The sequence below is a fragment of the Gossypium arboreum genome, chromosome 8, assembly GCF_025698485.1.
Source record: "Gossypium arboreum isolate Shixiya-1 chromosome 8, ASM2569848v2, whole genome shotgun sequence".
In the NCBI taxonomy this organism is placed as follows: domain Eukaryota; kingdom Viridiplantae; phylum Streptophyta; class Magnoliopsida; order Malvales; family Malvaceae; genus Gossypium; species Gossypium arboreum.
Window position 1 is genome coordinate 90803669 of NC_069077.1, and position 60948 is coordinate 90864616.

Genomic DNA, 60948 nt, shown 5'->3' on the forward strand with positions numbered 1-60948 from the left:
CCTCGCATTTCGACCAAAATAGTGAGTGACATCACAATGAGGGAAGACTCCTTGTCTCGACAAGTAGCCAATGTCACAATGAGAAAAAGACTTTCATCCCGATTGTAACACCCCAAACCCAGCCTAGATGTTACGGCCGTATCTGGCAATGTCACACGATAGTGTTTTTGAAACCTCGTTGTTACGATGAAAACATTCTATGTTATTATCTTTAGTAAACCTTTGTTAGAACTTAGGAAGTCATCTTTATTCATTTAAAACATTTGTTTTGAAACATTCCTCGTTGCGAAAGCTTTAATAAAACAGTATAAGTGATCATGCATTTAGAAAATACTTTAAATTTTTGAAAACTGAATTTCCTACGACCAGCAGGTATAAATCCATAAAGTAAAATAAATAAATAAATAAAAACCCAAATTTAAAACCAAAGTCCCAGAGGGTCCTTAAATTACAACCCAAATAATCAATAATAATCAAATTATAAATCATAAATGGAAAAAAACGAAGTCCAAAAATTACTGTGGTCACCACTGAGCCCTCTATCGCACCGATCCGTCTAAGTCTGGGGATTACCTGCGCACATTAAACAAAAAGGGTGAGTTTACATAAACTCAGTGTGTAATCCCGCAGAAACAAACAAACAATCAGTATTCATAGTGCACAGTTGAATAGTCTTGGGCCTAAGCCCTTTTCAGTATCAGTGACAGTTTGGGCCTTATCCCATCTTAGTACAGTGTCAAAAATATAGTAGGACCTTAGCCCATCACAGTATCAGTAGCAGTAACAGTTATGCAGTAGCAAAATCCTACCCATCCAGCTTCTATATACCATCTCCATCCAACCCTACACTCCATGTGGGGATATAATCAACCCACCCGTCCCTACACTCCAAGTAGTACCAAATGCAGCACAAAACAATAGTTTGCAGCTGAGCTGCTAGTAAATTAGGTTAAAGCCTTTCAATACACTTCCTCCGAATAACAACCCCCAACCCAATGCAATGCAACATACAATGGATGATATGCTATTATGCAATTTCAGTACATATATTCAGTTTTGATATTAACATGCTTAGTACAGATATCATTCAGTCAATTTCACACATTTAGGGGTCTAAGTAGTGCTTACCGACCTTACAGTATGTTCACATTCGATTTGGGCGACCCGTGCAACCTTAGAAACGTTTCAATAAAAATGGGCTCACACGCACATGTGATCTGCCCCTGTGGGCCCACACACTAGTGTGGCCCACTCGGCCCAAATTGGCCTTGGCCATGTGATCCATTTTTAATGTAACCCATGCTAGCTAAATATTCATAATATTCACTATTTATTTATATGTTCATTCAAAGCTGTCTACTTGAGTCATTGTCACTAAATTATTTATATATTGAGATAAAAAATTCGAAATCAAGATCCGCTTGATGTTTTTGAAAGTAGACTCAAATAAATTTCTACCATAAAATTTTCAGAATTTATAGTTTATCAAATAAGTACAGTAAAATCCTCAAATTTATCCCTATTCTATTGTTTGACAGCTTCAACTTTTCCTTACTAAAAATTATTTATCTCTTAGTACGGAATTTGGATGATGTTTGTTTTTTTTCTCTTGAAAATAGACTCATTATGGATTTAAAAATATAAATTTAAACCCCTAATTAATTTTTTTACAATTTTTGATGATTTTCCAAATTTAGAACAGGGGAACCTGAAATCATTCTGACATTCTCTCACAAAATTTATTATATCTCATAATTTACAATTCCATTGCTTACACTGTTTCTTCCATTAAAAACTAGACTCAATAAAATTTAATTTCATATTTTATTCAACCTCTAACTAAATTTCCAATATTTTTTTATGATTTTTCAAAGTTAGACTACTGCTTAGACTACTGCTGCTGTCCAAAACTATTTTAGCGCAAAATGTTGATTTCCAAGTTTATAACATCTTTATTTCATTTCTCTACAATTTTTTTTTGCATCATTTTCTTTTATTTCTCTTATTTATCGATAGCAAGCAATTTCGGCTTTTCACCAAATCTCGTTTTCTGCATTTTGGGTACACACCTGGTATCGTTTATGATGCGTAAGCACTCCTAAGCCTCCAGAACCTAAAAATCGACCAACATATCTCTAGATTAATCACTTAATTCATTTTTAATCAACCAATTTCGAAGGAACTTGACTAAAAACCTAACAAAACCCTTACCTCACTTGAGTAACCACAACTTTTTACAATCACAGCATCGATTCAAAACCACCAGCCCCTTGATTAACTCCTAAACACCTAAAAGGAATCCCCCTTTTAAAGATTAACCAAGAATGATTAACAATAGACAAAATCGTTATTTACCGAACACGCGCAACCAACAATGAAAAATCGAATCAATTGGAAAAAGAAAGAAAGAAATGGAAGGGGAAAAAATAATGGAAATTTCGACAGCAACTAGGGGAAAGAATCGATAGAGGAGAGAAAAGAAGAAGAAGAAGAAAACATCAGAAAAAGTTTGGGGAATTAGAGAGAAAACTGAAACTCTATTATTATTATTATTTCTTTTTGCAGCAAAAGGTAATTAGATTATTTTCTGATAAACTCTCCCTAATTATCTCCTAAAATCACTCCCTATTAACCCACTAAAACACAACTACTCAGAATTTTGCCCCAACACAACTCTTAGCTAAAATTGGAGCAAAAATATTGTCTACACGCCATCACAAAGAATTGAACATAGGACCTCCAACATTCCAGCACTCCACTTAACCACCAGACCAGCAGGCCCATTTTGATATAAACTTACCACAATTAAACTTGAGCCCTTTGCACAATGTTAAGGCTTTATTTATAAAAATACCAAAATTTACCCAAGTAAGGCTTGAACTTGGGACCTCTCACACACACCCAGAACACTTAACCACTGAAGCAGATACTCAATTGTGTGTCACACATACACAAAATCAAAAATTAAAATTTTGAGGCGTTACACCGATTACGTGATCCTTTTTCATCCTGGCAACATGGTGGCGTGTTCCTCAAGTTTCTTAATTTTCTTCTCTCAGTTAAACTCTGTTTTAGTTTCCCACTTAAACTCTAATTAACCTAGGGATATTTTAGTCATAAAAGCTAGGCCTTAGTTACCCTAGGTTTATACAACAGAAAATATACAGATTGCGAGAACTTTGTGTTTTGAGTTTGAAAGGTTTTTCTTTTGAGGTTTCGAGTTCTTCTTTTGATTCTCTCCATCTTTGTACTTGTTTTATATATTAGTGAAATCTCCTTCTGCTCATGGTTTTCTTTTATCCTCTTTTGAGCAGTTTTTCCATGTAAATTTGTGTGTTTGATCTTTTCAATTTCTTCGTTTATTTTACTTGTTCGTTGCTTGTACGAGTTTATCCCCAAAAATAATCATTATTCAGTTTAAAATATTAAATAAATTTTCTTTATTTTCTTAAATCATTTAAAATTTAAATTTTATAAAATTAAGATAGATATTTGATAAATTTAAAATTAAGTGGTAAATATATTAAATGTTGAATTTATATTATAACATATTTGTATACTTATCACACACATATACGTGTAAAAATTGCATTTTGAAATAGGCACATATTTAGTTTGGTACTTGAAATTAAGTACTAAACATAATTAATTTTTGATAAATGTAAAATTTAAATTATAATTTTTTTATTTTAAATTTTGATGCCTACTTTTAAACATATCATGCTATCTTAAACGAGATTAAAATTTAAATTATTTTGAATATACGTACGAAATATTTAGAATAAATTATATTACTAAATATAAATATTATAAAATAAAATAAATAAATATTACATTGAGAACAATATGATATTCAAGTTCAATCTCTTAAAAAGAAAACAACTAATTTAAATCATCACTAGACAAACCAAAAACTAAAGTTTAATTTATGAACAAGGTAAACTCAAATATTAATATAATTGTCATATATAATTGGTCTTTCAATTTGAATATTGAAGTTGTAGAGAAAAGTTATTAACCAAAGTAGAGAATAAAGGATTACATAAAAACTTTAACAGATAATGTAGTGGTAAAATAAATAAATAAAATTAATTAAATTAAGCATATTCTTTTTTATATATAATATCTAGATTATCTATAATCTTTTCCCAAACTAAGCATATTATTTGTTAAGTAGTAAATATGTCTTATTTATCTATCATTTTCAATACTTTAATTAAAAATTTCTATCAAATAATTTTTATATTAAATTATCAAACTTTAAAAATTAAAAATAAATTACAGTAATTATTAATTTTCAGATAATTTTTTCAATAGCTAATCAAGCCAACCTTAAACTAATAAATGAGAATAAAATAGCAAAGATAATATATATATATATATATTACACGTATGTATATAAAGGTTTATTTTTTGGGCAATGCGGTATTGTGGTTGCCCCCCAAAATTTTGATATATTAGACGTTAGTTTTAACAACGAAGGAAATAGAAAGAGAAAGTGATGATGATGAGGAAGCTAGTTCATCTAGATAGACAGATAGTCAAAAAGTAAGAAAAGATAAAAAGAAGGTAGCAAGGAAGACAAGATGAACTGAATGCTGGGGATAAATGCTCAAAGTTGCTAATGGGGAAAAAGATTCATTTATCATCATGTGTTGGGGTATATATGGGGAGATGATCCCCCTTGTCTAGTAGTGTCACATCACTAACAAACTCGGGATATGGGGAATGTGCGGTCGGCTAGGTGGCAAGGTTGTTACACCTTGGTTGTCATCCAGCGTAGTATTGCTCTGACATTTCCTTTGCTGAGGTAGTACGAGATTGTTATGCCTCAGTGATTCCTGGTGGCAAGTGTGTTCACACTAAAAAGTGAGTGGCTTGATGGAAAATGGAGAGCGTGGGTCGTGACCAGCCATGTGATGTAAGGTAGGAAAACCAAGCAAATGATGTGGGGTAGAAAGCCATCTAAGGGTGCCTCTCAAGTCTCTCGAGGTGCCACGTGTTTGGGAGGTGTAGGGGTATAACAATATATATCAACAATTACAATTCCTCAATATGAAATTATTTTGATTTTTTTTTTAAAACGAGTACATTAAATCATAATCAATATCTTTACATGTAACATCCTACACCTGGCCCAGTCCCTGAGCTCGAGTAATAGGATGCCACATCACACATCACAACATCACACATTACACACTGTCTCATTTGCATTCAAATATCATCACATTTAATCATTTATAGAAGATTTAAGTCTAAAATACTTTAGGCGAAATTAAATTTTACTAATCATACATTAATCGACCTTAAAAGAAGTTAATAACATGCTTAGGGACCACTTAATGAAAATTCTCAAAGAAATCACGTAGGTATTGATACTCAAACTCAGATATCAATATTTATGAAGATAGGTATCAATACCATTAGAAATATCGGTACCTTTTTAGCATTTTATTTCTTCGCAAAATAATGGAACTAAACAAATTATCGATACAAATAAAAAAGTATTTATATTTTCACCCCGAGTATCGATACTCGAAGAAGGGTATCGATACCAATTTAAGCTACTGACTTCTTGCACATTCATTTCAACATGGAGGTATCGATACATATGCCCCGAATATCGATACCTCTATACAAATTAGCAAAAATTACACCAAAATAGGCCATTTAACATATCCAATCACATACCATTTCAACATGCATCCATAACTTCAGTATTCAACATCAAAATGTCCATATTTGCAGTTCATAGCAATATCAATAATTCAAGCCAAGAAAACCCAATAACATAATTTCAAACATCCATCAATTCCTAAGAGTCTAAAATCATATCAACCATTTAAGACATAATAATAATCAACCAAAAACGTCTACCACATTACCTTATTCTTATATTTCAAAGAATAATATCAGTTTCACCTACTCAAAATCTAAAGCCTAACTTGGATCACTTCCTTGGAATTCCGCACCGCTCACACCGTAACGCTAACTATTTGCAATGTTTAGAAAGAGTGGGTGAGTTTAAACAAGCTCAGTGAATGATCGGAAAGACCACCAAATAAACATGATGTCATGCATTTGATGGAAACATCTAAAACACAATTACAAACATATCTAACTATAGTCACATATTAAAATATTCATGCGTCGATTACCAACTATTCTAACTTTGTAATTACATAATAAATAGGCATACATCACTTCATAATATTACATTCAATAATAAATAGACACTTGAGGCTATGAAACATAAAAGTGGGCTCTATCACCACACATTGGGACACGGATCTCCAATACACCATTGACTCGAAGAGTTGAATATATCCCAAAAGTGTAGCAACAAACTACACTCTCTAACACACGAACATATCCCAATGAATGGAGCTGAGTTCACATTCCCTTATCTCTACAAAACTATCCCGGGCCTCAATGCCCCAAATCATAACACAAATGGTGAGTACTCATAAAATCCTATAGTATGCCAACTATATCCAATGGTCTCAAGAGGTCACAAGGCCAAAATATCCATAATAAAATATGTATATATACTTACCATTTTTTGCACACTTTCATTGCACATTATATCATTAACACAACATCATCATTGTCATTCGACATGTTTAAGATGCCCACAACTAGCACATTCCACAATTTTTATCACAACATATATCACATGTGACATTATCATAACCTATTACTCAATCCACATCACAGAATCACATAATTTGCAAATTAAACAATGGAATAAGAAAGCTTACACTTGGAACTTAGAGTAGGGGTTTAGGCTACTCCTAAGCTCCCATTTAATATTATGAATTGTAACACCCCAAAATAGGGTCTAGGAGTTTTAATGGCATTTTTGGATTTTAGCCTTAGAGTGTTAGAATTTTTGCGACATGGTTTATCGTAATGTTTTTTATATAATTTTTAGAAAATTAAATCAATTTTCGAAAAAGAGTTTTAAATACCTTCAATTTTGAAAATTGGACTGATTTGTAAAAGAGTCAAAATTGTGATTTTTTAAGAGGCAATTAAACCAAAATTTAAAAATCATCCTAATATCATCCCCCACCTATAAGTTCCACGTCAGTCTCCTTCCCCTTTTTATTGTTGTTGTCGTCCCTTGCTTCTCTAAGCACTTTACAATCAATTTTGATTCCCAAACTCCATACTTTTGATTTATTTCACTTTCCCAACATTAAGCCTCCATAAAATCCAAGAAAAATGCCCAAAACACCATAAATTCCTCCATTGTCAAGCTTGTTGGTTTTTCAGGTTTTCGATCAAATGCTCGATTTTTTGTCAATTAAGGTAACAATTTGATTTTTAATTAGTTTTAAATGTTATTTGGTCTTTTAAACATAATTTTTAGCCATTAAATCGTATGTTTTAAATAAAAGCCAAAAATTGGATCGTTAATGGTGGATTTTAGGGTTTTGGAAAAAAAAACATGGTTTCAAAGTGTTTCTCAATTAGTTTTGACATGATTAAGAAGTTTCTAAACTTACTTTGAAATTTTGTTAAAGATTTCCTAAGTTTTAATAAATTTTTGGAAAATAGCCAAAAACATGTCGAAAAAGTCGATACCATGAATTGAGTAGTTTTGTGTAGTTTAAAAGTTGAGAATTAGTTGTAGGTGAATAATTAGATGAACGAAATTAGTTGTAGGTGAAAAGATTAAGTATAGAGGAAGATAATTGATTTTTAAGTTTGTTAGTCAAAATTTTAGTTTCATGAGGAATATAGCTTAGACTTACATTTTTGGATGGTCTAAGTGAGTCTTTAACTAAATATTGATTGTGTATATTGTGTGGTTATTATGTGTAAAGCACCATAATTGATAGGACCTTCTACGAGTAAAGATAAAGGCAAGGAAAAGCTAGTTTGAGCTTTCGGCTTTTTTTGCGAAAGCGTATTGGTGAGTGCTTGGAATAATTGCTTGTGGAAATGATTCAATGCTTTATTTTGGAATTTAGTAGTAGCCTAAACCCCTACTCTAAATTTAGAGTGTAAGCTTTCTCATACCTATGTTATCTTGTGAACTATGTACTTATGTGTTTATGAATATGTGAATTGAGCTGAGATGCTATAACATGTGATATGTGGTTTATGGTAACCGTTGTGAAAGTGTAAATGTGTAAATGTTATGTATATGTTATGTAACACCCCAAAAATGTATTTTTTTTATTTTTTTAAAATATGACAAGTGTGTATTTGCTTCAATGGTTAAGTGTTCTGGGTGTGTGTGAGAGGTCTCAAGTTCAAGCCTTAACTTTGAAAAATTTTGGGTATTTTTATGAATAAAGCCCTATCTCTGGTCGGTAGGCTTATAGTTAAAAGTTGGTAAACTATAGCAGAATGGGTCTGGTGGTTAAGATGTGTGTTGGTGTGTTGGAGGTTGGGAGTTCCAATCCCTACGCGAGCGTGGGAGTTTATTTTTGTTTGTTTGACCGAGAGAGTTTCGGTCAAAGAAAAATTCTTAGGAGTTGGCTGTTAGTAGAAGTTGGGGGAGAAAAATAAAGGATTTGGGGTTTTTCAGTTGTGGTGAAATTATTTTGACTTTTTTTTCCCCAAAATTTTTTATTTTTCTTTCTCTATTGATTCTTTTTCTCGTCTTACTGTCAAATTTTGACTTAGTTTCTCTCCTCTTCTCTTTTCTTTCATTTTGTTAAACCCATTCTTTCCTTTCCGTTCTGCAAAATTGATTGTTCTCACACGAGTTGGTAAGTTAGGTAACTGAGTTTTTGGAAATTTTGGTATAAGATAGAATAATTGTTTAATGGGGTTGTAATTCGTGTTTAGGGGGTCAATAAGTGGCTGTGGATTTCCAATCGGTGCTGAAGGGGTGCGAATTTGTCGGTGTTCGTTCAAAGGTAGGGTTATCGATAAGATCTAGGATTGTTTGTTTGGAAAAATTTTACTTGGCATTGATTTGGGTTACTGAAATTGGATTTTGGATTGTCAATGCTAGGTACTGGAGTGCTCGGGAGTGGTTTCGCTGTAACATCCCGAATTAGGGCCTAGTCGGACCAGTGGTTTCGGGACCACAAATTCGACATAGTAGAGTTTGTTTTTATTACATTTTTATAGTTTAAAATTTCAAGTGATGATTTTGTCAAAATTTCGTTCGAAAATTTTGACATTTGGCCACTCAATTTAGTCAAAAGGACTAAATTGTAAAAAGCACAAAAGTTGAGTTCTACATGTTAGAGGTGTCAAATTGATTTAAAATTTTAAATTTGAGGTCCTTACATGGTAATTAGACCGTTGGTTAATTTTTTGGACAAAAATGGACATGAAATAGGTGAAATAGAATACTTTTAAGTTAGGGGCATTTTGGTCATTTAGTAATTAAAATGAATTAAAAACAAAATTAAAAGCCAATTTTTGTCCATCTTCTACCCCATGGCCGAAACTTGCATGGAGAAGACATAGCTAGGGTTTTTCAAGCTTTCAAGCTCGATTGTAAGTCCGTTCTAACCCTGTTTTTAATGATTTTTACGTTTTTGAAATCCTCGTAACAAGATCTATCTATTTCTACCATTATTTTGAGCTAGGGTTCATGTTTAAAAATTTTTTGATGAGTGATATGCGTGTGTTTTGATGTCTAATGGTAGAAAATTAATGTTGAGTGTTAAATAAACGACTTTAGCTAAGTGATTTTCAGTGAAAATGCTTAAAAGGACTAGATTGTAAAAGTTATAAAATTTGTCATAAAAGTGTGTTTTAGTGGAAATTGGGGACTGCTATAGTTATGAAAATGATTGGGCTAGACTTAAAGTACAAAGAAACTGAATGAAAATCATTTTACGAGCATTGGGGCAAAAGTGTAAATATGTGAAAGTTTAAGGGTCAAAAACAAATTTGTAAAAGTATGATTTTTGGACCCATATGAATAATGTGACTAATTAGTGAGCTAAATGTGATATTATAGATCAAGGAAAATGATATTCGGGCATAGATTGGAAATGAATGAAATTATGGACTAAATCGGAATAAATAGTCGTGCTCGCATTCGAGGTAAGCTCGTATGTCAATAATAATGCAATAATACCATTGTTTATGCTTGAACTTAAATTGATGTGTTAACATTATGTGATGAATATTTATATATTTGATATGATGATAGTATTATGTGACAAATGCCTAAATGTAATTATGAGCAATGCCATGTTTATTTCATGAATACAAAAATGGTGAATTTGTAAGCATGAATGGTCTTATGGTCATTGTTTATGACATGACAAGCAAGTACGATAAGGATGCTATGTACAAGTGTGGAAAACCCCGTTTGAACCTTAGAAATAGTTTAGGATACAAGTGACATGTCCCTAGGAATTAAGAAATCCAGCTCGTTGAACGGTTCGAGTTCGTGATATATGTGAGAATCTAAACTTGTTGAGTGGTCCAAGTTCATGATATATGTGGCATCCGAGCTCGTTGAGTGGTCTGAGTTCATAATGGATGTGATACATGTAACATCTGAGCTCATTGAAAGGTCCGAGTTCATTATGGATGTGTTACATGTTATAAGGTAGCTTTGGCTACATATGTTTATGTAGCACTTATGTGCAAGTTTCCGTGTATCCAATAGTATTCCAAGTGTTCAACGGGTATTATAATGAATGATGCAATGAAAGTCAATGAAAGTCCCGAGATGGGCATGGTAATGAAGGTAAAGTTATTCGATATGCTACAGATATGTACAAGTACGTATGTTATACTCATGAGTAATGCTTTGTTACAGGATGATATATGACGAAAAGGTATATTCACGTATATGTATATGAATATTTGATTAATACTTTGGACATCAGCAATTGTGTGATTTCAAAATCCACCAAAAATTGTGGAAACTGAATTAGAGACTGAATAAGATATGAGATTAAAGCTTATTGAACCTAGTTTCACATAGAAGAAACGGTGTAAGAAAAAAAGTTGCATATTATGAGATACTTGAACTTTTGTGAGACAAAGTCAGAGTGCTTTCGGGCTCCCCTATCTCAAATTTGGAAAATCACTAAAAATTGTAAAAAAATTATTATGGGCTAGAATTTATACGACTAAATTTTTAATGAGTCTAATTTCAAGAGAAATAGACGAGAACATCATCTGAATCTCGTACTAAGAGATAATAAATCTTTAGTAAGGAAAGGTCGGAGCTATCAAATAGTAGAATAGGGGAATTTTTAAATAATAAAATGTACTTGTTGGCTAATCCAAAAATTCTAAAAATTTTATGATAAGAAGATATGTGAGTCTAGTTTTAGGGAAAATTATCATATCTTGATTTGGAGTTCTGTAGCTCAAGTTATGAGTAACTGAGTGACTATGACTCGAGTAAATAGCTTAACTGGAGCATAGTAAAAATGCAATTATGATTATATTACCATGGAATCATGTGGATAAATTGCTTATTATTTTCATATGGACTTACTAAGCTATAAGCTTACTCCCCCCTCTCTATTTCTTTAGTGTTGTCAGGTCAGCTCGGGGTTGGAGATCGTCGGAGACAGCATCACACTATCAAGATACCACTTTTGGAGTATTGATGAATCTTAATGTCTTCAAGTGAGTGGCATGTATAGAGACTTAGTTATTGATATGTGTTCTTATGATTTGGCCAAGATGTTGGATTATATTAGTACATTGTATATAGCCATAAGATGTGGCTTATGATGGTTATGGCTTGTAATTATCCAAGTTATGTATTGATGCCTTGTGATGTGGTCATGTGATTATATTTGTTTGATATGAATCGTTAGTATTATGGTATGTATGCTTGATGAATGTTTTATGACCAAACAAAGTGGTTATAATCATATAATAAAAGTGTGATATGGCAATAAGTCAATAATGCTTGAACATGAAATTGGTAAGGAATGACTTAGGTAAGCATGGTATAAGTGTATAAGTGATGATCAAAATGACATGTTCAAATGATTATAAATTGGTGTGTTTAGACTTGGTATAAAATGAGTAACCAAAACACATGTATGATGACATATGAATAGTACAATTGAGTCTTAATGGAGGATGTTTAAGTGATGTTAAATTATATGTGTCTATAATGTATTTAAGTATGTGAGGTATTAATGGTAACAAAAAAGCTTGGAAAATAGCCGAAGTGCTAGCCACACGGGCAGAGACATGGCCATATGTCTCAACTGTGTGGAGGACACGGCCTAGCACACGGGCGTGTGGCCTGGCCATGTGGTTTAATTTGTTTTGCTGACGTCACAAACAGAGAGTTACATGGCCTGAGGACACGGGCGTGTTGGAGACACACGGACGTGTCCCTGTGTCCACACGGGCGTGTGACCCTATTTCATGAAAATTTTTCTATGTTTTCCCAAAACCTCCCAATGTTCTCAGTTTAGTCCCAAACCGCCTTTAATGCATGTTTAGAGACTCGGTAACTCGCGTAAGGGACATTATGTATGTGATTGAATGTGTTTAATTTAAATGAAATTTTATGGCCCGATTTTATAAAATTGTGTACTTATAAGTCCGGTAATGCCTCGAACCCTGTCCTGGCATTAGATACGGGTAAGGGGTGTTACATTCGCAAAGAAACGATACTAGGTGTGTACTTGGAAGTGCAGAAAGTAAAGTTTCAGTGAAAGTCGAAAACCATTTTATCGATGCCACACGGCTGTGTGGTAGGCCGTGTGCCATAACACGGGCATGTGATTGATGAGGCCAAGCCATGCACACTAGACACGACCATGTGATGACCAAGTATGTCGTGTGTGACAGATGAGCTCGACCAATTTGGGCCATGTAGGCGACATGGGCATTTGGGCCCATACGGGTAAGCCATACGGGCGTGTAAGATTCTAGGCCAGGCCGTGTGATTCATACGGCCAAGGCCAATTTAGGTCGTGTGAGCCCACACGGGCAGACAACATGGGCATGTGAGCTCATTTTCACTTATTTGTTGTCACAGTTGCATAGGTCGCCTAAGATGACTGTGAACCTACTTTAGGGTCGGTAAGCTTACCTAGACCCCTAATTGAATGATATGACTGTATGACTGATTTATATGTATACATGTTATCGAGCATGATGATGTTTCACTGAACCGATATTGTATATACTGTTACCATGTTATAGCATGTCATAGTGGTATATTGCATTGCATTGGGTTTGGGGTTGATATTGTTCAGAGGAAATGTACTGAAAGGCCTCGAGCCTAATTTATTGGCAGCTCAACTGCAAATTACTATCTAGTGTCGCACTCGGTACTTTTTAGAGTGTAGGGATAGGTGGGTTGATTATATCCCCACATGGAGTGTAGAGTTGGATGGAGATGTTGTGTAGAGGCTGGCTGGGTAGGATTTTGTGACTGCATATCTATTACTGCTACTGATATGTTGATGGGCTAAGGCCCAACTGCATAACTGATTCTGTACTAAGATGGGCTAAGCCCAAACTGAAACCGATACTGTTACTGAAAAGGGCTTAGGCCCAGACTGTGACCATGTGCATACTGTTTGTTTGTTTATATGGGGATTACAAACTGAGTTTACGTAAACTTACCCATTCGGTTCAATCTGTACAAGTAATCTCTAGACTTGACAGATTAGTGCAGCGGAGGACTCGATGGTGGCTATACGTGTAACACCCCAAACCCAACCTAGACGTTATGACCGGATCCGACGTGCCACATCAAAAACGTTAAAAACATTTTTCCATTCTAAGTTCAGAAAATCGTACTTGATGTTCAAAGGATTAATTCATTAAGGGTTAAAGTGAATGGAAGCTGTGCACCAGGTAGGAAACCGGAAAAGAGGAGGTGAATCCATCGGACTGCTTAAGTACCAAGCTCTTTCGGATCCAATCCTAGACATGCTTACCGCCCTTGCCACACTCCAACATCGTGTATTTCTTTTAAGTTACCATTGTAATTATGTTCATTTTAAAATAAAGCATATTTAATTTTGGGAAAACGTTATCACAGTAGAATCCTTGTTCGAGATCGTGTTACTTTGAAATCAGTTTATGTTTTTGGAAAACGAACCCTAGATCTAGCCCATTTTGATAGTTAATATAATTTAAGATCATCATGATAAGTTATAAATCAAAACCCCAAAAAAAAAAAATTATAAGCGGCCTTATTACATAACAAAACCCAAATCATCAAAGTAAAGAAAATTGAGTCCAAATCACCAGAAGAGATCCATATTGCAGAACGAGTGGCCACTCCGAATCCCTCGCAGGTCCAAGCCCACTATGGTTGGGGATTACCTGCATGGATGAAAATAGGGGATGAGTTTGGGGAAACTCAGTGTGTAAAATTAACCCAACCATAGCCCATATCGGTTCAAACCACAGAAACAGAATAAATTGGCCTTAGCCTAGAACATAATACAGAATTAAGCCCATAGGCCCATAACAGATCAGATCAGATCAGATATTTCATGTATATGCAGAACCCAACCCATAACCAACCACATACACCCCCTTACCAACCTTTCACCATGTGGGGAGACTACTCAACCCACCCAACCGCTACATGTCACAGAATTATGCAGCATGGCTGCCAGAACAGATAATGTGACAGAGTCACCAGATACAGATAATCGTGGCAGAACCACCAGAACAGATATATGTGGCAGAGCCACCAGATCAGATAATTGTGGCATAGCCACCAGGACGCTTCCTTCATAATATAACCCATGTCCCCATGCAACAAATATTCTTTCATGGCATACATCATACAGATTTAAATCAACATGCTTTTCAGACAAAATAAACCCTAGGGGCATATTGGTCATTTACACCTAAGGGTATCATGGTAATTTTCCATACATAAGGGTATTGTAGTAATTTAGCTACTTTTAGGGTTTTCATGCATATCCTATCCATTTACGTACTATCAGAATACTTACCGCGCGTACTTACCAAATTGAGCCCGTTGGCCCATGAACCCGATTTTTGGCCCATTAAGCCCAAGTTATCAAAATGCACGAAATCGCACGTACTGCAGTTTATTACCTTCAGAATACCAAACATACAAACCCAACTATCTTACGAGCATTCTCACACTCGCAAATTCCCAAAATACCAACTTTTGGCATTTCGACTTTTCGGCTTTTGCCGATCTAGTCTATGAGAGGGTGTCAGTTACACACCTGTTTTATGACGATTCGCTGACGAGATCCACGCACGAACTACCTACAATTATTATACTACCACATTAATCTTACTACCGAAACGAGCTACATATTAACTTCTTACCATATTCGGCCAACAACACCTTAGGCCTTAGCGTTCCTACCTTTGCCGAAAATAGTGTCTCGATCCAGATCCGTTCGCTCCACTTGTCCAAGCCCTTGATCAACAGCCTCTTAATCACACTATTACCAAAATAATACTATTATCACAACCCCTTAGGGCTACAAGTCCAAAAAAATGACAACCTCCCTAACCTTTTAGGGATTCTGACTTTTCTTAAAATATGCAAGATAGACTAAGTTGGAAAGACTTACCACCGATTCTTCCAGTCAACGTTCCTCTTTAGTTCCTACTTGATTCTGATACAGTTCTAAGCCCTCAAACAATAACAAAAGTCGAGCCCTCAGTGATCTCAGTATTCGGCTATGTCCCTAGGATAGTGTGGGAGTTTCGGCTTTTTGCAAAAGTGTAGAGAAAGATAAAATATGAGGGTTTTTACTTGTGGTATTGTCGACAGAAACCTGGGGTTTAGAGGTTGAGAGAATCAGCCAAAGATGATGAGAAAAATAAGAGATTTGGCTAGGGAAAAATCGGTACAAAAGGAGTCAAGTTTTTGGGATTTCGGGATTTGAGGCAATCGGCTATAGTCTTAAAAATAATGGAAGGAAGGTGGTATAGAGTAGGGTGGCTGAAGGATTCGGCTATGGGGAAAAGAAGAAGAAAAGAATAAGTGGATGGAGAGAAGAGAAAAATAAAAGAAGAAGAGAATGGTCAGGAAACGACACCACTTACCACTAATGCCGAATTTATACTGGCACTAACCCTAGCCGAAATTCCCATGCTAAAGTCCCTTGGCCGGCCACCTCTTGTTCCTTGATCAGCTCCTAGATTTCCTCCCTTATCTGCTCCTAAATCCTATCCCTTATCAACTCCTAAATCCTCTCCTGACAGACTTTCACTTCAGTTCCACTGCTTACCTTTTCTGAACATAAAAATAATAATTCCCTTAATATGTTGTCATTGTGACTTGAACCTCAGCTCTCCCTAGCATCCACACGCCACTTTTATAGCCTTGCAGTGGCGTCACATGCCACTTTGCCACTTACTTCCTTATGTCTTATTTTACCCAAATAATATTTAAGACCCTCATTAACTGAACCCCTTTTCCTCTTATGGATTAAAATCACCTAAAATTACCGGGTTTTAGCTTAAGCTTGGGCCTTCTAGAGCCCACTAACATAATTAAACCTACGCCAAATAGTCAAAACACAAAAATTCCAAAATTCACCAAAATTAACAGAAGTCCCGAAAATTGGGGCGTTACAATACGACCTTTTTGACACTGTTTTGCACTTATTTATGATTTTAGATTTTATTTGGGTATTTTATTGTAAATATGGCCTCTATGGATTTTTATTTTAGATTTGGATTTTTATTGCCTATGGGTTATAACTTCTCGTGTTAGGAAAACTCGAGTTTTCAAAAGAAACAAACATTTTAACAAAATACGCACAAACACACAAACCATTTTAAAAGCTTCCGCATTGAATAAACATTTTGAAAACTTTCGACTGATTAAATAATACGATTTTAGAATTGCTAAGTAATAATGAAAAGTTTCTAAACAGAAATTGTTTTAAGCAAAGTTACAGTTTTCAAACACACTATCATGTGACATTGCCTGATCCGGCCACAACGTCCAGGCTGAGTTTATGGTGTTTCATGTTAAATGTAAGTGACAGTGTTTTGCTAAAGATGCATATATGCAGTGATAATGCATGGATAATTGGTAAGCTATATGTGTTTGATTTTGGATATTTTGGCCTTGTGATCTTGAAATCGTTGGATATAGTTGGCATGCCCTAGGATTGTGAGTACTCACCTATATGTACAGTGATTTTGGGCGTTGAGGCATTGGGACTTGTTGGAAGGATAAGAGAATGTGAGCTAAGCTCTATTCAACGGGACATGTGAGGGGAACTAAAGAGAGTGTTAGCTTTATACTTCACTTTTGGGACATGTTTGACTTTATGAGTCTATGTGGTGTGTTGGAGATCCTTGTATCCGATGAGTGATGATAGAGCTTACTTTATGTTTCATAGCTCAGGTTCCAATTTATCTATAAACATGTTTTTGAGTATTGTGATATATGCTTGAACGTTATGTTATTATATGAGCATTGTGATATATGCTTAAATGTTATGTTATTATATGAGTATTGTGATATATGCTTAAATGTTATGTGATTATATGTGTAATGTGATACTTGCTTAAAAGTGAATATGATTACCATGTAAATGAACTAGTAAATAATGCACGAGTAAGTATAATATGACATTAGAGTTGGAACTGTTGTGTACCACCCCTAACCCATATCTGTCGCCGGAACAGGGTTACCGAGCATTACCAGAGTTTACAGATCAAGTACAAACATTTCATATCATTTCTCATTCATACAGAAATCAATTAAAATCAATCATATTGTTCCTTATGTGAGCCCTCGAGGCTTAAAATACACATTAGAAATAAGTCGGGACTTATCCGGGCACTCAGAGAACTTTTCGTGACACTTTAAAATTTTTTTCTTAGGTGCAGGGAACACACACCCATGTGGCCAGGCCGTGTAGGCATTCGAAGTAGGACACACAACCGTGTTCCAGCCCGTGTAACTCACTTACTTGGGTCACATGGCTAAGCCACATGCTTGTGTCCTAGGTTGTGTGGATAATTTTAAGTATTTTGTTTCTTAATTTTAAGATGCAGGGGACACACTGAAAAACCACACTCCCATGTGTTAGGCCATGTGTCATACACGGTTGAGACACAAGCTTGTGTCTCTGCTCGTGTGGACGAGATAAGGCCATTTCTAAGTCAAATTTCTCACCCAATTTTGGCATCAGTTTATCACAATAAATTTCACATTTACAAACTATATCAAAGCAATCAAAACATGTCAAAATCATGTCTTAAACATGACATATTATCACATCCAACCAATGTGCCTTTAGGCATCTCAAGTGACAATTTATTTTCATGTCTACCTAATATTCATATACATATTCAATCTCCATTTCACTTTCATTCATTCATCCACACACACACACCCAATTTATGATACCACATAAATATATATACATTAAAATGTACCAAACACTAGCCATTCAAATGGCTAATCTCAACAAAACATTTACTTGCCAACATTGGCTAATTAACCTATACATGCCAATTATAACCAAAATTAGTTTTATATTTGTACCGAAATGAGCCGATGGATAGTGTGATGTGTCTCTGACCATCTTTTAACCTTAACAAGCTTCCGAATACTATAAAATAGGAGAAAATAAATAGAGTAAGCTTTAGAGCTTAGTAAGTTCGTATAACATGGAATTTAACTTACCAATTCATCACAATTAAGGTAAGCCTTGAAGGCATATTCAAACCAAATTAGACAAAAAACCTAATACATATCCTCATCAATCTTGTTAAACATGTATTACATATAAACTTTAAGAAACATGTATGAACTCAATAATAATCAAGATTGACGAGGATATATGTTAGGTCTTTTGTCCAATTTGGTTTGAATATGCCTTGAATGCTTACCTTAATTGTGATAAATTGGTAAGTTAAATTCCATGTTTTACGAACTTACTAAGCTCTAAAGCTACTCTGTTTATTTTCTCCTGTTTTATAGTACTCGGTATATTTTTCCACATCATGTATCCATATATCATGTATAAACCGTATCCATGTATTTCAAGCATTTACTCATAATATTTTATCTTGAATTCATGTTATCTCATATTAGAACTTTTCCCATTGAACCATTTAAAATATCGATGGATACTCGTGTAGAACATAGGAAATTTACAAATCTGTAATCCGTCAATACATATTCAAGAATGACCTTACAAGCACATAAACGTGAAGCTCTTTCGAGCCATATAACAGGAAGCTCATGTGAGCCATGTTGGGAAGCTCATACGAGCCAATCTCGGGAAGTTCAAGCAAGCCAAATCAGGAAGCTCTGGGGAGCCATATATCAGGACGCTCGTAAGAGTTGCGGTGTGTCCACAACACATACAGGAACAGAACCAATCAAGATACTCCAAAGAGCTATTAACGGGAAGCTCGCAAGAACCATATAACGGGAAGCTCATAAGAGCTAATAACGGGATGCTCTTTCGAGCTGTGGTGCGTCCGCAACACATATAGGACCACAACCAATACGAGAGCCCTATATCCATCGAATTTCATTTATTCAAACATGACTTAACACTTGTCTGATATATTTGGATATGTTTTCAATACTTATACATGGCAATTATACATTCCACACACAACAATATTCAATTTAAAACATTTAAATACATAATTTGGTTACATGAACTTACCTTGACAATGTTCGTGCACAGAAAAGTTACTAATCCATTACTTTCTGTTTTCTTCGTTCTAACTCAGTATTTGGTTTATCCGGATCTAATTGAGCCAAATAAGTTTGCTTAAAACCCAATTTCTATGGCTAGGGTTTCCATGTTTTAATTTTGGGAAAGATGATGAAATAAGATGATATTAGATTTTTATCATCTTTAATTATTTCTATTTTCAATTTAGTCATTTTATTTATTTAATTTTTCATTGATGAATCATCATACTTATCTACTAACTCCTCTTAATGGTTTATTTTCTTTATAAAGACCTCCAATTTTGAATTCCATAGCTATTTGATCCCTTTAGCTACTAGAATTCAATTTTTGCATTCTATGCAATTTGATCATTTTATCAATTAAACATGTAACCGGTAAAATATTCTTAATAAAATTTTTATACGACATTCTTATCATAATGCAGACCATGCAATAATATTAAAATAATTTTCCTTTCGAACTCGAATTTGTGGTCCCAAAACTACTGTTCCAATTTCTCTGAAAACGGACTGTTACATGTTGAGGTTGTGCTATATGGTTGTTTCGTTGATGCTTGATGAATTGTTGGCATGGTAGTTGTTCTAGGCATTCACTGAGCTTGTTAAGCCCACCCACTCCATTCTTAAACCATTGCAGATTAGTTGAGTGTCAGTGTGAGCAGTGTGGTTCCGAGAGGTGATCCAAGCAAGTCTATTTCTGTGTTTCCATAGGTGTTATCATTATTTTTTTCATTTAGGGAATAAGGTAACGTGGTAGACTTTTAATGATATTTTTCATGATGTTTTGGAAGTTCCATAGTTTAATTGCCCTTAGGATTTTGATAATTGAATCATATTATGTTGATTATCATTTGAACTTATTTTCGATGTTTGAGACTACTATTACGTTTGTTTTGATGTTCATTTGATGATGATATGATAGCATGATGAATTGGTACAATTTGGAATGATTTATATGCTCAAGTATATTGTATTTTTCTGGTCTAGAGCATAGGTATCGATATTTGTGTTGCTAAAATGATACCTCTGTGATTTTGAAATGTGCAGAAGTCAGAATCGTAATTTGGTATCGATACCCTATCATGAGTATCGATACTCAGGGTAATTTTATCGATACTTTTTCAATTGTACCGACAATTCCAGGATTTGATTTTTGGACAGGAAATAGAATGTTGATTTGGTACTGATTTTCCATACGGTATCAATACCGTGTGTCAAAAATATCAATACCTACATAACCAATTTCTAAATTTTGCTAAATGGACCTTATGCATGTTTAATTATTAGTCTAAGACTATTTGATGTATAATTAACATGTAACGATGATAACTAAAAAGTAAGATTAACTTAAAACCTATACGACTGATAATATGAAAGACATTTCCTTTAGAATGAGGTTTAAATTGTTGTGTATGACATGAGATGGTGGTGTGGCATCCTGATATTCAGGCTTGGCAACCGGGCTGGGTATAGGGTGTTACATGAATCGTGTCTACAAGAAGCAATTCCAAACACATACCATTCGCACTTTCGCCTAGTAATCGAAAGCCTAAACTAGTTTTTCCTTGCCTTTTGTCTTGCTCGTGAGGGCTCCAACAGTTTCGAATCTTCACCAAGGTAAATCACATAGCAAAGACAATTCATATTTAGCGATAGACACACCTAAATCAACTGAAAGCACAGGTATAAGCTAGTTCCTCTTGGAACTAAAAATTTCGACTAACAAACTTGAAACTTTAATATCTTAATCTTCACTTGTTCCTATTTCTTAAACCAACTCCAATCATCTAATTACTTACCTAAAAATGATTCCCAACCTTCAAACCACTCCAAACTACTCAGAATCATGGTTTTGAAATTTCAACATACAATGACCACTTTTTCATGAAAACTTAACAAACCTTAAAAACTTAAAAAAAAAAAACTTTAAGGAGAGTTTATAAACCTCCTAATCAATTTAAAATAAGTTGAAAAATACTTTGAAACATCGATTTCATTTAAAAATCTCGAATTCCACCATTAACGCCCCAAATTCCAACATTTACACAAAACCTCAGATTTAATAACTTAAAACTCGATTTAAATAACTAGATTACATTCGAAACTAATAAGAAAAATGAAACGTTATCTTAGTTGGGGAAAGAACGAATGTTTGATTGTAAATCCGAGGAAACCCACAAGTTGCACAATAGTAAAATCAACAGTGTTTTTTTTATGCTTTTTTATGGAATTCTAGGGAGGTTTAATACTTGAAAGTTAATGGAAACCAAAAGAATTGAAGGTTGGGAGATCAAAATAGGAGAATGGTTCTTGGGGATTTCAAGGGACGGTAAAAAGGGTGAAGGGAAAAACTTTCGTGAGTTTCTTGTATATGGGGGGAAAGAAATAGGGCAATTTTAAACTTTGGTATGTTTACCTTTGTGGTACTCTTAATTTTAACCCATTTTTCAAACCAGTCCACATTTTAAAATTAATGGTCTTTTCTACATCATTTTCACAAATTGATTTAAATTTCAAAAATCCATAGTCGAATATATTTATCGAGTTACCATACCTCAAAATTTTCGAACTCATTCCAAGCCAAAATCCCTAAATTATCCTCAAAACTTCTAGACCTAATTTTGGGGTGCAACATTACACGTACAATTGAGTCAAATCAAATTTTTCACATGTACAATTGCTTCAAATCAGAGTTCTATCACATTGTATTAGAGTAAAGTGTATTGATAATGTTAAAATTTAATCAAGTTTTGAGTGTAATGGTAAGGCACATTGCATTCCTAAGAGAAGAACACAAGTTCAAAACTTGGAAATGACATTATTGGGAGAAGTAGTCATAGATCTAAAAATCTTAGTATTCTGAACTACAAAATTATATGAAAAATACATTAATAATAAAAATAATATTAAGATTAATCACTAAAATAAACACAAAATATAAAAAATATGAAATTATTTGTATTTGCCAGTTGATTTTGCTCATACAAATTGAGCTTTTGACAAGTTTTTTTTTTATGGATACAACCAAATTTGTTAATTAATAATAAAACATAATTTATTATAAAAATATTTTACTATTATAAGATCTTTTAAATATTTAAAATAATATTTTAATATTTTATTTTTTATAAGGGATAGAAGAAAATAATCCAAAATTTATGTAAATTCAAATTTGAATATAAAAGATTTAGTACTTGTGTTTCAATTTACTTATAATAATAATAGAGTAAACTATACAACAGTTCTACTAACTATTTTTAAGTGTTTTTTTTTGTCTTTTTATCTAATTCGGTTAACTTCGGATAGCTTTATAACAGAAAAAATAATATAATAATTTAAAAAGTAATATAATAATAAATTTACCTCTCAATGATTATAGATTATGTCAATTTAAATATAATTATAAAAAATTAACCTTTAATATTTACATATTATTTCATTTTGGTTTTGATTCTATAAAATTTATAAAATTCTTTTGTTAAAAACTTAAAAATAAAATAAAAATACATAAGGTATTTATTTTTAATATATATATATATATATATATATATATATATATATATATTACAAAAATTCTACCATAAATTAACTCCTTTGCAGAAATTGTAACATAAAGGGTACTTCATTACAGAAGACTACAGAGTGTTAGAACTTAATTTGGTTGAATCCGTTTTAGTTATCATTGGCGAAGGAAGCCATGGAGGATTAATGAAGTAATCTTTAATTATGTTATAATTTCTTAAATGAAAAGTTAAGGTTTTTAAAAATTTTATAATATATAGGTTTATAAAATATTATTTGTTTTTAAAGATTAAGATTAAATTGAATAATTATTATGGTAATTTGAATTACATGAGGAAAATGGAATTTAAGTATAAATAGTGTATTTAAGCAATAATAAAACTAATGATTGGATGTAATCCAGATAAATGGAGTCATGAACCATCAAAATCTCTAATTGGAAGAGCTACAGAAATCTAATTCAAGTCAATCTAGTCATCCTTGTCGCTTCTTTACATTAACCCTTCCTCATCTTACATATATTGGCAGGTGCAGTAAAAAAGAAAATTAAAACTCGCCTCCTTTTTTGCCTGCATCTGTTACTTACTTTTTCACAAATTTAACTTCATAAACAAAAATAAAATTTAACTGTTTCTTTTTAATATCCCTTCCCAATTATTTCTTTCTTGGACCAAGGAAGAAAACTAGAAATCCCGAATAGTATGTTAACACCGTCCTTTGAGGAGGATGAGGAGTTTCCGTCGACGCCAGGCAAGTTCAAGATCGACAGATCCCACAACATAAACCGCCACTTTCGTCGTTGCTTCGCTTCAACCAGCACCATGTTCTTCTGGCTCTGTTACTGATCGCATTCACAGCTTCGTATTTGAGCTTTCAAAGTTTCGTTGAATCCCGTAGCCGCTATTTCACTTCTTCTTGCGGTGCCATACAATGGGAGAACCAAGTTCGTAACTCCGGTCACATCCATCGTTCCAGTGGTATGTCCGTTTTGGTAACTGGAGCGGCTGGTTTCATTGGCTCACACGTTTTCCTTGCCCTCAAAAAACGCGGAGACGGAGTCGTGGGGCTTGACAACTTCAATAATTATTACGATCCTTCGTTGAAAAAAGCTAGGAACTTGCTGCTTAATAGCCACCGCATTTTCGTCGTTGAAGGTAATTTGAACGACGCCAAACTACTGGCTAAGCTTTTCGACGCTGTGGCTTTTACTCATGTGATGCATTTGGCGGCTCAAGCTGGAGTCAGGTACGCCATGGAAAATCCGAACCCTTACGTTCAAAGCAACATAGCCGGCCTCGTTACGCTTCTCGAAGCTTGCAAGTCGGCTAATCCCCAGCCGGCGGTTGTCTGGGCCTCCTCCAGTTCGGTTTACGGTTTAAACGAAAAGATCCCTTTCTCTGAAGCGGACCGGACCGACCAGCCGGCAAGTTTATACGCGGCCACAAAAAAGGCAGGTGAAGAAATTACTCACACTTACAACCATATCTACGGCCTGTCAATTACAGGGCTACGATTTTTCACGGTGTACGGTCCTTGAGGAAGACCGGATATGGCGTATTTTTCGTTTACGAGAAATATTTTACAAGGTAAACCGATTACGATATTTCGGGGAAAAAATCGGGGGGATTTGGCTCGAGATTTTACCTACATTGACGATATCGTGAAAGGTTGCTTGGGATCGATAGATACATCAGGGACAAGCACCGGGTCGGGTGGCAAGAAAAGAGAACCTGCCCCGTATAGGATTTTTAATTTGGGCAATACGTCGCCGGTTAGGGTGCCTGAGTTGGTGAATATTTTGGAGAGACATTTGAAGCTGAAAGCAAAAAGGAATATTGTAGATATGCCTGGGAACGGCGACGTTCCGTTCACTCATGCCAGTATCTGTTTGGCCGAGAAAGAGTTGGGATTTGAGCCTATAACCGATTTGCAAACCGGGTTGAACAAATTTGTTAAGATGGTATTTATCTTATTATGGTTATAATAACCACAATGCTGTAGAATAAAAGAAAATTTGTAGAATAATTTATTTTCTTTTTCTTTTTTATATTGTACAGAGATTTTCTTATTATTCAATATTATTTGAGGGATTATTATCATTTCAGGTAAAGATGAGGATTACACAATTCTTTACGTCATTTTTTTTTTCAATATCAAAGTTTAAAAAATGGCATAATGACTTTTGTTTACCCTCCAATTTTACAAAAATATCATTTCAGTCCTCTATTTAATTTTTTTTCCTCTTTTAACCTTTTTTACTTGCATTCTTTTGTCAAATAATCCTAAAATGGATGAAAAAATTAATGTTTGTTAACTCTGCAGACATAACATACATGTTGATTCTTATGTAGATGACACGCCAAGATTTAAATTAGTTTTTAAAATTTATAAAGTTTTTATATTTTTAAAAATAGTTTTATAATCTCTTATTGAATTTTAAAAACTAATTAAATCTTGACATGTCATTCATGTTTATACAAAGTCAAGAAAGTTAAAAAAATATTAACTTTTTATTAATTTTGAGATTATTTGACAAAAACATAAATTAAAAAATTAAAAATGTGAAAAATTATATGAAAAATTAAAATAATTTTTTAATAAAAGAGGTTCTAATAATTCATTATGCTTTGAATATTAATAAAATATTAAGTGTGAAACTAACACACTTTGTAATATCCTGAATTAGGGCTTAATCGGAATAGTGGTTTCGTGACCACAAATCCGAGATAGAAATAATTATTTTATAATTATTTTGATGATTATGATATGATTGCATGATTGTGTGAAAATTTCGTGATGAAATTCTATGCCTAAAGTGCTTAAATTGAAAGTAGAGACTAAATCGAATAAGTTGCAAAACTTGCATTCTAGAAGTTTTTAGTATGAATTTGTTTTGGAATATTAATGAGGAGGTCGTAAATAGCAATTTGACCAATTTTAAGTTCATGGAAAAAATTAGGACATGGAAGGAATTTTTGAAAAGTTTAGTAGTAAGGGTATTTTGGTCATTTAGTTATTAAAATGAATTAAAAACAAAATTAAAAGCCAATTTTTGTCCATCTTCTTCATTAGGCCGAAATTTCAAGGGTTCTCCATAGCTAGGGTTTGTTTCAAGCTTCCAAGCTCCATAGTAAGTGATTCCAAGTCCCGTTTTTAATGCTCTTTACATTTTTGGAATCCCGGTAGCTCGATTAAGCTTATGTTAGCAATAATTCAACCTAGGGTTTATATTTGGAAAAATACCCATAGGTAAAATTTGTGTATTTTGATGTTTTATGATAGAATATGCGGTTTTAAATTATGTTAGACAACTTGTGCTACTCGGTTTTGAGTGAAAACGAGTAAAAGGGCTTAATCGGCAAAAATACCTAATAGTCACAAGTATATGTTAGAGAGAGAATTTGATGTTGCCATAGAAGGGAAAAGTGATCCGCATGTTATAAAACATAAGAATAAGGAATAAATTTTAATTCCCGAGCCTAGGGGCAAAAGTGTAATTATGCAAAAGTTTAGGGGCAAAAGTGTAATTTTTCCAAAGTTCGTAGTAAATGCTGTTTTGATGAATGTATGTATTAAATAAGATTAATTTGGCATTATAGATCAAGAGAAACGAGATTCAAGTCGCGATCGAGGAAAAGAAAAGATTGTGGACTAAATTGCAAAATCTTTATATTTTGGTACCAAGGTAAGTTCATGTGTAAATAATGTAGCATAATTGTTATTTTTAAGTTATTGATGTTAATTATATGATACGCTGATTTTTAATCGTGAAATATTATGCTTTGTGGTTAATGTTGAGTAATATGCAAATTATGTTTACTACTTGATAAATATGAATTGCTACCAAGTATCGGTTCCGATATTCCATGGAAGACGACAAATATGAGATCGAGGGAAAAAGCCCGTTTGAACCTTAGGAATAGATTAGGATACAAGTGACATGTCACTAGGATGGTTGAGCATCCGAACTCGTTGAGTTGAGTCCGAGTTCACCTATGGATGCGAATGTCCGAACTCGTTGAGTTGAGTCCGAGTTCGTGAGATGTAACTAGACATCCGAACTCGTTGAGTTGAGTCCGAGTTCACTTAGGGGCAGGTTACATGATTTCTTGATTACATATGAGGCACTTATGTGCAAATTATCCGTGTATCCGAGTTGTATTCCAATGTGTTCAACGGGTGAAATTTCTAGTGAAATGGAAGAACACTTAAGATGCAAGTGACGTTTTGGTAAGTGTTGTGAAATGGACACTTTGGACAGGTATGTTCTTAACCCTCGGGTTGAAAATAGATACAACAACGATAAGGTGGTAAGATGATGAATGATGTTTAGAAATGTGATATATGTTTTGGTGATACCATGCTAAAGTTGTTTGGTATATTTGTATTGTTATGTTACTTGTTATTTACATATGAACTTACTAAGCATTTATGCTTACTCCTTCCTTTTCATTCACTGTAGTTTTGAACTAGCCGGCTCAGGAATCGGGACAGGTCGAAAGTTCGATCACACTATCCAAAGGACTTTTATCTTGGTAAATGGCTTGTACAACTACTTAAGTATGGCATGTATAGCAATATACCTATTTTGTGTAAATAATTTTATGATATGGCCATGTTTGGTTGAGAAAATGTTTGATATTGATAAGTCATGGTGATGGCTAATTTAGATCATGTTTGATATTATGGAAGTTTAATAGGTTATCTAGTTCATAAAAATTCATGGAAAGATGAAACTTGCCTTAAAACAGAATATTGCTGTAGCAATGACATGAATTTGAAAAATCACTAAAAATAGTATAAATGGAACTAAATAATGAGTAAGTTATGAAATTGAAGCTTAATGAGTCTATTTTCATGTGGATTGAACAAAACAGGCATATAAATTATATTTTATGAGATATTTGAACTTTTGTGAAACAGGGCCAGAGTGATTTCTGGATCCCCTGTTCTGACTTTAAAAATTCATAATAAATTTTAAAAAAATAATTAGAAGTTGTTATTTATATGTATAGATTCCTTATTGAGTCTCATTTTAAGAAAAACAAACCTTGTAGTCATTGAAATTCTGTATAGAGAGATATATGATTCGTAATACACATATGTCAGAGCAGTCGAACCCTGAAACAGGGACGACTTTAACTAATAAACTGTACTAATTGGCCCAACCAAAAATTCTAGAAAAAAATTATTAAATAGATATATGAGTCTATATTTAGGGAAAATTTACAGATCTTGATTTCAAGTTTCATAACTCGAGATATGATTTTTCTTGTAACTGTGACGCGAGTAGCTAAAAAGCTGTGAATGTAGAAACAAATGATTTGAAGTTCTTAAATTGATAAATTATGTTCGGTAACCCCTCAAGCTCGACTCCGGTGATGGTCTCAGGCGTGGGGGCGTTACACACTTTGATTGATTCCCGAGACATGTTGCGTGGGAATAAAGCATGCCTCATTTTCGACACTTTTTTAAAGTTATTATTATTTTGAATAAAATTTGACCGTTTGATATTATATAGTTAGCTTGTAATGCTTAAAATTTTATCTTTGAGAAAAAACAAGACTAAACTATATTAGTATTCACCCAATTATTAGTAATTTTTTTGTCATCCAACTATAAAAAATTATAAAATTGTCACTTAACTATTTGACTTTATCTTTTTGGTTCAGCTTTTTGTAAATGACTAATGGAAAGATAATATATCAAATTTAAAATTGAAATAATAATAAATTTAACCTCAACATTTATACATTATGTTAATTTGATCATGATTCTAAAAGAATTAGCTCTAAATGTTTAAACATTATGGTAATTTACTATCGATGCTAAAACTAAAAAAAAACACTTGTAAAATAATTTTAAATTTTTAAAATGTAATTTTACATTAATTGATAACATTAATAAATTAATTTTCTAAATAATTAATTAAAAATAAATTTAAAACAATTAATAGAAAATTAATTCATGGATTTCATCCATTTTATGCTAAAATATTTATGGCACAAATATAATATTACATTACATACATCTCTTACAAGAAAATAAGATAAAGTAGAAATAACCTCCCTTATAAAGTAATAATAATAAGAAGAAAGAGCACCATAAACAAAAATAATCCAGCTAAACCAAAATTGTCTGGTCCATGATCATCAATAACGGTTCCCACCACGAATTTCATCAAGCCTACAAATCATATATAAAGCATTATTGATAACCTTAACTATAATGGCTCTTGCCTACCATTATGTTGGTTGTTAAGCAGTTTGACATTTTGGGGTGTAAGTGAGGCTAACTTTGATGGCAACCTGGGCTAAGTCGTGTGGGATGTCAACGCGGCTTGAGCAGGAAGACTGTATGCAAAGGCAAAGAGAGGGTAGTTGTTATTGATACATGATGACCAAACTAGAACTTGTGATGCACTATGGTTTGATGTAGTGATAGAAAAAAAGGAATAAGAGAACAAGAAGAATAAGGGAAAATGTTTGGTGAGTTTCTTTTGCTCGAGAAAACGACGATGGGAGTTATCGAAGGTGGCTAGTGGTTGATTTAGGTGAAGAAGAAGTCTTTGATTTTTTGGAGAGTGTTGATGAATGATCAAACAAGGATAGGAGACAGTGGTGTATTAAGGTTCCCCTAACTTAATGCAAGGCAGAGAGTTACCATGTAAGGTGGTCTGAGACTAATTGATTAGTCAGAGAGTTAGGGGAGAAGGGCACACATACACATACACAGACATAGAAGCCCTTGTGTATGAGTGCTAAAGATTTATATACTATCAATTTCTATCCCAATGTGTCAAATGTCATCATATAATAGGAGACTATGGGGCAAGTTAATCAATTACTTTGCAAAGTCAAGCCTAAGTAAGACAACTAGGGTGGCAACTAGACACAATGTCAATCACTTCAAATGGGATGTGGCAATTGGCATCATAAATGACGGTTATAGAGTGGGCCTTCACATGGTTTACTATTTGAGTAGTTGTTCCGAGGGGATTTTCTGCGAAGTGATTATGATGAATTGTTTTAAGAGGACCGCCATGAAAGATGGTTCCTAAGATTGGTTCCAAAGAGTTGGAGCCCAAGAGGTGTATTCGAGGTGTAGGGGTATAACAATTATCCTTCAAATCGAAAAGGAGGTTATAAAGTGACATTTTTTTAGACGTTGCCATGTGACCTTTGCTCCTAAGGGTTGATATTTGATTTTTTAAATTTGAATCGTCAGGCGTTTGCATATGAGGAATACACGTGGCCTGTATTGTTCTACTTTTCGCACATGAGCATACCAGCATTTATGTTTGTGGGTTACAACATACCATAGGGAAGTGTTACTAATCATTACCTAACATTGTGTCATTTGGTTGTGCCAGGTGTTCAATACTTATTGGGTGTTTTCATAGTGTGTTCTGGAAGCTTTTTAAGACTTGTAATGATTATAAAGTCCTCATATATTTTTAGCCATTTTTACCCAAGTGAAAAAGTTCTAAGTAAAAATTCTTTCGTTACCTACAAGTGTTTAAGTGTAATGGTAAGTGTTGGATCTGATGCCCTAAGTGTAGTATTTTTGTCTAAGTACACTTGTAATTTTCCAAATAGATTGGTTAATAAAACTATTCATGAATTACATTAATATTTTTTATATTATCCTCATATGGTTTTTGTATGCAAAGGAAACTGGAAGCAAATGTTGCCAATTGGTTGTCCAATGTTTAAACTAATACTAAGTGGTATTACATAGTCGGATTATAATATGGAAAGATAACTTCTATTAGTAGACAAACCTAAACATGTCCTTAGTCCAATCGAAAATGAGAAAATCGATTGAGAGACTAATATGTCGTCTATCAAGTCCAATTGGGGAGATTCTTTGTCTTGGGTATCAAAGCGGATGACTCCTAGAAAATAAAGACATAGATGTGACTAACTAGAGTAACACCCAAACTCGGCCGAGTAAGTTTGACCTGAATTTGGCGTGCCACATTAGCCACCGGAGTGACTCTCCGTTAACTCCCAACCTAACCTCCAACACATCGCAGATCCACAACATGGAAGTTGTACTATGTAACAACCCGTTTTCAATGAAATTAGAATAGTGGTTTCGGTACCACAAATTTCGAGTTAGAAAGAAAATTTATTTTAAAATTATTGCATGATCTGCATCATGACAGGAAAAACGTATGAAAATTTTGATAAGAAAATTTTACCGATTTCATGTTTAATTATAAAAAAGACCAAATTGCATAAAATAAAAAAGCTGAGTTCTAGTAGCTATAAGTATCAAATAGCTATGGAATTCAAAACTTGAGGTCCTTATATGGTAATTAGACCATTAAATGGAGTTAGTGGATATTTATGATGAATCATCTATGGAAAATTAGAAAAAGAAAATGACTAAATTGGAATTTGGAATAAATAAAATGATAATAGCCTAATATCATCTTATTTCATCATTTTCCCCAAATTTTCTATGGAAACCCTAGGAAAGAGAAAGAAAATCAAGCAAGTTTAATTAGGTAAGTAATCATGTCACGTTTTTAGTAATTTTTATATTTTTAAAATCGGAATAACATAATCTATCTACTTTGGGGATATATTTAAAAAGATATTAAGTATTAAAATTTTTCCATGGATGAATATGCTGAAAATTTGAAATTAATGGTAGAAAATGAAAGGTTGTTGACAGATAAACAACTTTTGTAATGTGAATTTTCATAAAATTGTAATTTAGGGACTAAATTGTAAAGATGTAAAATTCATGGAAAATTTCTAATTTTTATGAAATATATGTGTTGTAAATGTTATATGTAAAAATTGGTTAGGCTTGGAATAAGGATTAAATTGCATGAATTTCATTTTTTGAGTCTAGGGACGAAATCGTCATTTATGAAAAGTATAGGGGCAAAATGGTAATTTTTCCTAGGATGTGAATTGAATTGAATATGAAATGGATTAAATTGATGTTAAATTCATTTATATAGATCTGGATAACTCAAATATGAAGTTAGATCGAGGAAAAGAAAAAGTGTCGGATCAGTAGATTTCCGTATATGAACAAGTGACAAGGTAAGTTCATATAACCTAGATTGTGTATTTATATGTTTTAAATTGAATAATATGTATATGAATTGTATCTTTGTCATGAATATGAAATAAATCTTATATCTAACAAAGCCTGATACATGATAAGTCCCGTTTGAATAATGAAATTTGATGGATACAAGATTTCCCAATTGGTTGTGGTCTTGCATATGTTGCGGACACACCATAGCTCTTATGAGCATCAAGTTATAAGCCCTCTCAAGCTTCATGATACATGGTTCCTGCGAACATCCTAATCGGTAGTGATCCTGCATGTGTTGCAAACTACCGTAGCTCTTTATGAGCGTCCTAATATAAGCTCTTTGTGAGCTTTCTGACATGGCCCACTTGAACATCCTATTATATGGCTATCCGGAGCTCCCTGATAATATCTCTTCAGAGTTACCTATTAAGCTCAATGATCTTCTTATTCTAAACTCTTATATGTTTCCTGATTTAGCCCGGATAAGCTTCCTGTTATATGGCTCACATGAGCATCCTGTTATATGGCTCGAGAGAGTGCTTCTTCATTATGTGCCCTAATCGAGTACCCCAAATATGAGTTGACAGTTTACAGTTTTGTACACTTTAAGTGTACTATATGTGTATCCATTGATATTTCAAATAAATTCAACAGGAATATTTTTGACATGGTTGAATTGAAATTAAGATGATTGATTATAAAAATGCACATGTTATATGGAAATATGATATGAAAAGCACATGTTTATGAAAGTTATTACATGATGAGCTCATATTTGATTTTTTATGTTTACATGATATATATGACTAGCAAGTTTCTTGAGATCAAGTGTTTTTAGGCAAATGGCCATAATGATTTGGATGCATGTTTGTATACTTATTTTGAATGTATATGATTGGTAAGTTAAATTCTTTTTATATGAACTTACTAAGCATTTGAAATGCTTACTCGGTTTTCTTTTCTTTGTTTTATAGTGCTCGAAAGCTCATAAAGGTTGGAACCAGTCAGAGCATCATCACACTATCCTTCAGTACGTTTTGGTATAAATAGCAAACTTATTTTGGTATAATGGCATGTATAGGCTAACTTTACTGATGTTGGCATGTAAATGGTTGTCTGTAATCTAGCCATTGGAATGGCTAGTAATGGTATATTTAGTGAATATATACTTGAGATTATAATATGGTTAATATATGTGTGCTTGGTATGGTTAGATTGAATTATGGTAAACATATATGTCTTTCAAAAGGTAAGTTTGAATACATGTGACGATATATCAATTATAATGTTAATGTTGGCTTGGTTTTAACATCTTGAATTGGTTGGTATGTATGCAAGTATTAATGTCACTACAAGGCAAAATTTGGCTGAGAAATAAGGCTTGGAGATGATCTTATTTTGTCCACACAGGTAGGCACACGAGCGTGTGTCTCAACTGTGTGTGACACACGGCCATATGCACGGGCATGAGGTTTGGCCGTGTGTCCCCTGCATCTTAAAAATTGAGAAACAGAATGCTCAGAACTGGTCACACAGGTATAGATACAAGCATGTGTCTCAGCCGTGTGAATCCTGCACCTATTTTGAAAATTAAATTGTCCACACAGCCTAACACACGTGCGTATGGCTGGCTGTGTGACCCAGGTCAGTAGCTATCCTAATTTGAACACGGGCTGGGACACGGTCGTGTGCCTCACATCGAATGCTCACATGGCCTAAGACACAGGCGTGTCACCTGGCCATGTGAGTCACACGGCCTGACCACAAGGGTGTGTGTCCCTTGCACCTAAGAAAAATTTTGAAATTTCGCAAAAAATTCTCTGAGTTCCCAATTTAGTCCCAACTTGTTTCTAATGCATAAATAGGACCTCGAGAGTCCATTTAAGGGACAACATGATTGAAGTATGATTTGTTTCAAATATTAATAGTAAAAGACATGAATTAATTGTATTTGTTCTGTAAACTTCGGTAATGCTCTATAATCCTATTCCGACGACAGATATGGTTTCACACATTGTAACAAAATGTCATAACATAATGCATATAATATAAAACATGGGAGCTTGTAAAACAAATAGAGAAATCAATCTACAACATCTTAAGGATTCACAAACATCATTCAACGTGAGTTCACATCACACGTAAAGTATGAGTTTAAACATCAACCTAGGTTTGCATACAATAATATAGGTTTGCATGCTAACATTCATTATAGGTTGACTAAATAAACAAACTTCGCAACAAAAGGATTTGTACATGCATAGGTTATCTTACTATAGTAGGGTTCACATAAACATATGGGTTCGCTCAATTTACCTAGATTCGCATAGTAAAGGTATCATTAATAGGGGTACGCATGTAATTGTTCAGAGTCGCAAACTTACAGGGGTCACAGAAAATAGTATTTAGCTATAAATCTAACTCTTATATTTTGATAAAAGTTAAGGTAATACAACGTAACACTTATGCATGAAAAACATCAACTTTATTTATAATATAAAGATAATTAAAGATTTTAAGACATGGCTCGAAAAAGAAAAATAAACTTAGAGAATTTAAATTTAATAATTGTAGCAATAATCAAACGAATCTAATCTAAGCAAAAACTATATAAATAAAACCCCATCGCTTTTTCCTCAAGTTCACTAATATTTATTCAGAATTAGGCTCGCTCAAACCATCTGCCTCGCCTTTTGCCATCCGCGACCTACTTACCTGCGAAGTAAGAGGGGAGTGGGTTAGTTCATTGAGAACTCAGTGAATAATTAAGAATCAACATATGCTTTAAAATACAAAGTTTTAAAACAGAAATCAAACTTAGTCTAAAAATCTTATCATGTGCTGGGTTTGTGGCGAAGATGTGTGACCAAGTTCACAAATCCTGCTTGTTAGAAAACATATAAGTTTGAAAAAAAATTTGCATATACTTACTAAAAATCATATTTAAAAACTTAGCTTGTATTTTTTGAAAACAGATCTTGAAATAGCATGAAACATACTAACACACACTTGTCTTATTAGAAGGGCTGATGAACATAAAACATGTTCTCGCCCACACTTATCTTATTAGAATTTGTTGGATATGTGAATCTCCTTATAACACCACAAAATGACTCAAAGAGTCCTTAACATGTCCCATAACTGCATTGCAAAGCAATGCACTCTCTTGTACACCAACATGTCCCGTTGAATGGAGAACATCTCAACATTCCCTTATCTCTCCACATGTCCAAGGGCCTTAATGCCCAAAATCATAGAAAACTTATGGTGTGTACTCATAATCCTTTGGTATACCAATATATCCAACATAAGGGCTCTTATAGAAACTTATCACATAGAGCTTGGAAAGAGAATTTGCTTGAAAAACACTTGTTCAGAGAGCTCGCATATAAGTTTGTAAAAAACAATTTATAAAATCGTATCTTAAAAAACATATCTTGAAACATAGGTTCACATAGGAGCATATAAAAAACTTCACCTTTAAAACATAACTTTAAAACCATGACTTGAAAAGATATTTTGAAAATACAGTATCAGAACTTAAAATAGAGTTTTTAGAAAAACTCTATTCTTGGAGCTTAGTTTGAAAATCTTAAGCTTCAGAAAAGTATAACAATTTACACACACATAGCAATTCTTAACCACTCATCGAAAGAGCTTGAGAATTTAAACAAGTTTAGATTTGCCTTTATCCTTGCTGGTAGATGGTCCGGCTAGTTCACAAAACACATAAACACGCAGATTACTTAATCAAAAAAATCTTTACAAAATTTACACATGTAAGTGAACCTAGCTTTTTGGACGATCAACCCTAACAGGACAGAGACTTACCTTGGTTGTTACGAACTTGATTAAGAATAAAGACTTGACAACATAATATCGATGAGAGAATTTTTATGGAATAAGGCTCGTATTTGCAAGCCTAAGTGTCCAGCAAATCTTAGGATACCCTACTTGACTTAGGAAATGTGCTACTTACACGAAAAGTATTCCTAGATACATTATATATTTATTTCCTAATTTGAGTCTGACTTGACTGTGATTGGCAAACCCCAGTTTGCAACTTAACTAGCAAACCCTCCAGTTCGCAACTTAACTAGCGAATCCTAGGTCACCAATTAGATTAGCGAACACGACTTTAAATGAATCTGGTGAACTTCCCACATATTTTTTTTATACTACAATGTTGAACACTGGCAAACTCCTGAATAATACTCTTTTTAGCGAACTCCCCTGTAATAGCCAATTTTTCAGTGAAATTGGAACAGTGGTTTTAGGAACACAAATCCGACCCAAAAATAAGGTTTATTTTTATTTCATTATATGATCCGTATTATAATAGGCATGTCGTGTGAAAATTTTGACACGAAAATTTTATCGATTAAGTGCTTAATTACAAGAAAGACTAAATTGCATAAAATGCGAAAATTGAATTCTAGTAGCTATAAGGATAAAATAGCTATGGAATTCAAAACTTAAGGTCCTTATATGGTAATTAGACCATTAAGAATAGTATGTAGATTTTTCATGATGAAAAATCCGAGAAGTACTCTTAATTGGACTCGATGTTAGAGAGATCCACAATCTCCTCATGGAATATGAAGGGGTAGCAACTAGGGGTGAGCAAAATTCGATTCAATTCGAAAAAATTAAAAAAAATTTGAATTTCAAATTATTCAAATCGAGTTAATCGAGTTAAACGAATTAATCAAATCAACTCAATTTTTTTTTCAATTTCGAGTTCGAGTCGAGTTGAATTCTCGAATTCGAATAACTCAAATAATTTGAATAAACTGAATATAAACTATATTTTTAAATTTTTTTAAATTTTAGGCTTTTACTATTTACTAAACCCAATTACTCCTAAGCCCAAATATTTTATTTTATTCCATTTTTTCCCCACCCCAACCCCAAGCTCGTTTGCCCAAAAATTTATTTTCCCAAAACCCAATTCCTCCCCCAAATCAATTCAAACCCCCATGCCATGCCCCAGTAGCCGATTCCAATTATTTTTCTTATTCTCTCCAGACTCTATTTTTCACGAAACCCTAAAATTAAACTATGTTATTCAAACCCTCATTTCCACGAAACCTTAAACTCTGTTTTTCTCAAAAAAACCCTAAAATTAAAATCCTCCTTCTTCTTTTAGTTCATTCCAACCTTCAAATTAAAATCTTTACCTCCAAATCGAGTTGCTGTTCTGACCGAGGCAATTTGTTCTCTTCCATTTTAAGCTCAAGTTTTTGCATCTTTAAGGTTTGTCTTGACTCTTAAAACATTTTTGAATTATTGAATACTTTGTTTTGATTCAATGGTTTTTCATAATAAACACTCAGACCTGTATGATTTTTTTTATCTGGGTTTACTTGGTCTTGATGAATCTATTGGAAAAAAAAACTGTTATAATGTGTTATTAAGTGAATAAGTGTTATCTATTTCCTAGGGGTTTACTAATTTATAAGATTTTTTTAAAACTTAGTTAATTAATTTTGTATTACTAGTTCAAGTTGTAATTAGTAAATTCTCGTATGATTTTTATCCTCATGAATTAGCTAATTTTTCTTCAATGATTGAAGAAGAAAAAACCTACAGCAGTGGGCGATGATGGGGGTTCAGGGGATTTTAGCTTTATCCACTATTCCACTTGATGTACAATAACCCTTAACAAATATGAATTAGTATCATTATAATGTGTTATTAACTGTTATCTATTTCCTAGGGGTTTACTAATTTATAAGAATTTTTTTAAAAACTTAGTTAATTAATTTTGTATTACTGGTTCAAGTTGTAATTAGTAAATTCTCGTATGATTTTTATCCTTATGAATTAGCTAATTTTTCTTCAATGATTGAAGAAGAAAAAACCTATAACAGTGGACGATGGGGGTTCAGGGGATTTTAGCTTTATCCATTTGATGTATAATAACCCTTAACAAATATGAATTAGTATCCTTATGAATTAGCTAATTTACTAATTACAACCCCGATAGATTTTATTAATTACCAAAAACAAAAATTGAACCAGTAACTGCCAATTAACCAGAAAATAGATGTTCATAAAATAATTTGTAAATGAAAAATCTATGTTCAGTAGATATAGAATTATAGATTATAGATATTTAGTAAGAAACTGGGCTACCTAACTAGGGGTGACCTATTGATAGGGTTTACTTTTCTAAAAGTAACAAGACACATTTTTAACTGAAATTTCCATCTTATTCTTTTTTTTTTGTTTAATTTATGCTATTGTACTATTATATTAATTAATTTTTAATTTAACCGATTTATTAAGTTTGATTTTAAATCAATTATTGGTCATGGTTAGTGATTGCAACAAATGTTTACTTGTAGATGAGTGATCCAAAGCGAGATGGTTCAACTCAAAGTTCACAAAATTCTTCCCCAAGTAAAGATGATCAAACAACAACCACTGAAAATGTTCGAAAAAAGATTACTCCAAGAGCAGCTTGTTGGAACCATTTCACCAAATTTGTGACTAAAGAGGGGGAGAAGAGAGGAAGGTGCGGTACATGTGATGTTACTTACACCATGGAATCAACTTCGGGTTTTACAACGAATTTGAATAACCATTTGAAAACATGCCTAAAAAGACCTCGAGGTAATACTTCTAATTCGAAGCAATCAGAATTAGCATTTGTAAAGGTTAGCCAAGAAACAACGGATTTATCAACTTGGGTGTTTGATAAAGATGCTGTTAGAAAAGCATTAGTTCGTATGATAATTATGGATGAACTACCTTTTAAAATTTTAGAGGGAGAGGGTTTCAAATACATTCTTTCTATAGCATGCCCACGGTTTAGTCTTCTATCTCGTTGGACAATTAGAAGGGATTGTCTTGATTTATTTAACTCCATGAAGAGTGTGATGAAGAACTGTTCTGAAAAAGATATAAGTAGAGTTTGTTTGACTACAGACACTTGGAATTTATTGCAGAGGATATCTTATATGGTTTTAACAGCACATTGGGTGGATGATGAGTGGAGGTTGCAAAAAAAGATTATAATTTTTTCCTAATATCCTCCCATAGAGGTGAAAGCATAGGTCAAGCCATTGAAAAATGTCTTCGAGATTGGGGGATTGAGAGGGTCTTCACTATTACGGTTGATAATGCATCCACCAATAGTGCTGCCATTGAATATTTGAGAAAGAAATTCAATCATCGAAATGCTACTATTGCAAATGGAAAATTTATTCATATGAGATATGTTGGACACATTCTTAATCTCATTGTGCAATACGGTATTAAGGATGTGTCTGTGGATCGAGTTAGAGGTGCTGTAAGGTATATAAGAGCATCACCATCGAGGTTGACAAAATTCAACCAACGGGTAAAAGAAGAAATGATAGATAGTAAGGCTCAATTGTGTTTAGATGTGCCTACTAGATGGAACTCAACATATATGATGTTAAAGGTGGCCGAAAAATATAAGCGTGCATTTGAATCATATGTACGTGATGACCATAATTTTTTTCTTGATCTTACTGCTGGATATGGAGTTCCTACATTTGATGATTGGGAAATTGTTCGAAGAGTTATAAAAGTATTGGAGCCTTTTTATCATCTTACATTGAAGGTGTACGGATCTATGCATGTTACCTCTCATTCACTTTTTGAAGTATTGACGGATGTGTATTGTCTTTTTGATGGATGGCAAGATTGTGGAGATCTAGACATAATTTCTATGACTTCCAAAATGAGAGAGAAATATAATAAGTATTGAGGCGAAGGCAACAAGATCAACATGCTAGTTTACTTGGCGGTCATCTTTGATCCGCGATGTAAAATGAGTTTTTTGGACTTTGGGGTCAATTTTCTTTTTCCTAATGTTGCTAATGACATTATGAAAATGATTGATAAAGAATTGCATTGCTTGTTCAATGAGTATTCTTCTAATGCCAAGAGAATTGAATTGTTTAAATGTAGATCTAGTTCTTTGACAAATCTTTGCAGTTCAATGGAAATAGATCAGTCAGAAATGAAAATGGGCTTGGCCAAACAAACATACCTTAAGAAGAAGAAACAAGTTGGATTAGAAAGCAAATCTGAGTTGGATAGATATTTGGGTGAGGATGAAAAAGTAAACAATTCAAGTTCATTTGATTTACTATTGTGGTGGAAAATGAACAATCCTAGATTCCCTATTCTTACACAAATGGCTCGAGATATTCTTGCTATTCCTATCTCAACAGTTGCCTCGAAAATTACATTTAGCACGGGTGGACGTGTTTCTATAGTTTTAGAAGTTCTCTAACTCCTCTCATGGTCGAGGCTTTGGTTTGCACACAAGATTGGCTTCAGAAATCAAATGATGCCATCAATCTTGAAGATTATGTTGATGAACTTCAAACCATAGAAGACGGTAATATATAAATTTTAATTTATAAAATAAGCTTTTGTATTATTTATATTAGTAAGCATTCCCATAATTTAACTAACACTTTTGTTTTTAAATTTCTAGATTTATTCAAAATACCCGAAGATCAAGAAGGTAATATACTTAGCATTAATTTATAAAGTTAAATGTTTATTTAATTTATTTTTGCAAACATTTTTTATCATTTAACTAACTCAATCAATACTTTTACTAGATGTTTCAAGATTATCAACGGTGATTGAAGCACAAGAAGAAAGTTAAATTATTCTTTAATGGTTTTTGAACTGATGTGTTATTGTTATTAGTTTGGTTTGGTTTGTTTTTGTTGTTGGATAATTGAGCTTTTGTTGTGTTCTTTTTTTTTTTTGGGACTGGTGTAGGTTTCTATTGTATTTTGGACTTTTGCTTATGTTTTTTTTTTATTACAATGTTGTTGTATTGTTTTTGTTGTTTATTTGGACTCATGAAGAAACTTAAACTATTTTATAATGGTTTTTGAACTGATGTGTTATTGTTGTCAGTTTGGTTTGGTTTGTTATTGTTGTTGGTTAATTGAACTTTTGTTGTGTTCTTTTTTTTTTTTTTGTTTGTTTGTTTGGAGTGGTGTAGGTTTCTATTGTATTTTGGACTTTTTCTTATGTTTTTTATTATTATAATGTTGTTGTTTACTTCGACTCATGCTGTTTACTTTGACTTTGACTTATGTTTTTTTGTTATAATCTTGTTGTATTTTTTTGTTATTTTTTTGGACTAATGTTGTTTATTTGGGTTAATATTGTGTTGTTTGTTTTTATTCACTTATTTACTTTATTTTTTGTTGTATGATCATGTTTAAAAACTTTAAAGAAAATTATTTTTTTGAAAAATGACATAAAAATAAATAACACTAGAGTCATTTTTTTTAAACTTAACTCGAACAAATATATTCGATTAAATTCGATTCGAATTCCATCTCACTCGAATCGATTTGCGAAAATTTCAAATAAATTTAGGATGATAAATAAGATTCGAAAACTCAATTAACTTGAAAATTTTAGATTTGATTCGATTCGATTCGATCAAATGCTCACCCCTAGCAGCAACCCTAGTAGGAATACTAGGAGTGTGCTACCCAACCTAATCCTACTCTAAGTATGAAGTATTTTTCTATTTGAAATAAACTTCTCTAATTCAACAAGAGTTCTACCTTCTCTCTTTATAAATAGATTGCACTGTTAAGGCTATTAACAGAACTTTAAGATATTGTTATTCTTCTTGAAAATAGAGAGACTTTTATTCTCTTTTAATTAAATATATTTTTAGAATAATGGTTTTGCCAGTTTCTATTTGAGAAGAGATTATTTCATTTTCACCCCAAAAGAAAAGAAAACTATTTCAAGTTTTTGTGTTTGATTCGATTTGATTGGGCCTACACTTGAGGAAAATTCGTGGTATGAGAATAGTGGAGAAGATACCTTTTGTTGCATCGAAACAATGTTGGTTTCAAAATTTCTACGTGACGTCATGACATGGTAATTCTCCTAGTCGAGACGTCGCCCCTGTTTGTCGTGACGTTGCAATGTCGAGCTCTGTGATGTCATGACGTCACTGTCTATTTTTGTTTCTAGCTCCACCTTACTTAAAACACTCAATTTTCTGTGTTGTTTTTACCCAATGACCTCCTTTTTGACAGAATCAATGATGTTTCATGAAATGTAACATTTCTGCTGACAATGATCTTACTTTTTTTTGGACACCATAACTTATACTCTTTTATCTTGATAGTAAAACCCAGAAAAATACACGTCATCTCCCTTGGTTCAAGCTTTCCTTGGCTCTCTTGAGCATAAACAGTACAATTGAATACTCTAAGGTTAGAGTAGTTAAGAGGATTACACTACAAAATCTCTTTAGGATTCTTTCCATCCAATGCTTGATGTGGAGACCAATTCACCAAATACCTTTCTAGATTAATTGTTTCAGCCCAAAACTCCATTTCTAAATCTACATTGGAAAGCATGCATCAGGCTTTCTCAAGTAATTTATTATTCATCCGTTTGACAACACCATTCTGTTGCGGGGTACCAACAACTGTGTGACGTCTTTCGATTTCTTCTCATTTGCAGAAATCATTAAATTCTATTGAATGAAACATGAGGCCATTATCTGTTCGTAAACCCTTTTGTGGACTTCCCAGTCTATTTCTCTAGTAAAGTTTTCCATTGCTTGAAGGTCTCAAAGACTTCACTCTTGTGCTTTAGGAAATAACCCCAACCTTTACTGGAGTTGTAAACTCCTAACCTGTACCTGTCGCTAGAACAGGGTTTCAAAGCATTACCAAAACATTCGAAACATTTTTCCATTAAGTTACATAAATTACTATTCATTTACCGAGATCATTCATAATATCCTTTGATTGGGCCTTGGCCCTCAAGGCCCAATCCAAGCATTAGAATCGAATCGGGACTTAATTGAGACCTCTAAGAATTTTTCGTAAAATTACAGAACTTTTCCAAGGTGCAGGGCTCACATGCTTGTATGGTCCAAGGGACACATCCGTGTGACCCTGGGATATGCTCGTGTTGGAGGCCGTGTTCGACCCCTTGTAAATCTCTGACTTGCACATACGACCATGCCACATACCCGTGTGCTAGGCCTGTGGTTAATTAATTCAATTTAAAAATAGGTGCAGGTTTCACAAAGGCCAAGACACACGCCCGTGTTCTAAGCCATATAGCACAAACGGCTGAGACACATGCCCGTATCTCTGGCCGTGTGCCCAATTCTGAGCATTTTATTTCTCAAAATTAAGGTGCAGGGGACACATGGCCTGCCTAACCACATGCTTATGTTACCAGGCCGTGTGTCACACACGGTTTAGACACACACCCATGTGGACAAAATGAAGCCATTTCTAGCTTCATTTCTCTCCCAAAATTTCACCCAAGACCTGCACTTGAAACACACAACCAATGCCAACCATTCCAAGTATTCAAAATAGGCAATTTCATCATTTAACATGACATCTCATTGCAAGCACAAGGGTTTATAAACTTACCTTGATTTAACTTAGGTAATAACAACATTTGATCACATGTACTCAACTTGACACATGTGTATATATATACTATCATAATAGCCTGCTTAAAGATATCAAAATGAACCATTACTAGCCGTTCCAATGGCTAAGTTACAAAATAACATTTCAAGCCACTATTGGCCAAGTTGTCCTATACATGCCATTATACCAAAACGATTTTACTAAGTATACCTAAAATGCTAGTTGATAGTGTGACGATGCTCCAATGATCTTTCAACCTTCACGAGCTTCCAAGTACTATAAAATAAGGGAAAAATAAAATGGAGTAAGCATTACATGCTTAGTAAGTTCTTATAACATAAACTAAACTTATCAATCTTGTTTATTAAAATCTAGGCATACAATGCTATGTTTCCATCCATTTGGCTAAATTGCCTAATCACATACATTTCATCAAACATGTTAGTCACCAAAATATTCATATCAATCAAGTAACATAGATGAGCTCATCAAGCAATATTCTTTCAAGTCATTATCATACCATATCAAGATTTGCATGCCATGTCAAGAGTTTTATGTCTGTTGAGTCATTGAATTCCAATGGATGCTCAAGTAGTACACTCGAAGTGTACGATTGAATAATATGTCAATTCCTTATTCAATGGTACCCATTAGGGAACTTAACTAAGAAACACTCTCTCGAGCCACTTATCGTATAACAAGATTACCAGTCCAGGCTAAATCATTTATATAACGTATACTCAAAGGAGCTCGATTAGGATTACTAGTCTAGGCTAAACCCTAATCATAACGTATACTCGAGAGATATTATATCGGGATTACCCTTTTGGGCTAAATCAATTCTATAACTAGGTCAATGGGATTACTCGTCCGAGCTAAATCCCATCTGCAACAAATGCAGGACCCTATTTGTTTCGAGAAAGCGCATACAATCATCGGAATTCAACATTCAATCGGGACTTAACCCCTTTATCACCATTTCAAGCATGTATTAAGTTTCTCATTATAACATTCAAGTAATGTACATCAATATAAGTCACATTCCATACAACACAACATTCAATTAAACATATTTACATGCCGGATTAAGTTACACGAACTTACCTCGACACTTGTTCGCGTAAAAGTCTACTAATCCAAAATCTTTTATTTTCCTCGACCTAACCTCGAATTAGTGTTGTCTGGATCTATATAAATGGATCTAACCATCAATTTCATACATTTCATATTTAAATAGACACAATTTATGTCCTAGGAAAAATTAACATTTTTCCCCTAACTTTTCCACAAATTTCGATTTTGTCCCTATGCCTGGAAAGTGAAACTTGTGCAAATTACTCCTTATTCCAAGCCTAACCAAAGCCCCATTACAAATTTTCAAGCACATGTATTCATAAAATTTCAAAATTTTTCATCAAATTTTCCAACTCATTTTAGTCCCTAAATCATGTTTTCATCAAAAATCACTTTGTAAAAGTTGTTTATCTATCAATAATCTTTCATTTTCTACCATAAATTTCTAATTTCTAGAATATACATCCATGACCTATTTTCATACCTTGATAACTTTTCAAATTAATCCCTCAAATAGAGAGATTAAGCTATTCCAGTTTCAAAAATACTAAAATTACTAAAAACGAGACAAGAGAACTTACCCAATTAAGCCTTGAAAGTTTCCCCTCTCTCTCCTAGGGTTTTCATAAAATTTTAGGTTGAAGATGATGAAAATAAGATGATATATTTGATGATATATTTCTTTTCATCTTTTAATTAATTAAGTATTTTGGTATTTTCAATTTAGTCCTTTCCCTTTTTCTATAATTTCATGGATGAGCCACCAAGAAAAATCTACATACTTTTCTTAATGGTCAAATTACCACATAAGGACGTTAAGTTTTGAATTCCATAGCTATTTGATCCTTATAGCTACTAGAATTCAACTTTCACATTTTAAGTGATTTAGTCCTTCTTGTAATTAAGCACTTAATCGATAAAATTTTCATTTTGAAATTTTCACATGACATGCCTATTATAATACGGACCATATAATGAAATAAAAATAAATCATATTTTTGGGTCGGATTTGTGGTCCCAAAACCACTGTTCCGATTTCACTAAAAAATGGACTGTTACAGGAGTGGTCATTAATAAAAGTTAGAAGATATCTGCTACCTCATTTGGAGACAACTAGAGCCGGAACCCATAAATCAGAATGAATATAGTCAAAGGTCCCTTTTGTCTTGTGCGTTGCACTGTTGAATTGAAGTTTGCTTGACTCTGTTTCCCATAAATGCAATGCTCATAGAAATATAACTTTCCAACTCTAATGCCTTGAAGAAGATCTCTTCTGCTTAAAATAATCATATTTTTTTTTGCTCATATGACTAAGTCGCATGTACCACAACTAAGTTGATTTAAAATCCGTAAAGAGGAAATTTTGTCACGTTGTTGTGAGGTCAGAAGAGTCCTCGTCGTGACGTGGCGATGATTTCATCCTTGTATTGATAATTGCTACTGAACTGGTCACTTTGAACCTTGTAGAATGTATAGAATGCTGACTTTCTGTCTTCTCATCAAAACAAGAGCTCCACGAGATACATTTAAGTCGTTTGACTAAATGACGATCTTGCAACCATTCAAGTCTGAAATACCCAAAAAGACATGATTCTGCTTTAAATCAGGCACATGCTTGACATCTGATAATATTTTGACTATCCTATCACGCATCCTAATTTGAATGGTACCAATGTTGGTAATTTTGGAAGGTGAGTTATTTTCGATAAGCACAAATCCACCTTCAACCAAACTGTATGTGGAGGACTAGTCATTTTTGGGACACATATGGTAGGAACACCCTAAATCTAAGATCCTCTCGAATGTGAACTTAGACCGTTTGGTCGTTGACACCAATAATAAGTCAGCATCTCTATCCTTGGCTACATTAGCATCAACTACATCAACTTTCTACTTCCCTTTCTTGTCATTTTTGGAGACCCTTTTACTTTTATTCTGAAGTTTATAACATTCTGATTTAATGTGACCCTTCTTTTTGCAATAACCATATTCATTTTAGTAGTTTCTTGATTTCAATCTCGCCCTTGATCTTCTTTGACTCGAATTCTTAGATTGTTGCCTTCCTCTAGCGACCAACATTGAGGCTTACCTATCTGACTTATTTTTCAAACCTAACTCGTTGTCAAGTTTATCCTTACTCAAAAGGTTTCCCTAAAATTTTTGTATGAAGAGGGAAAAGAACAAAGCAATAACATAGCCCAATCTTCATTATCTATGTTGGCCTTAACATTCTTCAAATCATTTAGGAGAGTTACAAATTCACTGATATGAGCCTAATAGACTAACCTTCTGCCATACGGAACATATATAATCGTTGTTTTAATACCAAATGATTTGTGAGGGAATTTGTGTTAGAGTATTCCCAAATATCAATCATGAGATTATTGTAATCAGATACTCATTTTTACCTTGTTTGTTAATATAAGGCATTGCCATTGTTATTTTAGTTTTTTTCTATGTGTGTAAGTAAACTGATTAATAATAATGTCCTAAAAATAATATGATTAATAATATGATTATTCTTAAAAGATCCTTAGTCAAGTATTATTGTGGGTTTGAACAATAATAATGCATTGAGACTAATGTGTAGTTGATTGATGACAAAGTGTTGTCATTGACTTAGGGATGTCAAAATCAATACTTGAGTATGTGTTAGAGAACAACATAGGAGTGGCCCACTATGAGTATGTTTCTTGGATTATTATGTAATAGTCACAACATATTCCTAGTGATAACTATGTATACGATCCTTAGACGTGAGATCATCATTGTCCCAACATCATAGGTCATATATTTTGATACACTAAAATGTCTACCGTAATAAGTTGTACTATAAAGACTAATGTTGGTATGCTACAATCTATGTAGTGGGATATGATTGATCAATAAAAGATTTGTTCATCCTACATAATGGAAGCAATATCATAGCCCACTTGTCGGAGTAATATTAGAAATGCATGATCATGCTCAAATAAGTTGATATGAGATATCATACTTATTTTTTTATCATAGTCTACTCAGAGTATCAATAAATATGAGATTGGACTATACAAGTGTGATTATCCCATGATTTGTGTCCAATCTAGATATAAATGATAAAATGATATAATACATGAAAAATTATCATAGAAAGGTTATGTCAAATCATGACTTCTTGTAACTTGGTTAGCAATGATGCATTGCTAGATGCCATTCAATGCTTGTAACATTAGAAATATTTTAGTATTACTACTAATGTTACAAGAGCCTCTGTGGTCACACCTATGGTTGAAGTAAATAGAATCTAAACATAGTTGGTATTGTGTTTAGCTATCACATGAATTAAATTGATTATTGAATTAATTTAATTTGACAATTAAACATTAAACACATTATATGTACAAACTTGTTGTACACAAATATAGAACTTAATTAAAATTAATATATGAATTTGATTCATATAAAATATTAACTGAATATAGTTTATGAAAATTATTAAAATAAATAGTTATAATAATTCCAGTCAAAGGTAAAAATTATGGAAGATAATATTCTTTTGGAAATAATATAATGTATTAATACTTTCCATAGTTTTCTCTAAATATAAAGGAATATTTCTATTTTTATTAGGTTAGATTAATAAAATAATATAATCCCTTAGAGTGTGCTGGTTACTAAGAAAAAAAAATAAAGAGGGTATAGCAACTATTTTGAACATTCTCTCTAAAAAGTTCAAGAGAGTTTTTGTCGTTCATTTTGACTGGGTGGATTACGTAGAGGCCAATACGATTTTGTTGCGGCTTGGGATCAACATTGCAAGGGGATAAGACTAAAATAGTATCGACATCACAAGGGGATCAAATTGAAAAGGTATATCTTTGACCCTATTTCAACCCGATTCGTTACTCATACATGGATCCATGGTTGATGCAATACAACAAAACTGACTTTTAGCGGCGTTTTTTTAGGCCTTTAGCAGCGCTTTTAACCGCTGCTAAAATTTATTGCGGCGTTTTTACAAGCGCCGCAAAAAACGCCTCTATAGATAACGCCGCTAAATTTTGTGGCGTTTATTTAAAAAAACGTCACTAAAGGTCATGAAATTTAAAAAAAAAAATATTATAAAGGTCATGAAAAATATAAAAAAATTAAAATTCGTTATCAAAATATTGAGAATAATAATGTCCATGATATAAATATAAAAATTTCTATTAAAATTCTATTAAAATTCATTATCAAATTAAAATAAAAATAAAAATATAGAACCAAAACTAAAATAAATAATAAAATTAGATTAAATATAAAAATAAATAAAATACAACAAGTCCAAATACAACATCTTGTTTGCGAACCTAAACAACACTAAAAATGCAAAGGTCTTTTTATAAAAGACAAATTGCTAAGTTTTGAACTAGGAATTCTAATACCTCGGAAGACCATGCAAAGTTTAAAGCTTTATAAACTACACTCTCATCAGGACAAGATGCCAATGAACCTACAAACAGAGGGGAAAAAATATTATAGATTTGAATAGCCTGAAAGTGTCTAAAGAATTTTTGTACACTACTCCAGTCAGTTAATGCAGAAGTCGTTGAAAAAGCTGTGCATAATATGTACCTACAATATACAAAATAATGTAACGTGAAACCCAAATCCGTTAACTACAAAATTGCAGGAAAAAAGAGAACAGCTTAATATTTCGGTTAATTTGGTTGGTTTTTGTTAACGAAACAAAATTAACCTTCAACATTTTTTCAATGGATAATTCTACATATCCAACCAAAATATCAGAACAAATCAAAATCTAGAAGCACAATACAATGAAGATATTAATCATCATCAGATGTTAAATTAACACATACTAAAAGTTAAAAACAAATAAAATGAATGTATAAAAACTTAACAGGACAAATCCTAACTAATAACCAAAATAACATTCAAATATCGAATTTTCTTAAAAATCTCTTCTGTTAACCAAATTGAATTTTTTATGGTTAACCAAAAAACCAAATTTGGTCAGTTAATTCAGCTAAAAATAAAAGAATATTAGCAACAAATTATATAGCAACAAATTATAAATTGAATTTCAGGATGATGTCAAATTTTCCTAGAAAACTTCTAGTCAATAAAAATTTTGAGAGAGCAGTCCAAAAACTCCAACACTCAAATAAACTACATATGAAAACTACGTACAAATTGTTTAAGATAAGGATTGATGTATCAGTATCTTAACCTCAGTTTTCTTCAAGTAACCAAGTTAAATACACTCAACACCTCAAACAGATTATGAAGGTATAACCTTGTAATGACTTACCTTCATATCAGGGAAGACTCCACCTCCGATTCTCACCATCCACAAAAATCTATTTCCCAATAAATATTTCTATATTCAGTCCATTATTTCTATTTTTAGGATTCATTAACTCAAATACTACTTTCTACACTTTAAATTTTATTATATTTCCTCATGTATGTACAATTTGAAAAATAAATAAATCTGTCAAAGGATAGAGGTGGTAATACTTGGTAAGAATGAATTCAGTGATGAAATGGCACTGAAACACCCTCAACTAGCATGCTAATACCAAAGAATAAATTCAAGACTCTAAAACCCACCTAATCAACCAAGTATAAATTGAAGAGCTTCTCTGAATAGCAGTTCGAATATCATCGTCAGTCAAGCCTTCACATGGATCAACCTCCTATACAAAAATCAGTTAATCACAAACTCAAAACCAGCATCAAGCAAAAGTATTTACATAAAGGCTCTTGTTCAGAGGCACGTCTGAGCAATTCTAGAGTTGCAATGTAAAACTAATGTCTGTGTTTTACATGAAATAGTGCCATGACAAAAGTTAGAAAGTTCTATTTTATTAACAAAAAAAAGGGAAGGTGAGAAATTAACATCATGAAACCAGATAACCACTTATATTGATCAGGTTTTGTCATCTTTATTTTAAGCATCCTGTCCTTGCAGACAACTTGTGCACAATCACATTGGCGAGTAAAATGCACTCATCACTAGAAACAACAGAAATATTAATGATAAAAGATAGTAACTAATGACCAACAATTTGTACAATGATGTCAATATTAATAATTAACTGATGACCAACTTTGTACAATGATGTTGTAACGCCCCGTACCCGAGACCGTTGCCGGAGTCGGACACGAGGTGTTAACGGACTTAATTCATTTACTTACACAGTTCATTTTTAAATTTTCAAACAAGCTGGCTAACTGCATCACAGTCACTTTAAAAATCATATCTCAAGTTCCAAAACTCGAAAACCGATTCCGTAAATTTTTCCTGAAACAAGACTCATTTATCTATCTCCAAATTTTTTTCTAGAATTTTTGGTCAGGCCAATTAGTACAGTTTATTAGTTAAAGTCTCCCCTGTTTCAGGGTTTGTCTACTCTGACCTTCATGCATTACGACTTAGATATCTCCCTGTACGGGGCTACAATGCTTGTAACATTAGATGCATAATTTATTCACTATTTAATTCCACTCCTACTATTTTTAGTGATTTTTCAAATTCACATCACTGCTGCTGTCAGCATCTATTTTTAAGGTAGACTTTACCTATTTCATGGTTTTCCATAGATCAACTAGCCATGTAACACCCCGAACCCGAGACCATCGCCGGTGTCGGACACGAGGGGTTAACAAGCCAAGTTCACTTGTTTTGCCCATCCATTTGACATTTCCAGTCAGGCTGGAAAACTGCGTCACTGTCGCCTTAAAAATCATATCTCGAGTTTCAAAACTCAGAAACTGGTTTCGTAAATTTTCCCTGAATTTAGACTCATATATCCATCCATGGATTTATTTTTAGAATTTTTGGTCGGGCCAATTGGTACAGTTTATTAGTTAAAGTCACCCATGTTACAGGGATCGACTGCTCTGACCTTCGCGCGGTATAACTTGAATATCTCTCAGTACAGGGCTTTAATGCTGGTGCCGTTTGTTTTTAATTAAATTAGACTCAAAATGGAATCTGTACATATAAGGTATGTCTCCTAATTCTTTTTGGATAATTTATAGTAAATTTTTAAAGTTGCGACAGGGAACCCAGAAACCATTCTGGCCCTGTCTCACAATAGCTTTAATATCTCTTAACATGTAACTCCTATGACCATTTCGTTTCTTCCATATGAAAATAGACTCATCAAGGTTCATTTACATAGCTTATTCACTATTTAATTCCATTCCTACGAATTTTGGTGATTTTCACATTCACATCACTGCAGCTGGCAGCATCTGTTTTAAGGTAGGTCTTACCTATTTGGTAGTCTCCATGAACCAACTAGTCTTGCCATACATAGGTTCATATATGATCATTTTAACCATGCCAATGGCTGATCATATGACCAACATTCCCATTTCAAGCCATAGCCACATCATGACACCAAATATATACATACAAACCACAATTAGTCTAAGTCGATACTTCACTTTTACGAGCCATTTTCGCATGGCCGTATATATATACATCACAACATATTCAACCAACAAGGGGTAGTCCTATACATGCCATTTCAAAGTTCAACCAAAATTTATACCAAAATAGAGGCGTGGATAGTGTGGATGACTTCGACTTTATTGATCCCGAATCCGATTGCTATCGAGCGAAATCTATAAAACAGAGAGCCAAAGTAACGGGTAAGCATTTTTTATGCTTAGTAAGTCTCAAGGAATATAATCAGCTCTAATTACAGCAATACATTCACATAGCCAAATGCATCATTTCATTAATACACATTCTTACTTCACACTTCATCATTATATACTTTCACAAAGTATCAATCAATTCAATAACTGAAATTCATTAGTCGATTGAGCGAATGTTGCTCAAACATGTCGACTTTCCAATGCACATATAACGTACCTTATCCTTTGGGCTTTTCGAGTGTACTAATTGAATTCATTACAGCAACCAACACTCACCTCCAGCCCAAGATTCTTCGAATATAACCGGATATAATCACGTGCACAAATGCCTTTGGGTCTTAGCCGGATAGAATAACTCGCATACGAATGCCTTGGTCTTAGCCGGATATAGCCACTAGCACAATTGCCTTGGTCTTAACCGGATATAATTTCCAGCATAATTGTCTTCGGGCTTAGCCCGGATATCATTCAATTTCTCATGTACACATACATCAATAATCATTGGACATACATATTTCATTTTCAGTTACTAAGGCTCAAACGCACATATATTCACAAGCATATTCGCCTTGGGACTTAGCCCGGTATCATTCAATTTCTCATACACACATAAATCAATAATCATACACATCCATACTTCATCTCACATAATTCAAGTAAGGTCACTTCTTGAGGACTTACCTCGGATGTTGTCGAACGGCTTTTTCGGCTATTCGATCACCTTTTCCTTCCCTTGTCCAATTGTGGCCCTCTTAGCTCTTGAGCTAATTCAAACAAATTCAATTTATTAAAACCTCATTGTGCTTGCTTATGGCGAATATGACAAGGAGTTTAAATGGTCATATGGCCACTCTTTAGCTTGAATACACAATGGTCATGCACATTTTATACTACATCAAGCAATTCAATACAATTTATTTGAGCATCAAGGAAAAGCTAAGGCCTTCAATAGGCTACCCAAGGCCGAATATTCATGTACATGTTGAGGTCAATTTTGCACTTAATACCTCACAAAACAGCATGCATTTTACTAGTTAATGCTTTGCACATTGTGGCCCAAAACTTATAATATAGCATCAAGCACTTATATGTGTGCTAGGCCGAATTGTGCTTGCAATTTCACAAGCATTCTTCCACATCTTCTTCTTTAAACCAATATATTCATCACTTACTTCATAGCCAAAACATCATGTGCAAACATATATATACAATATGAGCATGGCCGAATTTCAAGGTGTCCATAGCCATCCAAAAATACAAATTTTAACTAACATGCAAGAAGCATGAACCATGCTCATGAATGCATCATGGCCGAATATGACAATCATGCTCCATTCAACTTCAATCATGGTTAAACACAAAAAGAAAACTCAAAATCTTACTCAAGAGTAGACAATCCATCATTGCATGCATCATCATCAAGCTTCACACTTAGCATGCAATGGCTTTATCACCATAACAACTTTGGCCAAATACCATTTCCATGGCATAACAAGGATTTGAGCCATGGCTAACATGCACATCAAATTAGCAACCAAACCATGCATGAAACTCCCAACACAACCTCATACATACCTTAATCTTGATGCAAACTTAGCCAAATCTCCTTCTAGGTCTCTTCCAACCCAAGCATGAAGCAAAAATCCTCCCCCTTTTCCCTTAGTATTTTCGGCCAAGAAGATGAGAAAGGATGAACAAATTTTTCTTTTCTTTCTTTAGGACATTCGCCAAAGTGTTTAGAATGGATGAACAATTTTTTTCTTTAATGCTAGTCTTTATTTTATGACTTCCTACATACACCACTAGCAAAACATGTTGGAAACATGTTTCCTTGCCCATAACCTTGTCATGGCCGGCCACTCCTCCTTAGGAAGGGATTATTTGACATGCAACTCCACCTTTTGTTAACATGTACTAACAAGCCATTTAAAATTAGCCTATCATATTTCACCATGTTTCACTTTGATCCCTATTTAATACTTTCTCATACAAATGGGTAAAATTAGAGAATGAAATTTCCACATATGCATGCACACACATAGTAAGCATAGAATATAACAATTAATTATTTTTATGACTCGGTTTAGTGGTCCCGAAACCACATTCCGGCTAGGGTCTATTTTGGGCTGTCACAAGCCATTTGTCATACATGGCACCAAAATGATCGTGATTAACCATTCCAATGGCTAATCATTACCAAGCATTTCCATACCACTCAATGAACAATATACAAAATGATTATAATGCTATGCTCAAAATATATATAAGCCATTTTTGCATGGCTATCCAAATATATACATTACCAAAAGGTACTTGATTAACAACAAAGGGCAGTCCTATACATGCCATTATCAGAGTTCAACCAAAAGAGTACCAAAAGGGCTTTGATAGTGTGGACGACTTGACTTTGACACTCCCGAGTCCGATAATGATTTAACAAAATCTATAAAACAGAGAATTGAAGCAATAGAATAAGCATTTTAATGCTTAGTAAGTTTAAGTAATGAAATTATTTACGACTAATGTATAGCGTTCATATGACTAAATGAATAATTGTATATACCCATATTCCCAAAATCATACTTACTTCACATTTCAACCCTTATATTCATACACAAGGGATCAACTTAACTAAAGGCCGAAAGCTTGTTAATCAATTGAGTGAATATTTATTTAAAAGGAATCAACTATTCCAATGCATATACGAAACATACCTCATCGTTTGGATTTTACGAGCGTATTAATTGAAATTATTACAGCAAGATCGCTCATTCCCAAACCCAAGTACCTTCGGGATTTAGCCGGATAAAGCAACTCGCATAAATGCCTTCGGGTCTTAGCCCGGATATAGTAACTAGCCCAAATGCCTTCGGGACTTAGCCTGGATATAGCAACTAGCACAAATGCCTTTGGGACTTAGCCCGGATATAGCAACTCGCACAAATGCCTTCGGGTCTTAGCCCGAATATAGTAACTCGCACAAATGCCTTCGGGTCTTAGCCCGGTTATCATCCGAATAATCATGCACATATATCAATAAATCATAACACATCTGTATTTCATTTTCATTGTTAGAACTCAAACACAAGACACTTATCAACCATTCTCATTTTCGGCTCAATAGCCACATACAAAGAGCATGATTTTGATTTGCTTTATGACATGATTTCTATACACATTCGGCTACCCGTCATAAGTATAAACTAATTACTTCGACATATAATTCAAGTAGAACCATTATATCACCATTTATTTGTTATGCTTATATGTCATAACTTAATCAAATCATAAACTAAGTTCCATTACTCAAAGACTTACCTCGGATGTTGTCGAACGATCTCAACGGCTATTCCACCACTTTTTCCTTTCCCTTATCCAACTTTGATCCTCTAAGCTCTTGAGCTAAATCAAACAATTTACTTCCCAATCAAACACAATCATACGGCATCCATATGCATTTTAGAACCATTCTTAACATACTTACTACTCATTTACAAAACAAAATACTCATATCACATTTATAAAACTACAAGCCGAATATACCTATACTTACCTTACTTAAACATCAACCCTCAATTTCTTTGACATAGCACATTCCCGAAAATGATAAGGCAATATAACAGCCTTTAATCCAACTTATAATTCATACATATCACATTCCAAGCATTCGCTCTATTCTATCACTTAACATACAAACATTACTCAATAACTTCCTAGTTCAAATTTGGCAATTACACCAATTCACTAGATGATTTATTATTATTATTGTTCATTTATTCAAACTACTTACAAATACCTTAAACTATCTCAATTAACAACCATTTGTAACTTATTCATTAAACATGAAAACAACCATATATCTCCTCCATTTTCTACCCGTCATGTTTACTCTACTTGAACCGAATGCACATAAAGTCCTTGGCCGAAACTCATTAAACACAAATCAGCCATAATCTTGTATTTAACTTGTGCATAACCTTATTTACCTTCCAAAAATCATAAAAATATCAAACTCTTAATATTTATGTTCAAAGTCGAATCTTAATATGATCCAACCTCAAACTCATTCATTTCAATCACTCACACGGCATTTGTTCAATTCATTAGACAAATCTATGTTTGACCATTGTACTCATGAACATTAGAATTTATCATTTGACTAACTAAAACCCTTCTCTTCAACAATTCTTCATAAAACATAAAAACCATAACCCAATCTCATCCTTTAATAACTAAAACCGAATGCTCAAACCATCACCAAGATTTTCATAATTTTGACATGGGTTATGTAAGAAATTAGCTAATTAACTAGAAACAAGCTTAAAGTTTAAAGAAAATCTAACACAAATGACTAACCTCCCTTAAGCTCAAAGTGACTGAAACCTCCTCTTCTTTCTTTCTTCAATTCGGCCAAGTTGAACAAAGAAAGAACTTTGTTTTCATCATCCCAGCCGAACATGAAACAAGAGAATTCCTTTCTTCTTCCTCCCTCAAGTCACGACAATGGAGGAGCAAGGGTGAGACAACTTTGGTTTCTCCTCCCATTAACTAGTATTTTATTATTTCTCACACAACATTTTAACACAAAATGTTTATAATATGTTTTAACCCATAGCATGGCCGGCCACTACCTAAAGTTTTGGGTAATTTGACATGCAAGTAGAAGCATTTCCTAACATGCATTAATAGATCCTTATAGATTAACCTATCACATTTCAAAAGTGTCACACATAAGTCCTATTTAAAAAAATTCACTTACAATTAACAAAATTCAAACATGAAATTTTCACACGTGCATATATATACATATAATAAGCATCAAGTATGACGGTTAATTATTTTTATGACTCGGTTTTGTGGTCCCGAAACCACTTTCCGACTAGGGTCACATTAGGGCTGTCACAGATGTGATGAACCACCCTTCAACAAATCTTATGAGCATGGAGTCGACTTGATTCAGGTAAAAGGTACACCAAAGGTGAATGTTTGAGATAATATAAATAAGCCTGCATAGTATTGATCTAGGTAGGCTGTAATGATCCAAAGTTCATAATAGGTTCATGTTCTAGTCTAGTTGGAAGTTGATCGAGATTTTTTTTCCCCACCAAATGTGTAGCATAAACAAGGGGAATAAATACACAGACATGATATGTAAATATTTATATGAAGTGAGGGCAAAGTAGCAGAAGGTTCATAGGCAGCTGAATATTTATAGCTAGAACAAAGCATTGACATGTGAAATTGAGTTATATTCCATAAAGTTTATGAAAACTTCATCTTGCAAATATTTTACCTGGTTCAACTTCTTCGCCAATTGAGGTACACCACAACGATCAGCTAAACCATTATATACCTATGTACAAATAATAAAAAAATAAGCAAATTGACTGGAAACTATATCAAACCATGATCAATAGTTAAAGGTTGGTTTAGCCATACTGGACGACTACGGAAGAACTTTTCCTCTGCCACAAGGGCATCATTGATACTCCGGTTGAGTAAAATATCCTGTTTAGAGAATAAATTAAGAGTGCAATCAAATTATTGGCACACTAGTAAAATAAGATACCTGAGAAGTAGTATATGAATATAAAATCAAAGTAGAGATCATCAAGAAGCAAAACTATGATAATTTTGTGTAGAGAAAAATATAAAAGGGTTTTCTGAGACAGAGAGTTGCCCATAAAAAAGCTTGTGTACATTTTTTCAATCGATTCCTGATCTAGTGACCAGCCCATATAAAAAACTTTGCCTTGATCTATGCTAAACATACTTAAGGTTGCCTAGAACATAAGTCGAGGATATCACACACCATTTGAAACAAATAGGGAAGTATGGCATATGACAACAAAAGAAAATGACAGGACATGTAAATAATCAGGAAGATCCTACCATCTAAAATGGCAGGAAAAACCAATATATGTTCTAATTCGAGGAAACAATATGATGAAAGACCAAAAAGCCTTTAGAGCATCTTGAAGTAAAGAATATGGCATAAACTTTAGAAAACTCTAGGAATGATAAATCATACGCATTAACAATGTACTCAGAATAATTTATTTAAAAGGAGTAACAACATCTTCAATTATGTAAGGTTATATAGTTACCTCTTGACTACAATTCACAACACCTATGTAACCAAGTCGAAAGGGAATCACTTTCCCAAGCAGCAGATTACAAGCATCAGTACCTCTGTCCATTATATCCAACTGATTCATAGTCCAAAAGTAATCAGAAACCTAGAACAGCTAATATAAGTCACGTCATTAATTTTAAAACAGATTTCATATTCAAATGTGCACCTTTGTGATTACACCAATGGTTCTATAACATGCCCAAAAGAAAATTTGCTAAAGAATTCAATTAAAAAATATATTAAACAACAACTCGAATGCAGAAGTTGGGATTTTGATCGTATAATTTACCATCAGGATTAGTATTTCCAGCAATTTCAAGCGCATCAGAATTTGCTAAGTCAGAATTTGCAAGAGTAACAGCTATAATCAAACAGCTTGGCTGTTTAATGTATGACATGATCATTGTTCTTATTCGAGCTTCAACGTCAAAGGGCTAGTCACCCACGGGAACCTTTGTGATTCCACGAAAATCCACGAGAGTGATATCAAGAACATTTGGTGAGAAAATCTTAAGTCGAATCTGCTTGTCAGAAACACTTTTGTTTCCTCCAGCCTCCCTATCCATCTCAGCCTGCAATTAATTGAGACTTCAGACATTTTTCATTTTTTAGTATTTAAACACACGCATGTACACACACAGAGAAATGCCTATGGAAATTAAGAGGTTGTATTTTCTGCTCACTGTGACTATCCACCTAAAGCCTATGGAAATTTGGTATCTTTCTTCTATAACCCAAAGGATTTTATGTAAAGCAAAAAATAGCAGAGGCACCTCTAGAAACCAGAAATTTCAAACGTCACCCAATTAAAATCTTTCTGGCTTCAATGTTTTATCTTACAATTCTAATAAACCTTATAAGCAGTTTGAAAAGGGGAAAATGATAATAAAATTGCTTACTTCTGCTCTTCTCAATCATAACAAGAAAGACAGAACCTAAATCTCCCTGCGAATCTCAAAAGTCATAGAAGCACTTGCCGTGCAAGTGAAGAAACTCGCCATACTCTTCATCGTAACCATCAGTTTACGCTGGTCCGGAGAAGTGAAGGACAAGAGGGAGACGCGCATTTATCGGAACCATGAGGCAAGAAATCATGGCCAACTAGCGACTCTAGCACACCGGACTTGCCAACGCCTGCTTTCAACCACCGCCACTGCGGCAACTCTATAGTGGATCTGCTACCAAGTTTAGCGAATATGTCTTGTAGCTTGTTCACTAGTGGTATAACGGAAGATCCCAATGGTGGCACAGATGATTGAGGCGGCGTCGATGCTACTGCTGCTTCTTCGGCCATTGATTTAAATGATTAACAGATTCAAGTTTAGAAAGTGAGGGAAGAGTATTGCCGCTAGGGTTTTTTCTTTTTCTATTCGAGAAGTGAAGTAGAGAAGGTTACATAAACTCCATTGCTTTAGGATTTCTTTGGGGAGGGGAGGGAACCGATTTTGGGAAAACGAAATGAGGGAAAAAGAAGAGATTTCATGTCAATTTTTAGGATTTTAGGAGGAAGGGGGAACCGATTTTGGGAAAAAGTTACACAAAACGGTGCCGTTTTGCTCGCTAAAAATTTCTTATTTTGTTTTAATATATATAAACTTTATCATTATCTCTTAAATAATTTAAACTATATTAATAATTTTAATATATTAAAATAAATATTATCTTCTTTACAATTATATAAGAAATTAATTAATAAATAAATTAAAAATCAATCATATACCCCAAAAAACTTTAAAATTATTTTAATTAATAGTATTTTATTTTTTCATTTTTGACATGTGTTTTTCTATATTTTGCTTTCAAAATTTTTCTCAAGAAAATCCAAATGTTGCTTCAATTTTCCAACAAGAAACCCTAAACCATAAACCTATATCCTAAACCCTAAATATATATATATATATATATATATATACAAGGGATAAAAGTAATTAAAAAGAATCTTATTATTTACCTAAACCCAAAAATAATTTGATTTTTTGTTATCTTATTAAAAACCTTAACCCTTAAACCTTAATAGCCTAACCCTTAAAACCATGAACAGTACTGCAATCCTAACTGTAAAACAAAAGACCAAAAACTCTAAACCATAAACCCTAAACCAAAAACTCTAAACCAAAAACAATAAACATTATATGATAAACCCTAAACCCTTAAACCATGGACATTAAACCTTAAATCTTAAATCATAAATCATAAACCCCAAAATAATAAACATTATATCATAACCCCATCCCCTAAACTTTAAACCATAAACCATAAAACATAAAACATAAGCCATAAATCCTTAACCCCAACCCTTAAACCATAATTAGATATTTAATTATATGTATACACCTAAATTTTGATAGAGATACATCTCGTAATTATATATGAATTTCGATTTAATGTGTAATTGTAGACGTGAAATTCTAATTGTGGTTTAAATGTATAATTGAAACTTTAATTTTGATTTA

The 60948-nt window shown here is 33.4% G+C and overlaps 1 protein-coding gene and 1 pseudogene across 1 annotated transcript; one reads left to right on the forward strand and one right to left on the reverse strand.

The window, feature by feature from the left end:
• Positions 1 to 23571: 23571 nt before the first annotated feature.
• On the forward strand, positions 23572 to 25224 carry LOC108468538 (UDP-glucuronate 4-epimerase 1-like; annotated as a pseudogene).
• A 25055-nt stretch (positions 25225 to 50279) lies between these two features.
• LOC128296630 (dynamin-related protein 3B-like) lies at positions 50280 to 59789 on the reverse strand. Its single transcript, XM_053032064.1, has 7 exons — positions 59523 to 59789; positions 58938 to 59067; positions 58747 to 58829; positions 58467 to 58568; positions 57799 to 57867; positions 57653 to 57712; positions 50280 to 50384 (listed from the first exon to the last, which is right to left on the reverse strand). The coding sequence occupies exons 1-7, from the start codon at positions 59787 to 59789 to the stop codon at positions 50280 to 50282; spliced, it is 816 nt and encodes a 271-aa protein (XP_052888024.1).
• Between the last annotated feature and the right edge of the window lie 1159 nt (positions 59790 to 60948).

Bases quoted from the DNA above. Each gene is read 5' to 3' on its own strand.
- LOC128296630 (XM_053032064.1), bottom strand. From the start codon at position 59,789: ATGGCCGAAGAAGCAGCAGTAGCATCGACGCCGCCTCAATCATCTGTG. The intron at 58,569-58,746 runs GTTGTTGTTTAA...ACTATGAATCAG, and splicing joins ATCCCAACTTCTGCATTCGA to TTGGATATAATGGACAGAGG. The intron at 50,385-57,652 runs GTAAAATATTTG...ATTTTTGTATAG, and splicing joins TGGCGAAGAAGTTGAACCAG to GAGGTTGATCCATGTGAAGG.